Source organism: Adelges cooleyi, unplaced genomic scaffold (genome assembly GCF_023614345.1).
Source record: "Adelges cooleyi isolate 19-005CV unplaced genomic scaffold, UGA_ACOO_1.1 ACOO_flye_CR_arks_rails_tigmint_CR_PRNA_30, whole genome shotgun sequence".
Taxonomy (NCBI): Eukaryota; Metazoa; Arthropoda; class Insecta; order Hemiptera; family Adelgidae; genus Adelges; species Adelges cooleyi.
In genome coordinates this window covers 572859-644736 of record NW_026095971.1, presented here as the reverse complement: position 1 = coordinate 644736, position 71878 = coordinate 572859, and the positions used below count along the sequence as shown (strand labels likewise).

General features: G+C 29.9%; 7 protein-coding genes and 1 long non-coding RNA gene across 21 annotated transcripts in view; 3 read left to right on the top strand and 5 right to left on the bottom strand.

Annotated features, from left to right (window-relative positions):
• Positions 1-2897, bottom strand: part of LOC126838321 (ileal sodium/bile acid cotransporter-like) — a 4166-nt gene extending 1269 nt beyond the window's left edge. Inside the window, exons 1-6 of one of the 3 annotated variants that reach the window (XM_050572658.1) lie at positions 2339-2897; positions 2032-2264; positions 1799-1973; positions 529-791; positions 270-456; positions 41-135 (exon numbers count right to left, since the gene is read on the bottom strand). In XM_050572658.1, the coding sequence (XP_050428615.1) occupies positions 62-135; positions 270-456; positions 529-791; positions 1799-1973; positions 2032-2264; positions 2339-2684 (1278 nt within the window). In that variant the 5' untranslated portion in view covers positions 2685-2897 and the 3' untranslated portion in view covers positions 41-61. The remainder of the gene's footprint in view (positions 1-40; positions 136-269; positions 457-528; positions 792-1798; positions 1974-2031; positions 2265-2338) is intronic. The other 2 variants (XM_050572657.1, XM_050572656.1) reach the window with 2 other exon arrangements.
• Positions 2898-5874: 2977 nt separating this feature from the next.
• LOC126838973 (uncharacterized) lies at positions 5875-11581 on the bottom strand. Of its 5 annotated transcripts, none has more exons than XM_050573812.1 (11): positions 11393-11581; positions 10114-10391; positions 9879-10029; positions 9281-9412; positions 8517-8663; positions 7777-8031; positions 7524-7682; positions 7286-7386; positions 7136-7194; positions 6275-6404; positions 5875-6057 (listed from the first exon to the last, which is right to left on the bottom strand). In XM_050573812.1, exons 1-11 carry the CDS (start codon positions 11420-11422, stop codon positions 5916-5918), a joined length of 1584 nt encoding a protein of 527 aa, XP_050429769.1. In that variant the 5' UTR covers positions 11423-11581; the 3' UTR covers positions 5875-5915. The 5 variants fall into 5 exon arrangements, 4 of the variants coding, with proteins under 4 accessions (XP_050429769.1, XP_050429768.1, XP_050429771.1 ...); XM_050573811.1 differs by having other exon boundaries at positions 7136-7224; positions 11393-11579; XM_050573814.1 differs by lacking the exon at positions 11393-11581 and adding an exon at positions 10731-10895 and having other exon boundaries at positions 7136-7224.
• A 7036-nt stretch (positions 11582-18617) lies between these two features.
• On the top strand, positions 18618-23327 carry LOC126838220 (uncharacterized). 6 transcript variants are annotated; one of them, XM_050572472.1, is made up of 8 exons: positions 18618-18806; positions 18880-19095; positions 19507-19620; positions 19752-19959; positions 20066-20201; positions 20272-20382; positions 21084-21195; positions 21550-21739. In XM_050572472.1, the coding sequence occupies exons 1-8, from the start codon at positions 18791-18793 to the stop codon at positions 21621-21623; spliced, it is 987 nt and encodes a 328-aa protein (XP_050428429.1). In that variant the 5' UTR covers positions 18618-18790; the 3' UTR covers positions 21624-21739. The 6 variants fall into 6 exon arrangements, with proteins under 6 accessions (XP_050428429.1, XP_050428427.1, XP_050428432.1 ...); XM_050572470.1 differs by having other exon boundaries at positions 18619-18806; positions 19507-19674; positions 21550-21729; XM_050572474.1 differs by lacking the exon at positions 21550-21739 and adding an exon at positions 22738-23327 and having other exon boundaries at positions 18620-18806; positions 19507-19674.
• Positions 23243-25305, bottom strand: LOC126838222 (RNA-binding protein with serine-rich domain 1). 3 transcript variants are annotated; one of them, XM_050572476.1, is made up of 7 exons: positions 25175-25300; positions 25018-25098; positions 24513-24629; positions 24266-24430; positions 24082-24204; positions 23775-24019; positions 23243-23717 (listed from the first exon to the last, which is right to left on the bottom strand). In XM_050572476.1, exons 2-7 carry the CDS (start codon positions 25032-25034, stop codon positions 23470-23472), a joined length of 915 nt encoding a protein of 304 aa, XP_050428433.1. In that variant the 5' UTR covers positions 25035-25098; positions 25175-25300; the 3' UTR covers positions 23243-23469. The 3 variants fall into 3 exon arrangements, with proteins under 3 accessions (XP_050428433.1, XP_050428434.1, XP_050428435.1); XM_050572477.1 differs by having other exon boundaries at positions 25179-25292; XM_050572478.1 differs by having other exon boundaries at positions 24266-24415; positions 25018-25305.
• Positions 25306-25611: 306 nt separating this feature from the next.
• On the top strand, positions 25612-27174 carry LOC126838223 (uncharacterized). Its single transcript, XR_007685679.1, has 4 exons — positions 25612-25731; positions 25991-26095; positions 26201-26292; positions 26753-27174. It is a non-coding gene; the product is annotated as an uncharacterized LOC126838223 (long non-coding RNA).
• A 3485-nt stretch (positions 27175-30659) lies between these two features.
• Positions 30660-31895, top strand: LOC126838953 (uncharacterized). The gene has a single exon (XM_050573770.1). The coding sequence runs from the start codon at positions 30858-30860 to the stop codon at positions 31479-31481; it is 624 nt and encodes a 207-aa protein (XP_050429727.1). The 5' UTR covers positions 30660-30857; the 3' UTR covers positions 31482-31895.
• A 1177-nt stretch (positions 31896-33072) lies between these two features.
• Positions 33073-35955, bottom strand: LOC126838952 (uncharacterized). The gene is made up of 7 exons (XM_050573769.1): positions 35724-35955; positions 35442-35657; positions 34958-35143; positions 34409-34610; positions 34187-34331; positions 34011-34121; positions 33073-33294 (listed from the first exon to the last, which is right to left on the bottom strand). The coding sequence occupies exons 1-7, from the start codon at positions 35743-35745 to the stop codon at positions 33160-33162; spliced, it is 1017 nt and encodes a 338-aa protein (XP_050429726.1). The 5' UTR covers positions 35746-35955; the 3' UTR covers positions 33073-33159.
• Positions 35956-42246: 6291 nt separating this feature from the next.
• Positions 42247-71560, bottom strand: LOC126838371 (Y+L amino acid transporter 2). The gene is made up of 13 exons (XM_050572734.1): positions 71184-71560; positions 70046-70289; positions 69711-69957; positions 64851-64976; positions 49408-49501; positions 47643-47687; positions 47436-47559; positions 46518-46621; positions 44835-44931; positions 44696-44770; positions 44449-44608; positions 44289-44381; positions 42247-43711 (listed from the first exon to the last, which is right to left on the bottom strand). The coding sequence occupies exons 2-13, from the start codon at positions 70262-70264 to the stop codon at positions 43644-43646; spliced, it is 1452 nt and encodes a 483-aa protein (XP_050428691.1). The 5' UTR covers positions 70265-70289; positions 71184-71560; the 3' UTR covers positions 42247-43643.
• Positions 71561-71878: the final 318 nt, after the last annotated feature.

Below are 71878 nucleotides of genomic sequence, written 5' to 3'. Positions count from 1 at the left end.
CAAAAGTAATCAACAAAGATATAACATTGACTAAACATACATAGGTAGGCTACAGTGTATACTAATATAGCAATATATTTATTGACTTGATCCCAAAAATATATGGTGTAACATAGTATCGGGTCCAATACAACACTACCAAAAATTCATATTACCTATTAATTATTATATAACACGTTTAATCTATATGTACCTATAATAAATAGTACATAATACTTTATATGTTACAGTAGTTATATAAAAACATTTATGCCAGGTTATCAAAGTACCTGTTGTTATATCTGCAGCTGGTTGTCCTAATGAGAATTTCAACATAAAAATGGCAATACCAGTGTTCTGTATACCAGATTCAATAGTCATTGATACAATGTCTGCTTTGGGTAAGCCTACAATATATGCTGTAATGAAACCAATTAAAAAGCCTGTCCAAGGCAATATAGCTCCAGCTAAAATGATCTACATTAAAATTTGAAATATAGGTATGATAACATGATATTAGGTTTATTAAAAAACAAATTCAATACTCACTTGCCATGAAAATATTTGAAACAGATACAAATTAGTAGCAATGGCAAAAATAATTATAAATAATATCAGACAACTAGATAACGGCTTTAATACTCGAATCATTAATTTACACACTCTTGGCATAAAACACTGAATAGAGTAACCTATTAACAAGGGTATGATCAATGCTACAACAGATGAACCAATGCGTGAATAAGGAACTGGTATTTCTTCTATATCAAAAATACGTTTTCCTAAGAATATAGCCCAAAATGGAATCATTACTGTAAAAACAAACATAAAATAAAGTCAGTTAATTAGATTATTAAGTTATAATGTTAGTTTTAGATTCAATGCGGAGCTGGGAAGGTATTGTTCAATCCTAAAACTGTACTCGAAACAAGCGAATAAAATAAAAAGAAAGCTTCTGTCCCTTTTAGTGATAAGGTTTTAACTTTCAAGATATTTTTTTGATACTTTATCTAAATAATATGTCATACAAATTTGGAACTAATCTGACTATTTTTAAAAATTATTTAGAGGGTTCTAAAAAAGTTTTAAAATGTGTACATTTTTTGTGTTTTTTCTTGATTATGAAGGAGAAGGGATGAACTTTTTAAATTTTTGGTTAAATATAGGTACAATATCTGATTTATAGAGTTGCTATATGATGAAATCGGTTTATCAGTTGAGAAGATATTGTGGGTCTACATACATAAATTAAAATAAAAACACATCATTATAAAAAATAATACCTTTAGCTTCGCATCAAAGCTAAAAGGTCATTTAAAGTCATTAAAAGAGTCAATAATTTTAAACAATAAACTATCAGATGCGCTAAATAAAAATGTTTTGAAAATATTTCATTATTTTATAATTATTATTTGTTATTGAACTAAAAAATACCCATGTTTTTCTAACAAAAACTATTATGAAACATGGTTTAAAATATATAACAATTTACAAAATATCTTAAAACGATAGCTATTTTATAAAATCTTAATTAAAAGATACTTACTACTTTAATATATACTTATTAACACATAAATGAGAATTTGTCATTGGAACTAGTTATTTTTTTATAATTTATACTTTAAAATACACTACATTTTTTTTTAACATACGACCATTGTATGGTCGTTGGCCTCAGCACAGTTGTTTATTATTATACTGCTGTTGATAAAATGAACAGTTTTATCTCTTGAACAAATAGATATAAAAATACTGTTGCCAGGTGGCCAACGCGTTAGTATGTAATAAAATAAACAACTTGTTGGTGAATAATACTTACTAAAAGATTGCAAAGTACCAAGTGTAGTAAGTAAAACGCTTAGGTTAATGTTGCCACCTAAAAGTAAAGCCCATACACTTGCTGCTCCTCCTCCAGGACTGATTCCAGTAAAATACAATCCCAATTGCATGGTAACTGAATTAGGAAATATGAGTTTTGCATAATAATAGCTTATCTGCAACAAAAACAATGATTAAAAAACACAATAAAATATTAATAGCTAAATGACTTACAATTGGTAATATTACAAATTGAGCAAGGAATGTTATTATTGGAGCTATTGGTTTTTTAATGCATTCTTTCAGTTGTTTTAGTTCTAGAGCACATCCCAAATTTATAAATATAATACTCATCAGTATAGCAACAGATACTATGAAAACATTGTCAATTAGTCTTTGCTTTCTGACTACAACTACGTTAATATGGTTTTCACTTGAATTCACAATCGATTCTATAGCAGAATTTTCTAAAAACATAATAAATATTTTATTAATTATTATATTAAAGATTTTTTGATATCGTTATTATTCAGTAACTTACTGAATTTTACCATTTGGAAATAAACTTTTGTATATCCTATGAATTTCCCAGTTATATTGAACGTACCACTCCATGTATTTGTTAGGTTATTGGGTGTTGGTAAATCAAAAAACCTTGGTGATATTGATACAACTTCCAAATTTGTACTAATTAACTCAATTTTTCTAAATTCATTTCCTGAATTATTATTTTGAAAAGCGGTAGAGTTGAACTCTACTTGTATACTTTCGCCCATTTGAAGTTGGTCTACAATAGAATTGTTCAGTTGGACATCCCAGCTGTCAACAGTAACAATTGTAGCACAAGTTACTAAGACTAAAATATTCAATAAGACTGTTAAATTCATAATAGAATATTGTATAAAAACTGTCGCCAAAATAACTATGTATTGTATAACAATGATACACGTGGAAACAAGTTCAAAATTACATAATGAAAACCAGTCATAACTTCAAACACAAGTATTAAGTTATTTTACATATTAATAAATGAAACTATAACGATTTGATGCATAAAATTAAATACTATTCATTAAATAACATCTGAAAAATTTAAATTATAATGTAATTTGTGATAACAGAACCACATCTTTTATCAGAATACATTTATGGTAAAAGAAAGTGGGGGGTAATACAGAAATAATTATTATTATCATTGATTGAGTGTAATAGACATTATTACATAATCAATGTTATTATTAACATTCTTCGGGTTCGTGCATCCGCCAGGATTGTAAATATTATTGCCTATAGGCTCTATTGACCGGCTCTTGCGCCTTGAATATAGGCAAAATATAATACTAAGATTGGCGTACAGCCAACATGGACTCGTCCCAAGTTAACATTTTTTCGCCTCCACAACGAAAAATGGATACATCTCGGTAAAAAAAAGTGTCAGGTAAAAAAAAAATATTTCACGATTTTTTTTTTGGCTAGACGCATTGGTATTCTTCATTCCATTTATTATTATTATTTATTCAGTTACACTAGATACACCGTTTTTTTAATTACGCATAACTGTAATTTTAAAGGCGCATAGTTCTAACTACCGGCGTTCAAAAGCTCATAGAAAGACTGAAGATTGATTATAACTATAATAATTAAGTCTTGACTATTAAAACTATATTATATTTGTTTTACATTTATAGTGGTTTAATTATAATAAAATCTATGGAAAATTGAAAAAAAAACAAGATTTTAATAGAAGTTTATATTTTTTTAATACTTCAGTTCTCATTGACCTTATATTAATTTTATATAAACTTATAATTTATAAATACATTTTTGATAGTACATATTTACCTAGTGCTTACGCTCAATTTTTTTTTTTTGTTGCACTTTCTTACAAAAATTAAAAATAACGAAAATTTGATATAATAACAAAAATAACGGCACACATTTTTTATAAAGTTTAGATAGAAATAACCGATAGACAAATTGAGTACATGTATACTATCAAAAATATTGTTTTTTTTTATTTATAAATTTATACAAATTTAATATAAGGTCAAAAAGATGAGAAATAATTTTTAAAAAATCGATACTTATATTAAAATCTGTTTAAAGACTCCGTGGATTTAATGTTTCACACTTTTTTCACCAAGACGAACCCATTTTTCGTTGTGGGGTTAAAAAAAATGTTTGAAGCAAACCAAATCCCTAGTGTACAGTGTACACATAACTATGTGATGGTTATCTAGTTTTGAACGTAAAACTGATTGCTTTCCATAATTTTAATTTAATTTTGTTTAATTAAACAACAATTTGCAAAAAATGAAAAATTGATTTTGATAAGATCGATGACAATCATCTCATACTGCCCGCAACATGGACTTGGAAATTACCAACATGCTGTAGAGGTACGCTTGGCGGAGTTGCGGGAAAAAATGCACGCGCAATACGGGCAGAACTTAGGGCATATAGAATTCGATAAATGGGCACCAATGCCACAGAAGGAATAGGAGTGAAATGGTACAAATCGTTTACCACCTGCGAATAGTTGGTATCTAACAAATTGGCATAACAAGTAGCGACTGGTGCAACGGTATTAAGATGTCAATGAACTCGATGGCGAATCGCGCAAAACGCGGAGAACGGAGTCGGGGCAAAATAAAATAAACAATAATTGTATTAGTCTACAAACAGTTCCGCATTGTCTACTATTTTATATTTTTTGCCAAATAGACTATTGGAAAACTCTGCGTCGACCATCTTGCTTTAAAAATCGTTTCAACGAATAATGTGAAAAACGAAAATTATCGTTAGAAAAAAAGTATAGCATCGAGGGAACGTATAATAAAGAAATCTATTTTTTCCTATATGTATTAAATCAATGAAAAAACTTATGTTTATTGTTTTTCATGGATAATAATGCATTTTTGGACACAATTGATGAACATATTTTATAGAGGAATTTAGAGATCTATCATAAAGTTAATTTGTATTCTTATGCGTAAATTCAATAATTCGTTTATAATAGTAATTACAGAAATAATACCATTTGGTGTTATTTTTGGTTGTTGTCGTCTCTGAGAATTCTAAAAACATCTACTAATCCCTCTTTTACCTTGTAAAAATCATGCACACATGATACAAACTTGCTTCAGTCGCTTCAAAAACACCTAAGTAATAATGAACCTCTCTCTCAATATATATACAAGGGAAACGCTGTTCGTAGCTAATCGCATCACTTGAGAACGGCTGGATCGATTTGCCTCATTTTTTTTAATGTTCGTAATAGTCCGAATAAGGTTTTAGCGAAAAGAAAAATTGTTTAGCCCCACACTTACTTTAGTCTTGTTTTCAGGCCTTAGGTCTTCTGGAAATAAAGAAAAAATTTCTACCTTTTCTAGGGGATATTTTTTAAGTATATATCTATAGCCAAAAATAATGTTTTTAGTTTCGATGCGTAGCTAAGATGACATTGTTTTAACAATGAGTATTTTTATTTTATTTATTTGAGTATCTGGATACACAATACTTTTAACCGCTGAGCTGATGTCTTCATGTAGCTAGTATATTATAGATGAGAAATTTTACTCAAGAGGGGGTCAACTATTTTAAAATGTTATCCCATCCCCGTTATAATCGAGAAAAACACCTGAAAAAATGTACATATTTTTAAACTGAATTATAGCTAAATGTCAAATCAGTTTCAAATTTGTATAGAATAGTCTTTAAGCATAAAAAAAATATCATAAAACCTTTCCCCTAGAAGAGGTGAAAGCTTTTTCTTTATTTCTATTTTTAGGGAAGTTTTAGGACTTGAGGGAGCAATTACATACAAGATATTCTTAAAAACTGTAGTCACAGAGGAAAAATAAAAATGGGAGAAAATTACATAATGGCCATAGCAAATTTTTAGGTTTCTATATGTGCGAATGAATCATAAGTCAACAGGTATTTGAAAATGTGTTCATTATATTGTTGATTTGCCTATTGGTTACAATGACAATGTAGAGTGAGATAGTATAAAATATAACAAGAAGTATATGTCAAACATTTTAAATAATGTATATTTTTTATAATATAATGGCTATAAAAATGAGACAATTTATATAAATAAATAAAAACATACATCAACAAAAATTTGTACTTTCATTTACTTCATAATGTTCTGAAAGTTCCATTTTAACTAAATCTGTAATTATGTCATCAATACTTATTTCCAATTTTAGTAACACTTTATTTAATAGAACATCTGCTATTGACTCTGTAACACTTTTTAACAAAATATTCTTATTATACATCGTATTAAAATTATAAATAAACCGAACATAACATAATAAGGTATAAATGGCTGTTTGTGTGTGTCACGCAATCACACTAAAACGGCTGAACTGATTTTGATACCATTTTATGAGCAAGCGTTTCTTTCTATATACCGTTGTATTGATGTACAACAGGTTTCATTGCAAGTATATTAATATCTGTTTACCTGAATATAGTTTCCACTTGATCATCAGATAACTGAATCTTGGAAAATTGTCTTCTATAAGAAATTATTTCATCTACATTTTTTTGGTTTATAATCAATTTGAGTTGTCCATCTTCTGATATATTTACATCTTAAAATAATATTAAGTTTGATTATTTAATTAAGGCCAGTGTTTATTATCATGTAGCTTAACAGGCTATGAAAACATGTCATCATGAGATGGTTTCTTGATGAATTCGCTATTCGGGGCGGGTCGTCAGTCCGTTGCTGGAGAGCGGATGGCGGCTCATTTTTACCGGACGATTGCTCGACCAGCAAACGGAGCGCCCGTAACCGAGTGTCGAACCAGCAACAGTGAGCACTTACACTTTGCCGCCATACCCTCTCAGCTACCCTTCCACCGGAGGACAGTGAATAGATTATTTTAAAGGACTAAGAGTCCAACGGCTAGGGTACTTTAAGAGAAAAGGAGAGAACCTCGAGATTGGTAAAGGAATGGAAACCGCGTGGGAGAAGATCATATGAAAGGACCAGGAAAGAAGTTGGATAGATGGAGTGGAGGAAGATTTAGGAGCACTAGGAACAGAAAATTGAAGACACATCTTACAAAACACGGGGTCAAAACTCTTAGATTAATTACACCAAAAAATGTATTGATTATTTACAAAAAGAATAATAATAAAACTAAAAACCTTTATAATCCTATAATTTTAGAACACTAGATTGGCAACTACTCAACCAATTTGATGCAATTTTTAATTGATAAATTATATTTTCCATCATCTTTATAGAATGAAATTAAATATATTTGATTATGATAAGTTTTAGATTAATAAATTATAAATATGTTTTTTTACTTACTTTTGGTTTTGAAATTCCTCCAGACATTTTCTTTCATAACATATAGTCCAATATTATGTCTAATATGTTGTTTCGTTAACAAACATAACCTGAAAATTACAGCTTAAACTAAAACACCAAATAATATAAAAGTGACACAATTAAATTTACTTTGGTGTATTTGACTCTCCTGACAGGATACTTTTAGGACTCGTGCAAGGATGAGTATGTCTATGTAGTCCTATTTCTCCCTCAAATTGTTCATTTGTCTCCTAAATTAATAATTACATATTATTATTTAGGTTATAAAAAACAAAAATGATGATCTTTAATATTTCATCAGCTTTAAAACATATAAATAACATTAATCATTGTGCTAAAAAATGTAATCACAATCAATCATAGTTACTAAACAAAATTGTTGCACGGCCGTTTTTACATCATCAAAATTATGACAATTATCTATTGAATCATCAGAAGAGACAAACTTATTTTCATTTTTAGTTAATAATGTTTTGTCTTCAAAATTATTTGCACAATTTGGGCTTTGAGTCTTATCAGTGATTTTCTAGAAACGGGAATGAAATTATATAGACAAAAAAACTAATATATATTTTTAGTTTTTTATAAAGTAAAATTAATGTTAGTTATTCTTATTTTACATTATTTTTTGACCACTTTTGAGCATAACATGATCCAAGCTTTGGTCTTATTTGGTTATACATGCTTAAATGGTTGAAATTGCTATTGGTAATTTGGCTTTTCTTTCTAGTCAATGCTTTACTTGTGAGCTCATTAAGTTTGTTGCTTTGACCAATTTGTTCGCAGTGAATATTATTTTGGTTGTCATTAGACACATCTTTATATCCACAGTCATCCAACATGTTAATTAAAGTCTTGCATGCTGCAACTAAATCCTAAAACAAAATATTTATTACTAAAAAAGAAATGTTAGTAGTTAACTTTTACGATTTTAATAAAATCATGGCTTTTCTCTGGCTAAAAGGGCTTTTTAAGAAGTTCATTTATTTTTTATTTTTTGTGTTTGACCCGTATTGTAGACATTATAACAGTGAATTTTTTTTTGGGAGTCACTGATTTAAATACTTATTTTTACCAACCAGTTTTAAAAAATATGGGCGTTGAGTATCCAAAGAAAAACAAGGTTTAGTGGCGTACTTTGGTCATTTTTTTTGGTTGGGGGAGTATCTGACTATTTAATTTTTAGATAATCATTATTACATTTTCAATGTTTTATCTCCCACAGTTATCGAAATCATAAAAATGAGAGATATTATTTATAACCAAGACATCTCCTTCCCTCTAATTACACCACTGAATTAAATTGTAAACTATAAAAATAATAACTTAAGTTAAAACTCAGTTACAAACTTTAACATACATAACTTTCTTTCTTTTTCTTGTTATATAATTGACCATATAAGTATTTTCCTGTGGTTGAAGATAAACAAGATATTATTTGTATTAATTCCTTCATTTTATCTTGAATGGAGTTGTAGATTCGAGCCTCCAAGGTTTGCGAGCACACCTAATATAAACAACAGCATATATGTATGTATAATTTTTAGGACTGAGTATTGGCATGACCGGATATCGATATCGGCCACATCGGTTAATTGTTTTTTTCCCAAAACTGTTATTTTACCAATCATTTTAAATAAAAATAAAAAATTCTAACTTAATTAAAAAAGGTGGAACATTACATTTGTCACAAATGTACTATATGATTTGATGTGTCACATGATTCATATCGGCTGTAATATTGGATTTATACAGCCGACATATAGGTTTTTATTAGTATCGGCTTATGTTTTATAACAGAACAATCAGTATTAGAAATTAATTATCAGATATTGTGAAAAATCTATATCGGATCATTCCTAATAATTTTATAATAAATATAATAACAAATTCACAACCAAAAGTAAATTTTTTTTCTATGTAGAACAATTAATGTGGTCTTAGTTTTCCGAATAAAAAAATGCAGAATTTATTTTTCTGCAAAATTTAGATTGTTATAGTTTTTATTTTTAATGAAAAATTTTAGAAAATATTAGTTTATGCATAATATACAAATACGTTATCTTCATCAAAACAAATCGTACACGTTTTGCTAATAAATTATTATAATTTTTCATTATTTACCTTAATAGCATCAATTGCTAATTTATGGCCGCAAATTAATTTCATTTGAAATAATCTTCTAAACATTATATTTCTTTTGTCTTTTTTTTCATGTAAATCCTTATTTTTAAAATCTTGTTTTAATTCTGTAAGCTTAAAATATTCAAATAGAAAGTTATTTAAGAATGAAATAATAATGGTTTTTAAATGGTAGTACTAAATGTTTTTCAGTTTAACCACTAATATAGCTACAATAATAATAAAATGTAAATATATTTTAAGAATTTGATATTTTATAATAAATTTATGAAATGCAAATAATTATTGCATACCAACTATAAGAGAGACTCAAAAATTGATAACAAAAAACAACAATTAAGAATTATTGAAGAATTTGGGGCATATTTTTTTATTCACCTAATAAGTTTAACTGCTTTAGCATTATAATTATTATTAGTAGTACTAGGGAGTACTGAACCCAACAGAGTGATTTCTAAAGAGGCCATTTACAGTAAGAAAATTTAAGATAACATAAACAGAATATAAATGCATATATAGAATATCTAATAAATACTGTGAGATACCCTGTACATATAATAGAAGGTATGTAATGATATACCAATTTATTAAGATCATTAATATAATTTTTATTTGCTCGTTGATCAAGTTCTTTTGTTTTAATTCGTATTTTCTTAGGATTCTTTAAAACTGGTGGTTGTAATGCATTTTCCAAAATTGTAGAATATTCATTAAATGTCTTAAATAGACGACTGAAATAAATAAAATTAAAACATTATTCAATATATATTTACACACCTAAATTAGTTCTAAAATTAAAATCACCAAATAAATACTTTCTTAGTCCATGGATATTATTAATGTCTGAAGGATCATGCAATGAATACAACTTCGCAGAATTCAACGTACTAAATTTGCTTATTGAACACATATCTGATGGACGGGGATAAACAATTTCTTTATCCTCGTTATTATTTTCTATTGTAAATGTACTCTTTGATTCTTCAGCCTTAATTGATTCTACATAGTTACTCCAATGCCAGTCATCAATTTGTTTTTGGCGATCACGTGTGATTTTTTTATATGTTCTATTGAAATCTTCTTTTGATACATACTGAAATTCAATTAGATTAGTTAGATTTAGTAAGAAATAGTAACAGTCAGTGTTGTAAAAAATTGTGTACTAGTATTTCCGATACTATACTCTGTCTCATGAGAGAACAGTACTGCGCAAAAATCAAAACGCATTTATTCTTGTATGCGCCTTAGTAGACAAGAGCGACACGTTTTGGTTTCTGCGCAGTATCAGTATCTTGTGAGACAAACTATACTAAAATATATAGTCACATCTTTTTATTATGAAAACCGAAAAACTTAATAACTTCTTTTTTCAATCTTTATGCGGATACATCTGAAAATTATCCACATAATAATTCAATTGGAGTCGACCCACCTTCACTCGACACAATTTCCCACATCATTTTTGCATAAACCAGTAGCCTATGCTTTTAACACTCATATTTGAATCTTCAGCTGCCCACCGTCGCACCATACATTTGTTAGCGATGAGAGTACGCACTGCTACAGAGTTATTAGTTATTTATTTTTATTATTATTATAATCAATAATGTATTGAACAACAAATATAATTTTCTTAAGAATTAAAAGCTTTAAGTTAGTAAAACTTTAGCTACATAAAACAACTGCTTATGCCTGCCAACTGGAGCCTCTTCATTGGTTGGGTTCTCACGCCCCTAATCTTCCAGAGGAAAAAATAGCTAGCAAGAATGAAACTAACCTGATACCCCTCTGAAAGCGTCAGCGACCTAACGAGACCTAACTTATTCTCGCGTCACTGACAAATGTATGGTGTGGCGGCAGGTGGCTACGACTGCAGCCCCCTATTATTATAGACGCTATAATATGCAAACTTCAACTTAGGAACTAAGCGTTTCTCCAAATTTTTTTGCACCATCAGCATTAATAATCAAACGGATTAGAAAAAAAAATTGAAAATCGGGCATGGGATAGTCAAGTCGATGTAAACCTTAATGATTTGGATTAGAAAAAGTATTAATATTATTTTAAATACAAAATTAATTGTAAAAAACGAACTTGAAATTTAAAGTCACGCTCATTGTTCATATTTGCCAGTAATTATAACCAAATCAAAACATAAATTACTTAATTTAAAAACAGTTAACAGTAAATGGTAAAAAAATTTGAAAACACATCGTAAATAAACAAAGATTAGTAAATACAATCAAAACTTATTTTGAAGTTCCAAACGTCGATTGTTAAATTAATAAATGATAACAAATTATAAATAATCATTCGTTTGTAACCAAGGCTGTAGATTGTAGATACCTGATACCAAGGTGGATTTACCTTGGTGATGCGGCTTGTTACACTCATTCGTGTTTATGATAACAGCCGGTTATCAGCACTGTATAGGTCGAGTTGGGGGTAGTGTTTCCAAAAAATGATAACGCATGATAAGAAATAAATGTTACATAACCTATAAAATGTGTAATACTACAGATAGTACCAACATCGATTTTACCAAAAACCCGCCAAGAGAAATTTCGTATTTTAATATCAAAAGCATTGCCTTTAGTTAAGTTCAGTTTAGTTAAGTCTTTATTGCAAATTGTAGTTAGATCTTTATCAATTCTCTAATTAATCGTGTATTCACTTTACACGTAAAATTATATAATGTAAAACTCATAATAAATTACATTATATTAGTGTGTATACATAACTTATAAGTATATGTTATAATTTAATATTATTTGGTATAAAATAATAATAATTTTATTGAAATTTCCCACAAATTGTTTATATTACTATTTAAATAAAACATTTTTTTTACTTTTTACCTTAATTAGTTGACGATTTCAAAATTTGGCTGTCAAGTATAAATTAGTTTTACCACATCTTACATATGTATTCTGTAGTTAAAGAATACAGGTAGGAGCTAATGAGCTTTGTCTTCAATCTTGTCGTTTACAAGATATATTATTAACAAAATTTGGTACCTAAAAGATATATTAAAGCAAGAAAAACGGAACAGATGACACTTGTAGTTTAAATAACTAGAATAAAACTCATATTTAATTTTCAAGTTTCTACACAAATCAATATATACATTTTAAATTTATAGTCCAAAGTGAACCTATTGCCGGATAAAGACTTGTGATAAGAAAAAAAATTGTTGTACGGCCCTTTTGCATGGGATAATAGGTAGATAATAAGAATATTTCATAATATAAAATTATTGTAAACTAGATTAAACAATTCTGTTATATTAATAAAAATGATCAAACTAGGGTCATAATCGTATAAACGTCATACTTAATAAATATATAATGTAATTTAATGCAATCTTGCTTTTATGTTGGTGAGATTATCAAATCAGACTGGATTGTCTTACTGAATTAAAAAAAAAGGAAAACTAACTAAATAGTATCCCGTACCATACAAATTATATGTATATATAATAATTAAATAATTAATAACAAATTATCAAAAATAGTATTCAATACCAAATAATGTATTTTAAATGTCTGTATTAAAATACCTTGCAGGACTGAATGTGATTTATAATCTATTAGTAGGTTTTTAAAATAATTATTATTCACTTAATATTTTACAGAAGTTAGTTTGTATTAAGCTACTCTGGGTATATATTTTTATTAAAGAAACCAAACTAAACAATATGAATTTGTTCAGTGAAAGTTATTCATATGATTTAAAAATATGATTCAATTTTTGGTCAATATAAATTTGCAAATTAACAATTATCTTTTGATATGAAAATGTCCATATTTGTTAGAAGATTGCATAGCCCATATTTTATTAATCTATGTACTTTCATGTGTTTCATGAATTATGATTCATATAAGATGTAACTGCGTTACTTTTAAAAAGAAAATAGTTATATACCTTGATTTATTGATAACTGACTAAAATGAAAATATCAAAAATATTGAATATGTTATAAAACTATTCAATTATTATCATGACATTATTTATATATATATTTATAGTTATTAGACAATAGCAGGTATTGTTAAGGATAAAACTTACTAAGGCTAATTTATTATTTATTTGTAGAATCTATAATTATTTACTGTATTATACTCTGCATATAAATTAAGATAACGGTGTCTGGACTTTATAATAAAATTTATATCGAACACATCATTGTATACTCAAACAAAGAGAGTATTCAATATGTTAAACATCCTTCATTTGAACTAGTGATGGGAAAATCCGGATTTTGCGAATTTCAAAAAACCGGAGTTTTAAACTTCGAAATTCGAAATCCGGAGTTGTAGTATTCGAACATCGAAATCCGGATTTCGAAGTTCTCGTTATAAATCCGGATTTCGAAGTTTTCATTATAAATCCGGATTTCGGAGTTTTCATTATAAATTCGTAGATTGGATTTCAATTTTTTTACGATAATAAATAAATTATATTTGTTAATTATTTGGTATTATGTACAACGCGTTTATGTAGTGTACAAAAAAATATTTAATTATTGAATTGGTAAATTAGGTATCTGTTTTTATAGTTATAAGAACATTATGTATAAACACGATTTACAAGTCTCAATGACACTTTTATAATAGATTAGAGCAATAAGTTGTAATAATATGAAAAATACACAACACAATATATATATAACATATAAATTAGGAAAAATAATAAGTCAATCTGGAATTGTATGTGTCTTAAATCTTAATAAATAATAATAATACTAATAATACTTTTTGATATAAATAGTTAAGCAGTAGAACCAATTACATTATATAAAATTGTAGTTAATTTTCAGCTGTTTTTAAAGTAATTGACATTTAAAATAAAATGTGCTGCAGTTGATTGGTAAATTGTTCTTGTAATAAAATTATTTTTTAATTTTTAGTTCACTTTAAACTATTTTTAGAAAAGCATGTTTTTAAAAACAAAGTTTTATTTATTTATTTATTTTATTTTTTACTTTTTAGTCCTAATAAAGGTACTTAATAATTGGTGAATAGATTACTAAATTCATTTTAGAAGATTTGAAAAAAAAAATTAAATTTTAGTGAAATGGCCGCCATATTTGACCCCCCGGCATTTGCGACCTGGATGTCTAGGTCCCAATATTTTGACGGAACATTGTATTGTCATCCAAAATGAGTGTCTAGGTTAAATTTCAGCCTATATGATATCAGGAAGTGGGTTAAATTAATTTTAGAAGATTTGAAAAAAACATGCAATTTTAGTGAAATGACCCCCACATATAACCCTGTGTAGGGCGACCTGGATGCCCGAGTCCCAATATGATAACATTATATTATAGTGTCATCCGAGATGAGTGTCTGTGCCACGTTTCAGCCTTCTACGACATCAGGAAGTGGGTTAAATTAATTTTGCAAGATTTGAAAAATATCCGTACAAACGTACAGACGTACACGTACGTGTTAGCGAGTTAAAGAAAAGCATGTAAAAACTACTCAAATATGGCTTACAATTTTTAAATAGGTAATTGTTTTCAATATATCACAAATAGTGAACTGTAATACAGCATACTTACTTTGTATTTAAGCTAGATTACATATATGAAACTTTAAGTTCATTAGAAACATATAACTTAGGGTAATTTAGTTGAAGGGGTCCGATAATAGCATTTCATAGAGGATTAAAAGTCAACTAATTTGAACAATTTGGTCATCTTGTACTGCTGAATTAGTAATTACAAAATGGCATTATAAATTTTAAAATCGGTAATTTGGCTTTTTATTTAAACCCAGGTTACGGTTTCTTAAGTTCAAATTTTGAAATCCGGATTTGTCATTAAACCCGGATTCTTCGTGAAATCCAGAGTCTTCGTGAAATCCGGATTCTTCGTATAATCCGGATTTTTTTCATTGAACTTTGAAACCCGAAAACCGGATTTTACGGATTTTAAGAAAATCCGGATTTATTTTCCATCACTAGTGTTGATAGTACAAACATTTTTAAATAGGAAGAATAAACTAGGTTTACCCAAGGTATGTCCAACACAAAAACCCACTAAAACCTACATAAGTTCAACATTTTTGCACTAAATCCGCTCAAACATAGACCAAACTCAACAGAATTTTGTCAGCAACCTGAATATCCAGTCAAATCGCCCATTTGTATGATTTAAACTTTCAAAATTTACAAACAACCAAAACTTCAACCTAGCTCAAAATTTTCAAAAATCTGACCTCTTCCTTAACCTTGAATTTGACTTTAAACTACGCCTTGACCTTGACTTTGACTTATACCCCGACTTTGACTTCATCCTCAACATTAACCTCGACCTTGACTTTGACCTCTACCTTGACCTCGACCACATTCTTGACCTTGACCTTGACTTTGACCTCTACCTCATTCTTGACCTTCACCTCTACCTCGACCTTGACTTTGACCTCTACCTCGACTTTGAACTCACTTATGACCTTAACCTTGACCTCATCCTTAACAAGGACTTCGACTATGACCTCATTCTTAAACTTGCCCATTTAGACCCAGCTCAAAAATTTAAAAAAAACTGAATTTTTTTCAAAAAATATCTTACTAATTGGGCTGTTCTGTGAAGAACCATGGTTGTGGTTACCTAGGTTACCATGGTTGTGGTTACTGAAGTTACCATGGTTGTAGTTATCTAGGTTACCATGGTTCTGGGTACTAAGGTTACCAACAGTTGTGGTAACCTAGTTTACCATGGTTCTCGTTACTAAGGTTACCATGGTTGTGGTTACCGAGGTTACCATGGTTGTGATTTTAAATTTTACCACAATAATTGTTACATACGTTCTCATGGTTTTAGTTACCATTGTTGTGGTTACCAAGGATCAGAGAATTTTGTTTGCAAACAAATGATTACAAAACAGATGACGGTAAAATTGCCCCTTTGTGCGATTTAAATTGTCAAAATTCATAAAAACCATAATTTCGACCTAGCTCAAAAATTTCAAAAAAACTGAATTTTTTTCCAAAAATATCCCACTAATAAGGCTGTATTGTGGCTTTAAAGATTCACAAATGTCTCAGGTTGCCTTTTAACCCATACATATGTGTTAATTGTTCAAATATTTTTACATAGCAAGAACAAACTAGGTTTACCCAAGGTATGTCCAACACACTAATACCTACTTAAATTCTAAATTTTGGCACTAAATCCGCTCAAACCTAGACCAAACTCAAGAGAATTTTGTTTGCAACCAGAATATCCGGTAAAATTGCCCGTTTTAATGATTTAAACTTTCAAAATTTACAAACAACCAAAACTTCGACCTAGCTCAAAATTTTCAAAAATCTGAATTTTTTTTCCAAAAATACCACACCAATGTGGTTGGCTAAACCGATGGATGCTTACCACTGTGTCGTCCGCTCGTATATATTTAATCATGCCCATAGCCCGCCCATATCGTCAATGTTAGCCACTTTACAGAAGACTGTTAATTGTGTGTCGACTTGTGGCTAGTGCAATGGGCGTTTCAATATGTACGAGCGGACGACACAGTGGTAAGCATCCATCGGTTTAGCCAACCACATAGTGGTAATAGTTAGCCGGTTACGTCCCCCCGGTCTTTCGAGCCATACGCCGCCAGGAGGAGGAGGAAGACGAGGAGGAGCCGCATCTAGCTGCCAACTCCCACCGAAACTACACCAGTCGCGCTCGCCGTCGCCGTTGCCGTCAATCTCACCGTCGTCGTACCGCCTGCCGCCTATCTCCTCGCTAGCCGCACCGCCTACCAATTAAGCTAGCTGCCAACTCCCACCGTTCCAACTCGTCGCCGTCGCCCCGCTCCGTCGTTGGAAAGTTCACCGCCTGCCGTCCATCTCCCCACTAGCCACACCGTATAGCGTATGTAAACCCTCTGCCGCACACTGTGTCGCCCTAGCCAGCAATAGAGTATAGGTAATATTATTTCCCAACTGCTTAGTCTTAAGCTAATCTATTTTTCAATCACGATCTAGACGCCGGTCCGATCGTGATTGCATCCCCGCTCCATACTTTCATCCTACATTTCCATCTCATCATCGTTATCATTATTATTATCATTATTATTATTATTATTATTATTATTCTATAGGAAGCAACCTACATTACCAATCAATAAAATCAATTATTACCTTACCAAGTTTTTGCATTTATAATTTATTTAATTAGCATTATAAACCCTTTCCCCTTCAGAGCGAAGGAAGGTAAACTCTTGAACCCAACCGAGGGTCAAGCGTTACAATGTCTCAGGTTGCCTTTTAACCCATAAATATGTGTTAATTGTTCAAATATTTTTACATAGCAAGAACCAACTAGGTTTACCCAAGGTATGTCCAACACACTAATACCTACTTAAATTCTAAATTTTGGCACTAAATCCGCTCAAACCTAGACCAAACTCAAGAGAATTTTGTTTGCAACCAGAATATCCGGTAAAATTGCCCCTTTGTGCGATTTAAATTGTTAAAATTTATAAAAAAACCATAATTTCGACCTAGCTCAAAAGTTTCAAAAATCAGAATTTTTTTTCCAAAAATACCACACCAATATGGCTGTACTGTGGCTTAAAAGATTCACAAATGTCTCAGGTTGCTTTTTAACCCATACATATGTGTTGATTGTACAAACATTTTTAAATAGGAAGAATAAACTAGGTTTACCCAAGGTATGTCCAACAATAAAACCTACATAAATTCTACATTTTTGCACTAAATCCGCTCAAACCTATATCAAATTCAAGAGAATTTTGTCTGCAATCAGAATATCCGGTAAAATTGCCCATTTGTGCGATTAAAATTGTCAAAATTTACAAAAAAACAAAATTTCGACCTAGCTCAAAAATTAAAAAAAAACTGAATTTTTTTCCAAAAATATCCCACTAATAGGGCTGTATTGTGGCTTAAAAGATTCACAAATGTCTCAGGTTGCCTTTTAAGCAAGAATTTTATTATAAATATTCATTTAATATTAATAAGACACGAAAGTAAATTTTATTTACCAATAATTATCGTTGTCGTCATATGAACTAGTTGGTTTTTTGTCATTATAAATGCATCGTAAAAATTTGTACTATTTAAGAAAATATAATATATTTTAACACGGTTGATTTTTTTATCATTTGAATTATTGCCGTTCGGTTCTAGAGATAACAGTTAACTCTGATAAACGTTAGTTATATTTTAGTTACTTTTTTTCTGATAGAATTGGCAGACTGATAGAATATTAATTTATATTTTGGTGTTTCTGGGTTGGTCACGCTGATAAAATAAAAATTGTGTTATCTTTTGGAAGAACTCTTATCTCTTATCATTTTTTGGAAGAACTGCCCCAAACACTAAGGTCTAAGGAGAACACGGACACAGAGATATTTTGCATGAGTTTAAACTTCAAAATAGTGACATAGTTTTTCAATAATATGGATTTTGATAGTTAAACATAACACCTCTTCTTATAAAACAAATAATTTTAAATATAATAATAATATCATTATGGACTTCCAAAAAGGTAATACTAATTATTCTTGATGCATTAAATTTAAAATGCATATTTATGTATCTAAATATTATTTTGTATCCAGAAATTTTTGATGTTATGTTTGGACTGGGTGAATGTAATGCATACCCAGAAACGGTCATATCCGTGCAGTCTATTCTATGCAAACAAATAGCAATGTTATTTGTTCAAGCAGAATCTATTGCTCGCATTCGAGCAAGTGATGAAATATGTGTTATAGATTTGGTTTTCATACTAAGGAAATATAAATATACATTGAACAAGATGGTACATTATTATAGTAAGCAATTTGTTGTAGTGTTAAATAATTTTTACCTGAACTCTGTTATAGACATATTTTGCATTTGGTTATTTAATAATATTTTCATAAGATGGATTAGACTATAGTTAAGGAAACCTATTAACATTGGAACAAATTCACTTTACCGCATATTCTTTTTATGAAATTTCCCCCCCCCCCCCCCGTGTCAGCTGTTAGCTGTTTTTGCCGCGCCCGTCGCCTACTGTTATATGGAGAAAACTTCAAAGTTGAAGTAGGTATAACTTTTGAACTAGAAGAGTCCGCCTAAATCTGATTTCAGATTCATAACTAGTGTAAAAAACACTATATTATGGCAAAATAAAAAGGGTGTCTGGTAAAGTGTATATATGCCTTTAAATTATAATAATAATGATTCTATTTTCCCTTTAGAACAAAGAGAAGGAATAAATTCATCACATTCAGAAAATATTGAAACACCTGCAGATAATGAAAGGCCGTTTAAAAAACCAAAATTAAGTGATTGTTTCAGTTCAGACAAAATAAGTAATGATATTTTACCTGCAGTAAACAATGTTAGTTTGGATTCAAGTTCCAATAGTATGTTAAATTACCAAAGTCTTTAGTATATTTATAATTAAATTGATATTAATTGTTTGTGCCTGTTATTTTCAAAGTATCATGTTCTAAAAGTACTGTTGATACAACAGACACTGAGATTTTAAACCCTTATGCTGTTGAAAAAGGACATACTATTTATCACAATATTATTGATGCCCTTAAAGAATTGGACATAGACCTAACAGACTTTGATGAACAAATTGTTAATGCTCATAACTCTTGGGCATGTAAAACAGTAGGTGCCATGATGAAATGTGAACCAGAGTAATAATAATAATTTTTTTTTTATCATCATAACAAATTTTAGTTTAAAAAAGGACTGCTATACGTGTTTCAAGTTACTATACAGCTAAAAAACAATTTTTTTCAGATTATCTGAACACTACCAAAAATGTAAATCAATGTCATTCTATGATTTTGAGTTTGTAAAAAAGATACTTGAAAATATGGACTGTCATATAAGTTATGAAATTTATGCATATGATATATTACACTTCTTAGCAAAGGTAACTTATTTTAAAAGCTGTTTTTGTATTTTTAATAGACATTAAATCAACAATTTGCATGTGTGTTTAGGAAACACTTTCGTGTTTAATATTTCGCATCCATCAAAATAGGCAAAAAAAAAAATCTACATTAGGGGAGCCGTCAAGCATTGAAGAAATTGATAACATTCTGGCTACTAAAGTAAAATAATTACATACAAAAAATTTGTTAAAAAATACAGTGTTTTGTGTGATTTGATATTTCACGGTGGAATCATACAATTTTATGTTTGTTAACAAATATTTTTCCAATAACGAATAATATGATTGACGTTGAATTAACTTCTGAAGTCGAAGTGAATACTTGTTTGTGGGATTTGATACTTTTTAAAAAAATAGAGAAATTTAATTTATAAAATAAATTCAGTGGATCAAACCAATGTACAAGCTGATGCTCCTTCTTATCATTAAGTGCACGGATAACACACTAAGTCAGTGTCATCCAAAAGGTTTAACACTTCCTACCGGGTAACAATTTAACCAGACATAAAGTTAAATAACTATGGTATTATGCCAATTCCACGGCAGAAAAAATACATGTGTACCTCCACGTACATGTTTTAGATGCATTTTGCCTATGAATAATTATTCGAACTATCATTAACCAATTTTTTCCCTTTTTAAAAATAATTCACTACTATTTGAGATATTGGCCATTACTTTTTGGTTGTTTCTTGTTATTGGTGGTCAATCTCATTTATATTTCTTCCACAATCAGGCAAAAATAATGTGTATTACATTTTATACATAGTACTTAGTTAGACTTAGTATTACACTTAGATTAAAATTTGTATATTATATTGTGTAATAAATAATTGTTTAATAAGTGAATTGTTTTTTCAGATAGAAAACCGAATAACAGTTGATGAAGTATTAGAAATAACAAATGAAATTTGGTGTCCATTGTATGAAAAAAAAGAAAATGTAGCAATGCTTCCTAATTATTATTTTAAAGGTAAATTTATACTTGACTAAAGTATGGTTTAATTAAAATTTCATTATAATTATGTAATGATTATGTCGTTATGCTTAGTTTCTGATTTTTAAATATATTCTCATTTTAAGCTCATACTAATTGGTAGTTAAATTGTGTATTCTAAACATGTTATTATAGTTCCTTTTTTTTTACTTGGTAATAAAAAATGATTGAAAAAGTGTATTTTCTTTCTATTTGTCATTTTCGCATTGTCTTTTTTTTTCATTTTTCTAGTATAAAAAAGGTTTATTCTATAAATTATGTATTATATTTACACTATACTATAGAAAATAAAAAGTTTGATTAAAATGAAGCGAGGGACTTGTTTTTCAGTTTGTAAAGAATGGTCTGATAAGGGAAAAAACAGAAGAGACAAGTTAAGATTCAAAACTTATATATTAACATAAATAAAATTGTTTTTTAAAAGTAAATTAATGTCTTATGTTAAATTGATCACACTGTCAGCAATGTTTTGTTTGAAAAAGTTATCCGAGGCATAATCCCGAAAAGTTTTTTTTATACATTGACTTGATGAATCAAGAATAAATGTTAAAATTAGGATAATGTAATTGTTCCATACTATTAATTCAAAGTATTTTATGTATAGTTGTTGATTAATAAATTTAACAAAAAGTTTAAATGAAAGTAATGTTTTGACAATTGATACAATACTAAAATATACAAATATGTATTTTAAATATATATTAAATAAAAATTAATTGATCTGAATATAAAAAAAAAATAGTTTTGGATAAAGAGAGTAAACAACCCCCACAGATTATGACTGTAATCCGGCCCTGACCTTTGCAAACATATTTTAAATCTTTAAAAATATAATAGGTTCAATCCATCTTTTTTAATAGCTAGCGGGTATATATTTATCATACATAATATGTCATACAACTATTTATCTTTTAGATTATGTATAATTATAAGTGGTCACTTGGGAGTATTGTATATTGATTTGATACACTAGCGTTTTGTTTTATCATCATCAATTCAGAAATGCGGGCAACATAAGTGCTTCTGATTTTTACATTATTTATTAGTTATAAACCTTAAGTAAATTTAATCTATGGCCCTAGTTATATTGTATACTAACTGAAAATATAGACTAGTCGATGCCAGTTTTAAAAAAATACTCAAAAAGTTATTAAAACTTATAATTTTGGAAAGGAGCAAGGGTGGTGTAGTATTATTTTTATCTGAAGCGTTACTCAACCCCTCTCCATCTCCCTTCCTAAATTTTAAACTAAAAAAGTAATTATTCAAAGCTGGTGTTTGACCAGTCGAAATTTTCAGAAAATTATTTCTGAAGGGGATTGCATGTGGTTGGTTTTTAAGGAGTTTTGTAAAAGCTATATTTTAAAAAAAAGTGGTTTTAATAAATTTCGATCATGTCAGTTAATTTACCGGTTTATTTGTATAAGCTTCATGGTATTATTTTTAATTAAAATTATTTTGTCTATGAGTAAAACCATTTTAGTTAATATAACATACATTTTTTGTTCCATCGCACAGGCTGAACCAGTGATCCAAAGTAATCTGAAAACAGATTTGAATTCGCCATGATTCATGAAGTTTACTTATGGTTGGTCAGGGTACTTTTTTGATATCTTATTACTACTATGTATAAGACACATTTGAACATTATATGAAATTTCAAACTTTAAAATCAAATTTTGAAAGGGTTCAAATTAAAAATTAAAAATGTGTTTTGACTGAAAAAACCGACCGCAGGGGATTGCCCCTTAATTTAAAAAGTTATTAAAATACATATATCATTTTAAAAGCTAAGTTCATAATGTCTTAACACACAAGGGATGGTTTTTTTTGTTGAAAAATATATCAATTTGTGCTAACTAATAACTATACATGTATGATTTATGAATAAGAATAATTAAAAAATAAGTAAATTATCTTTTAAAATATTGACAGGGACCACGGTTACAGTTAACCAATCACCCTGTACAACAAAACTTCTCATCTGTGCTAAAATATATAGGTTTTAAATAATAAAAAGCAATTACTACAAGTTATTATTTATTGGTCAAACTTTTTTTTCAAAAAAAAAGATACATTTATGTCAAAAGCAGAGAAAAAATGAAAATACAAATATCTAGTATTATGAAATTACATGTTTATGAAATTGAAAAGTAATATATGAATAAAATAAAAATAATTAGTGAATTTGTTTGCTAAATACCAATTACTTGTGTAGTAAAGGATAAAAATCACCTGATAAAATATAAATTATGGAGAGCTACTAGAAACAGATCGGCTGTGTTTACGTCTTCTTGGCGACCTAGATCGGGATCTCATTCTACGTGGACGAGGAGACCGACGTTTGATTGGCATAGGTGATCTACGCCTAAAGCGAAGTGGACTCCTTCGTCGCCCACCACCACCACCCCAACCACCACGGCGTATTGGGCTTCTACGAACTGTCAGTCGAGGTAGTAACACTGGGGCACATGTTATTTCTTGTCCATCAATTTGACCTAATTTGTTTAAATAACATTAGTAAAAATTTTTTTTTATTATTTTTATATCTTTACCTCCATCCATATGTTTCATTGCATTTTCTGCTTCCTCAGGAGTTGTGTACTCAACATAACAAAATCCTTTACACAATTTGGTGAACCGATCTAAAGGTAGTTCAACTTCTTTTACAGTTCCAAAGTCAGCAAAAATTTCTTGTATATGTTCCTTAGTTATATTACGCGTTAAACGACCAACATGTATACGACAAGGTTTTGGCGTTGGAGTCCTCTCCTTTTTACGCCGTTTTGGACTACCTGATCTAAGTCAAGTAACTTTGATAAACAACCATGTTTAGCTCATAAATGTTCAATGAAAACTTACCTTGATTTTCTTGAAATTCTTGTTTTACTATCAGCTTTCTTTACTTTTTCATCTTCGTCACGCCTAGACTTTCTTGGACTACGGCTACGACTCTTTGTTTTACTTCCACTCTTTGACCTTTGCCTAGTATATTAACCACAAAAATGAAATATACATTTTAAACTTAATTATATTTTATAATTACTTTGCTTTTGCTTTAGCTTTTGCTCGAGCAGTTGATGTGCTTGAAGAACTGCTTGAACTGGACGAACTAGAGCTAGATCGTGAACTTGAACCTGAGCTGCTTGAACTTGAATGACTACTGGATCCTGAAGAACCACTACCAGAGCGAGAACTGCTTGAAGAAGAGCTTGAAATTATTAAACAGTTTGTTAGATCTAATTATAATTATATTTATATTTAAATATACATAATATATAGACATTACTTACCTACTTGAACCACTGCTTGATGAGCGACTACGCTTTTTCTTTTTGATATTTTGCTCTTCTCTTTTATTTTCTTTATCTGAATGATCCCCTTCCATTTTTTCTTTACGATTTTTAGGCCTACACATTATATTATAATTGTTCAATTGATTACTTAAAAAAAAAAAAATTAGATAAGCTACTACATACATGTTATAGTTAAATACTGAAAAATAGTATTTTTAATGGTAACAACTAATTAATCTTAGGTTGTTCATTACAATAATCATCTTAAATTAGGGAATACGGTTTTAAGCTTGCAATCTTAATAGGTATTTGTAAAATTGTACCCCTTATTTAAAGAATGTATGTTTAAAAACAAATATTATAACAGTATTCTTGGTTTCAAGTACATAATGCATAATTTGTATATGACAAGGCTTACAAATTATAACGATAGTAAAATAGTGAACAAGCACACAATAACTACAGCACAAAAAAAAAAGTCGCTCTAAAAGATTATACTTACAAATCGGAAACAACCATTGCAGACACTGAAAAAACCTACTCAATTTGGAACCGTCAAACGGGAAATTGATTTTTGTATCTTCTAAAACGTTTAGGTGTATTCAATTTTTCTGAAATACAATTGATCTGTTGTAAATATATTAGTAAGAATACTGTACCTACATGGCTAATTATCGCTTTCTTGATCGGAGGCAGTCATAGACGCAGATAATAATGCAAGACCGCGGTGCGCGTCCGGCAATCGAGTCACACGGTACTTTGGAGTCCGGCAACGATTGTTTTCACAAGACAGTAGACACAACTAAAAAATTAACTTTAAACCTCCTAATCTACCATGGTTGTGGTTCACTCTTATTGGTCACGATCATAGACCTATACATGTTTGGGGCAGTTCTTCCAAAAAATGATAAGAGATAAGAGTTCTTCCAAAAGATAACACAATTTTTATTTTATCAGCGTGACCAACCCAGAAACACCAAAATATAAAATCACATTCTATCAGTCTGCCAATTCTATCAGAATAAAAGTAACTAAAATATAACTAACGTTTATCAGAGTTAACTGTTATCTCTAGAACTAAACGGCAATAATTCAAATGATAAAAAAAATAACCGTGTTAAAATATATTATATTTTCTTAAATAGTACACATTTTTACGATACATTTATAATGACAAAAAACCAACTAGTTCATATGACGACAACGATAATTATTGGTAAATAAAATTTACTTTCGTTTCTTATTAATATTAAATGAATATTTTTATTAGAATTCTTTTTTAATTCATAATTCAAAACTCTTATTTTCACATAATATAAACTTGCAATATTTAATATGAATAACATAATATATTTATCAATTATAGTACCTAGCGACAAAGTTCATACATACACTATATTGTACTAATTTGTGTGACAATATTATTACATCCTATTTAAATAAAACTATTAATACAAGTAAATTATGTTTTACAGTATGATGGTAGTTGTCTGAAGTCATAAAAAGCTTATCGGTATGCTTATTCATTAGAGCGGTTTGATTCCTGAAACTATCTCTAGTCTGATTAAGTGTGGTAACAGGTATGGAGTTATTTTTTGTAAAATTGTTTTAATTGATTTAATCTCTATTATTTTAATAATTAACATTTCAACTTTTAACTTATTTATTAATAATATATCTTTCAGTTTTAAGATGAGTCAAAGATGATGGTTGAACAGTTCTCCATTGACACTAACTGGAAGAAATAATTGTTTTATCATTTGTCTAAATAGACTAGGTAAGGAAAACACTCTAGATTTGTAGTATTAATAAAAATATTGATACAATAGTAGTTTAATATCAATCTAAAATAACCTAATATAGGGTATTTAAAAAAAAAGAAATCAAATGTAAGTTATCATTCTTTTTAATAATTTAATTTACTATTTTCTAACATTGTTAGTTTTTGTACAAGAAAAATTGCATTTACTTGTAGATCTTACACTTCATTGGTATGAGATAACAAACTAGGTCCACTTGATGTATACCGGTCACAAATATAGTCGATTCATGAAATTACTCTTCCAAGTGTTACTGATAGATAATTTAAGTTAAATGGTATAAAAAAATGTCATTATCAATTTTCATTATATTTAATTTTAACTTCACAATTAACAAACGATAACATTAGTAAATCATTTAAAATTGGTTTTATATTATAATTATTATTATTATTTAACCATTTGTTGTTTTTTCAGCTAGAATGTGACCAGAGGAAGATTAAATGGACATATCATATATTTCTCCATGGACACTGTAGTAATCCATAGACTGACTTTTGACACTATATTTGAATATTTGTTGTTGACGTTAATTGGATTTTGTGCAAAACCCCTGGAAGAATATTCTGTATCAGACTAACAGTATAAACGCCACCCAGTAATTCTGTTTACCTGCTGTTAGACATCGTAGTACCATCTCCAATCTCTTTATATATTGTTTAATTTTATTTAAAAAAGTCTTATTATAATTTATTATTAATCAAGTGTAATTCAGTTGATTATTTATTGAATAACTTATTATCCTGTCTTCAATGTCCATATAAACTGTACTGTATTTATGACCACTACACTGATATCTCATTTGACTAAATATTTTTAATTTTCAACTACATTAAAACAAAATTAATATTGTTAAAATTTTTTTTTTGAATACTTGTATTATTGTTTGAATATTTTTACACTTTGAGTGTCAATACAAGTATCTTGTAATATTCTAGATTTAAAACTGTATTAGTTTAAAGATACTAACAGTATATTACTATTACAATTTTGACAAACATAATTATTAGCCTACCAAACTAATTATAAATGTAGTTTCTGTATTTACTTATTTATTAATATTTAGTTACCTTAATAACATTAAAATATTAATTTATTGTAAAAATATCTTGACCTAACTGAAAGATTGAAAATTTGTAAATTGTTGTGAAATTATGTCGATGTTGTTAGGAAAAAATGTACAGTCAAAATGTTGAATACCTAGATCAAAAAAAATACGGTACAATTTTTTTTTGCTAAAACAAGTAATAATACATTTGTAAATTTTGATGTTTAGTCTATAAAATATACTTTTTTTAAATAAAAAATATCTTTACTTTATCTGTACTTTTCATTGTTAAGTACAACTGTTTAACAGTATAAAGTTAGAATTATCTTCTACTAGTTTGATCTAGTATTTCTAACCAAAACTATGGAGGTATAAGATATTCCTAACACAATTATACCTTTTTTAATGATAAATAAAAATGGGATTGTCTAATCTGTTTTTTAAATGTTCACTTAGTTAAAATAGAGTTAACCTGACCACTTGATATCCAACCTTTTAATTTCTGATTTGATAATTTTATTATTTACATATTAGTGGAATTGGAAATAGCCTCATTTATTTTCCCATTAAATATGTCCATAGCTACGTCTTTATCATTTAAATTTTCACAACTTGACTAATCTTAAGTAAATATTAACATACTTAAATCAGTCATATTATAGCTTATTAAACTATTTGTGGACAAAAAGAGCTTTAATAGCAGATCTCGATGAGAACGAGATAAGAGATAAATAAATATGATGAGATGCTGAAACTTGCAATTGTATCTATTTATTGTATAATATGTATTATTTCTATTTTTTTTTATAATATAAGAAAAGTATACATTTCTTAATAAAAGGAATGTAGACAGTTTTTGTGTGGTATTAAAACTTTAAGTTCATCGTAGAGACTTGGTTATCGCTAAGTAAATGGCCATATTAAATGAATAAGTACATAGATTAATAAAATATGGGCTATGCAATCTTCTAACAAATATGGACATTTTCATATCAAAAGATAATTGTAAATTTGCAAATTTATATTGACCAAAAATTGAATCATATTTTTAAATTATATGAATAACTATTACTGAACAAATTCATATTGTTTAGTTTGGTTTCTTTAATAAAAATATATACCCAGAGTAGCTTAATATTAACTAATTTCTGTAAAATATTAAGTGAATAATAATTCAACTGAGTGAGTTTCGGATATATCCACGTCGAATGTTTTGTGCCAACGTTTCGGACTCTTTGCAGAGTTCATCTTCAGGGCAATAGTGTGGTCACGGCATTTGAACAGTCGAGACCACTATTGCCCTGAAGATGGACTCTGCAAAGAGTCCGAAACGTTGGCACAAAACATTCGACGTGGATAAATCCGAAACTCACTCAGTTGATATATCAATCCACGAAAGTTTTAACGCATTCATATGAATAATAATTATTGACATTTTCATGTCTTAGCTCTGGCACATAACCGAAAATATTATAACGCAAATATTATAACGAAAAATGCGTTACCAAAAAATAAATGGGGATAAAGATCAGGTGGGGGGTGGGAATTAGCTCTGGCACATAACCGAAAAAAGCGTAACGAAAAAAGTGTTACCAAAAGAGTGTTACCCTGTTATCTGATATGAGATACGAGATAGGTGTGGGATATAGGGGTAGGGGATAGGGGGTTAGTGATAGGGGTAAGATATAGGAGATAAGAGATATGTTGTACGTTCAACGTTCAAATTAGAACTAAATAATAAATTCAAAACAGTTTAAGGGCCCAATTTCTCTATGAATTGTTTTAAGCCAGATAATAAACACTACAATTTTAGCCAGAAACTTGACGTTTTATTATCCTAGTTTGTTACCGCTCGTTAATATACTATATTATCTATAATTCCACCACTACTCTTAATTTATTCGGTACGTCAACGAGACATGAAAATGCTCTTTCGTGGTTGCAGACTCGGCTGAAAAACTTTTTTAAAATCCTGCTAATAGATTGTAAATAACATTCAGTCTTGCAAGATATTTGAATACCGACATTTAGTATACATTATTTGGTATTAAATACTTTTTTTGATAATTCGTTATTAATTATTTAATTATTATATATATATATATATATATATATATATATAATTTGTATGGTACAGAATACTATTTAGTTAGTTTTCCTTTTTTTTTTTTAATTCAGTAAGACAATCAGTCTGATTTGATAATCTCACCAACATAAAAGCAAGATTGCATTAAATTACATTATATATTTATTAAGTATGACGTTTATACGATTATGACCCTAGTTTGATCATTTTTATTAATACAACAGAATTGTTTAATTTAGTTTACAATAATTTTATATTATGCAATATTCTTATTATCTACCTATTATCCCATGCAAAAGGGCCGTACAACAATTATTTTTCTCTTCACAAGTCTTTATCCGGCAATAGGTCCACTTTGGACTATAAGTTTATAATGTATATATTGATTTGTGTAGGAACTTGAAAATTAAATATGTGTTTTATTTTAGTTATTTATGTGAGGTATTTAAACTACAAGTGTCATATATTCCGTTTTCCTTGCTTTAATATATCCTTTAGGTACCAAATTTTGTTAATAATATATCTTCTAAAAGAAATAATTGAAGACAAAGCTCATAAGCTCCTACCTGCATTCTTTAACTACAGAATACCTATGTAAGATGTGGTAAAACTAATTTATACTTGACAGCCAAATTTTGAAATCGTCAACTAATTTAGCTAAAAAGTAAAAAATAATGTTTTATTTAAATAGTACATAAACGATTTGTGGGAAATTTCAATAAAATTATTATTATTTTATACCAATATAATATTAAATTATAACGTATACTTTTAAGTTATGTATATACACTAATATAATGTAATTTATTATGAATTTTACATTATATAATTTTACGTGTATAGTGAATACGATTTTAATTAGAGAATTGATAAAGTTCTAGCTACAATTTGCAATAAAGATAAGAACCTAACTAAAGGCAATGTTTTTGATATTAAAATACGAAATTTCTCTTGGCGGGTTTTTGGTAAAATCGATGTTGGTACTATCACAGATTATAATCTGTTGTACTATCTCTAGTATTACACATTTTATAGGTTATGTAACATTTATTGCTTATCACGCGTTATCATTTTTTGGAAGAACTACCCCCAACTCTAGACCTTATACACGATGTAGAGAAGATATCTTCTCTACATCGTGACCTTATACCACTGATTTTATCTACAATGATAAACCGGCTGTTATCAATTATCATAATTGGGACTGAAAATAACAAGGATCATCAGTATTTAAATTTTTAGTATTTTTATTTATAAAATTTACAAAATAATAAAGACACTTAATCGGATGACAAATTAAAGTTTATTATTAACATTTATATGTTTTCGAATTATTTGATTATTATTTTTATTTAGTTTACGTTGAGTTGTACTGTTTCGTTTGTAAAATGCTACAGGACAAGCAGACCTCGAGCTCGGAGTCGGAGTCTGAGAGGGAACTGCATGTTCAAGAATTGGTTTTACCGAAAAGTTGTATCCTTAAAGCAATTGATTCGATGTTACAATCCGATAGCGTGAACAACGACCAGGAAGTTAAGAACATGAAATCTGTCTACAGCCGGAAAGTATCCATGGAGATGGGTGCCCAGTGCTATGATCACTCTGTCTTTCCCGATTATAACGGCCGTAGTGTAGACAATGTGTTTTTGAGCAACAGTCTTCGACCAGTAATGCTCGAAATGCGATTGGCTTTGCTAGCTGGAGATTGGGATAATTATAAAGAATTATTATTGATGTTGTTCAGCTCGCCTAACGTGTCCAATAAGCATATAATGTTTTTAATTCGGTCGTGTTTTGTGTTGATGTTAAGTCACCCAAAACGCACACCCGAATTATTAGATCAATTTATGTGTTCGTGTTTAAATATAAACGAAGAATCAAGAAGGTTGCAGTACTTGGAACAATGTTTTAAACTTATAGAAACTCGCGCCGATGACCTAGACAATATTAGTGAAACCAGCGAAGAAGAAATGTTATTTTATTCTGACATTAGTAATTCAGACAGTGACTGAATATAACACATAGCCTTAATCTTTTTTGGTTATATTTAATTTATACAATTGTTAGAATTATGTGTAAGTATATTTGCTAACGATTTTATATTTACAGTAGTGTGTGTGAGAAAAGTTAAGAGACACTTTATTGTAATTAAAATGTTTGTTTTGTTTTGTTTATGATGTACTTTTGTTAGTTATGGCAAGTTCAAAAAGTTAACTGTTAGGTTATGTTTTATTATGAACCTAAAATTTAAGTACACTTTTCAAATATTTGTATTCACTTTTTTTTTTGTTATTATGGAAAAAGTAAAAACATTGCTTTTTTAAAGTTAATTTTTTACTTAAACCTATTGACATATCTGGTGTACAAGTATCCCATCACTTTAAAGATGTTTCAACTTGAATAAAGTTTAAAAAAATGTTGTAGTACTTAGTTTTTTAGACATCACCTCTCTATTTTTTTTTTAATTACTTGAAAAAAGTGTAGGTGTTAGTGATGGGAATCCGAAAATCCGGATTTTTAAAAAAAAAAAAACGCTATTTAAGCGTTTTTATATGTACGGGGTAGCGATTTTATTTTTTTGATATCTATACTTTTTTTTTTGTATAAACAAATAAAAGTTGAAAAAAAAAATGAATCTTCACGAAGGAATAAGTTTTAATTGTGATTAAGATATCAAAAAACTTAAATCGCTACCCCAAAAAAGTTCTTCTCTATCCATTGTAAAAATTGTATACGGTTACTGTAAATACCACCTTCACATTCTTGTCCCCCGCAAAACCATTTTTTGGCGGATAAATTGCGGGTGGGTAGTGTCCTCTTAAATACAAACGGATTAGGTAAAATTTCTGAAAATACGAGCCCTTAATATTAATATTAAGTACTCTCCCATAATGTGAGAAGATTTCCCATTTAAATAACATGTAAATTTAGATTTTTTTTCAAATTTCTATAACTCAGCGGCATTTTGTGCATATCATTCAAGGTTCCAAATTACTCATAATTAAGCGCTCTACAAAAGTGCCCATTACGACGTAACTGTATCTATACACAATATAGACAACCGACTATACAGTTCAGCAAAATAGACCTTTCCTATTTTATGGCTTATTTACACAGAAATGGGTTTATAACAATATTCTTGCAGATATGTAGTATTCAATTAATAAAGTACTCAATTATTAATTTAAAATAAATTATATTAGCATAGATAATATAAATAAAACAGTACAGGCTTGTCAATATGTAATATTTCCGTTTAAGTAGTGATATATTTCTACAAGTTAATCATAAATTGATTGTTTAAGAGGTAAACAGAAAACATTTCCTTTGCTATTCTCAGTGAAATTAATAATGATAATTATATATACTGTTATCGATCTGTAATTTTTTTTATTGAATATAATTTAATATACCCAATAGTTGGGCAATATCTGTTCTTTATAGATTTGCTATCATGTCAAAATCAATCTTAATAACAAAAACCAACTTGATTATTTTTGTACAGTTGATCACAATTATTTTATACAGCTGAATAAATTAATAATACTAACACTGCTCACAAAACAACAATACCAAACAGTCATATAGAGTAATACAAATCAATTAAATAAAAAATTATAATATATTTACAAATGGACAAACAAAAAATGATTATTTTAAGTTAATAAAACTTGCATATAAAAAGAAATGTTAATCAAAAATTAAATCACTATTGAAGAATTCATCATTTTCCGTAAATGGTATTTGTATACAATCTAATGGTCGTTTCCAAACAGCTGTTGTAATGTCTGTAATTTCATCAACAGTAATTGGCAGCTGTTTGACCTGAGTGAAATTGTAATTTATTAGTAAAGAGTATAATACAAATTAATGTACAGGAACATATAAAAAAAAGGGGTTCGCTGTATGTAAGATAGTTGACATCAAAATATGACCAAGGGATTTACATAACTAGTTGAGATGTAAGTTTTTTTATTTCATTAATCAATTTTTTTTCAATTTTACAATAACTTAGATTATGTTGCATAAAAATATGTGGCACTAATTTTAATTTGTATGATATTTTCAATAGTATAAGCATCGATTATAAATAATTAATGGTATAAGTAACATTACTGGATGATAATACTGAAGGATAAGCTTTCTGAAAGTAAATTCAACAAGGAAAAATATCACGACGCGGTTCTACAAAGCCGGTTAGGCCTACATAATGATATCACTGTGACGCATATCAGGGTATTACAATTATTTGTTTCAATAATAAATTGTCGAAAAAATAAAATGTATATTTCCTACAAAAGTTATGATACGTTAGTTAATACAAAAATATACTAAACTTCTGAATTTTTATTTTAGGAAGTCAAATGCAGAGATATGTTTGGGTCCTATTTTCATATACTCGCCCATCAATAATAACAAGAAAAATGTAAATTTTTTTATACATCTTTTCATTGAGTAGGAAACATAATATTGTGACAATATCAATTGGCATAATAATTATAATTATTAGCATTGAATTATACATTGTATTATTGTTTTACCTTAGTGTTATTAGGATTTAATGTTTCAGGACATTTTTGTGTTTCTTCTTCATTAGAAAGTATTTTCTTTCTATTTTGGTGGACACGATCAATCAAAGTTGCAATTGTCTCCTGTAAAATACAATAATAATTTATTTTTAGTAAGAATAATATGTTTAAAAAAATAAAATAAATACCTTAGCTAAATAAAGAAATACATCTTCTGCTTGAAGATTGTATCGCACAACAAATGGAAGGGCTTTCTGTACTTTATTTAATAGCAATTCACCTTTCTTATTGTGGAAAGTTCTTGTTCTACAAATTTGGAAACATTCATATGCTCTAAACATTATAAAAATGAAAACAATTCAGTATGTTCACATTTAACTGGTTGAAATTTAAAGTATCAAACAACGTACGTTGGAGATAATAATATTGCTAATTTATCTGCTTTGATTTTACGAGGATCTGTAGCATTTCGTACATCTTCTTCCTTTGTTAAGTCAACATCTATTTTAAATTCTTTAATTGTCTCCGTAATGGATTTATATATATTGGGTTTTTTATTGCTTCCACACTCATCATTTTGAGTATTATTTGCTGCCCATGAACTAATAAGATCTGAAATAATTAATACTAATACATTTAAGAAAACTTAACTCTACAAAGATATTTAAGGAACTAGTAAATTAGAAGGGGGGGGGGAAGCAGCGACATAACTTTCAAAACATACTAAATTGTTAAGACTTTAAGTTTCATACAAAAAATAATGTTATTAAATGTCGTTTGCACAAAAATTATTTTTTAAGAGGCCACAACAACTGCAGCTTAGGTGTAAAAATCGTTCTATTTTAGATATAATAGTCATAATTAAAAAAAAATTGGAAACGCTTAAAAAAATAGCATGTACACTGTTTGTTTTGAAAAATCATTGTGCAGAAAAATTGGTAATTAAATTAATATAGTACCAAATCCTGGTGTATCACTAAATTCATAGTCAGCCGTTGCTTCAGTAATTTCAATAGCACTATCAAATACATTCACATCACTGTTACTTAATTTTTGTTTTTTAGGTTTACTCTCTTCTATGTCTTCTAGTTCAGGTTTGTCCATACTAGTAACTGACGTAAATTTATGCATTGATCCTTTCAATACTAAAAACAAAATTTACATTGTAAGACATATGTACATTTTACATTTTTATACACATATTATTAATATAATTTGTTCACATATTAGCATAGCAACAGTCAATAATTATGGATAAAACTAGAGATTACAATGACTAGGACAATGTAAGGATGCTGTAATTTAAGTAGTGATAGACTGTAGACTGGACGGAAGTCCACAACGTCACTTAAAAAAGAGATAGGTAAATGTCATAGAAAAAGATATGAGGAATCTAGGAGTACAGAAAATATATATTATTATTATTATCATCAGTTGACTTACAATAAACACGCAACATTCGAATCAAAGTGTTTTTATTATTTTTTAATATGAAAATAATGTCTTTAACTGTAATTTCTTTAATTTTGCGTTTTTTGGGGTTTTGCGTGGCTTTGTATATTAACAATGCCATTTGTTTGAATAAAACCGATTGAATAATAGCGACTGTATCTTTACGTTGCTTTTTCTCCGCTAAACCATGCATCATTTCACGAATATCTAATCACAAATGATTTTATATAATTACACATATAATTAGCAAGTAATAGAATCCTAACTACAAACCTTGAATAATATCTAAATCCATAGTTTATTGTAAAGCATATACCCAAGTAGATTTGTTTAATAAATGTCTTATACGTTTTTTCTTATAATAGTAAGTCAAGTTATTCAATTTTGAAGTAATAACATAAAATGCAAACGTTTAAAGAATGTTATTTATAAAAATGTGTATATACTATGCATAACATTGATTTTAAATAATATAGATAGGCCCACTGGCATGTAATATGTAATTATTTATAAATTTATAATCAATGATTGTATATTTATTGTTAGATTGTATCCACAGATATGGATAATAAACAATAAATATTATCTATATCAGCTGTGTATGTATCACAGAATAACCAGAAGCGAAACCTAGGTTGGGACTGATAAACGTCGGAATTTCGTTTTCGCCACGGACTATAATACAGGACTGGTAACGGACTGGTCGGCGGAGAGCGGGGTGTGGCCCGGTTGTACAACGCTTCCCGGTTGAATCGCGCCTTGTGCGCCATCTATTGCCGAATAATTTAAATAAAAAGTTTTCAATAGTTCAATAAATAAACTATTATAATCAGTGGTATTTTAATTTAATAGAATATTGAGATCCGTGGATTAACCTAACCTAACACGGAATTGGCGGGAATAGGGCCGACCAAAAATGAGAAAATTTAGTAATATTTTTATACATTTTCGAAAATGCCTCGCAAATTTAGCGTGCATTTATGTAAAAGCGTTTTAAACAATACAATAAAATGCACTCTATTTAAATGCCCCGAGAAAAAATAAATTTCCAAATCAAACCATTTCAAAGGCGAACGGCAAAAGTTCAGTGGCAAATTTTGTGTGTCAAAATCATTTTTTACCCGACGATTTAGTGTAAATTAATATTTTTAGGAAAGACTTATTCAAGCAAATCCGAAGCTGCGTTTACCAATTTAAAATCCAGGGGCAATTTTCATAAATTAATAACTACAATAGAAAACTTTTTTAAGACATTGTACGGTGTTGGCTAGAGGTGTCTTTCAAGACACATTTGATGATGTGTTAAAAACAATAACGCCAGTGTACTTACATGTCCTTCATCCTTGTGATGAACATAAGAATGAAATACTGATGTTCATTCGTAAATATTATACCTATTACTACAAGGATGAGACAGTTGACAAACATACAAAATATGATAATTGTTGACGTCACTCACGTCGACATTTTAATTTCGCGCCAACCATCGAACACTATTAATAGTTCTCGCCCACTCCGCAAGGGCAAATTAAACATATTATAGTTTTCTGTGCGTATGTCAATTTGTATTGATAAATATCTATTGTTTAGCTACTTATCCTGTGCCATATCAATATATTTTATTGAGTCTATTCTTTTATTATTATTGCTTGTAAATTTATTCACACCAAATTTATTATCGAATTTGTAACTTTTTAAACTATGTATTTTATTAATTTGTGCCCAAGAGGTTATTGGATATTTTATAATTATTTTATTGATTTATTTTTTTATTGATTAATAGTATTTATTAGCAAATTGAGCGTTACCATTTTAATTATTTTAATTTGAGTTCTTCCTTACACATCCACACATAAACACACAGGACACATTTTCATACCATATATCTCCCTAGTTTTGCCAAGCAACCCCGACTGGCTGAGCTATTACTTCATTACACGTACACAGCTGACCGGTTCAGTCAAAAGCTATAGCAGTTGGTATCCGGATAAGAGCGATGTATATAGCGTCGTTCACCCCAAGCCGTTCAATAAAAATAATAAATATCGAGATTACAATGTGACGGCTCATACTGAAAAATGTAGATATATTATTGGAGAAAATGAAATTTACTTAATTCTTAAATTTCTTGTTAAGAAATCCAAGAAACAACTCGAACCTTGAGCGTTGTCAGAATGGAATGCGTTATCTGATCACAAAAAAACATGTTTTATAAGATGAACTGAAAGCTCTTAAAGAATTTTTGGGTTCCCTCACCGTCGAGGGTTTTTACTTTAAACTAAGAAAACATGAATTGGTCACGCAAGACAACAATAATGACGAAGACGAATCTGAAGGGAAATAAAATGATAGTAAGATTGTAATGTCACTAATGTAATGAGATTCAATGCATTGGGAATAGTGAAATGTAAAATGTTATATTTATATAATATATTTGTATAATAGTTTATTTTGTTTAAACTGTACTAACTAATTATATTCGTTTCATTTGTTGATTTGTATATTATTATTCTTATTGTAGAAATGTTAAATTAGAACTACTCTCAGACTTGGATTACTTTTGCAATTGGTTTATAGATCATGAAATGGAACTTAAATAAATGTTCTGTAATCATTTTTTCGTATAAAAAAATGAGTTAAACTTTTAACTTAGTTCGATACAACTCGTGTCAATATTAATTTATGATTTAGGAATTTTATTTAAACTTAAGTAAAATTTAAGGGGTTTGGAAGCGCGGGGAGGGGGGGGGGGTTAAGTAGCTTTAACTATGCAATAATTCAGAAAAATGTGTTTTTTAATTTTAATAAATTCCGACCATCTCAATTCATTTTTCGATGAATTTCTATAACCTTAAAAGTATTATTTTTAATTTATATAATTTTTCTGAATAAAGCCATTTTAATTTTATTTAGACCTAAAGGCCTGACAAAATTACGCCTATTTTGAGTGGTGCATACCAGTTGCCTACGAAATACTATCCGAGTTGCCTCTCGCAATCCAAGGTTTGTCGAATTCCCTCCCAACGATCCCTATTAAGCCAGGTAAACGGTACAAAGTAAAGTAATTATATTTAGTACCATCGGCGCTTATCTTCAAAAAAGCTTTGTTTGTTTTTGTTGTACAAGTCCATCGTTGTACCCATAGGCAGAAATTTGATTAATTTTTTGGAGGGGCTAGCATTTTTCTACCTAAAATGACCCGCAAGGGCTTCACACCCCTTCATCATTACTTTGATGAGTGATCGAATAATTTGGAGGGAGGTTTTTAATAATGTTGGGGGGCTAAGCCCTCCCAATCTCCGCCTATAGTTGTACCTATATCATTTACCAGTTTGTTTTTTTTTTTTGGAAATTTTTTCAACCTTTTTTACTTATTATTTCCCTAGGTGCTTCCATCATAAATGAATTTAAAATTAAATATCACGCAATCACCGCTTTAAAGATACAACTTCTTCTTCTTCAAGTTCCTACCAGTTTCGGGTGTTGGATAACATATTGACAATGTTGTTCCTGTCAAGTGATGCTGGAAATAAATCAATTGATGTTTTATTATACCAGTCGCTGAGATTCTTCAACCAAGATCGATTGTCTTCTTCCCACACTTATTTTTCCTTGTAATATAAGCTTGAGTATTTTGTATCGTTAATTATTCCTCATGATATGTCCCATGTATTCTAGCTTCCGAGTTTTTATTGTTGTTAAAAGTTCCTTCTCTTTTCCCATTCCTTTCCCTTTGATTAGTAATACGATCTGTACATGAAATTTTTAGCACTCGCCTACGTAACCACATCTCAAAAGCTTCAATTTTCTTACATGTTAACTCCGTTAGTATCCAGGTTTCGACTCCATATAGTAATACAGAGAACACATGATACCTTAACAGTCTGATTTTTGCACCAAGAGACAGATCGTAACACTTGAATACTTGACGACAAGTCGTCGGTGTGTGTGTTCAAAATAAGAGGGCAGGGCCCGTTTATTAAGACACTAAAAAAAAAAAACAAGTTATAATGAACAAAAAACAATATGTTAAAAATTTTATTTTTTTTTAATCGCCAAAAATAGAATTGTACAAGTATAATATGCAGAATATAGTTCTCTACAAAATAATAGTTTTTTAATTTTTTTAGTATTGAAAATTTTTGAGTTATGATAGAAGTCTAAATACTTTTGCTGAATATTGGTTTTTTGACTTGGGACGGGGGAAATATTTTTTTAACAATTTTTTATTTTTACTTTACGGTTATATACACTAAGACGCTAGTTTTGTAAGGAATTACGAAAACGATTTCCAAAATTGCTTTTTTTCACTACAACCCTATACATCCCTGCTGTTTCTTTTACCTTTTTATGTAAATTGTAACTATTATGTTTTCTTTCTAAAATTTCAATTTCCATTCATTGATTTTGCATTGCGTACTTCTCTTTTTATTAGTTTTTGGATATGTTTGTATCTGTCTGGATCGGTCTTCAATGTTCTTCTTTCTTCCAGCATTTGTAAAATTTTCTCTGTCATCCATTTCTTTCTCTTATTGTTACTCATTTCTAGGTTATCTTTACTAACGCTCTCAAAAGCTTTTCTCATTTACTGAAGTGTCTCCTCTACATTGTTGTTTTTCTTTTCTAAAACTCTGCAAACGTTCTGCATATTTTTTTTAAATTTTTTCTCGTATTTCATTTTTGTTTAACTTTCTCATATTCAATTTATTCTTATGTTGTTTTTTAATAATTTTTTTAAATATAATTCTAAAACTACCAACCAAGGGATTATGATCTGATTCAATATCAGCACCAGGATATGTTTTGACTCCTAAACAGCTATTCCTAAAACGCTATTTAATAAACATGTAATCAATCTCTGATTCCGAACTATGTCACCCGGTTGATCTCGCGGTGATCTTCATGTATATAAGCGTCTTGACGGTAATTTAAAGAAGGTGTTTAAGACAACTAGGTCTTCGTCTTTTACGAAAATCTTCATTATTTCTCTACGTTCATTTCTAACACCCAGACCATGATCTCCAATGAGATCGCCACTTTTTCCTTGTCCAATTTTAGCACTCATGTCTCCTATAATGATAGTCATTTCATGTTTCTTAAATTTTGTTTAGAATATCTGATATTGTGTGATAAAATTGTTCTAGCTCAAAATCATCTGGATCACAAGTAGGGGCATATATTTGTACTAAATTTATATTTACTGGGTTTCCGCTTAGCTGAATAACAGCTATTCTTTCTGATATTGGTACGAAATTTGTAACATATTTTTGCATTTCACATGATACTATAAATCCTACCCCGTGTATATGTTGGTTTTCTTCATTGCCAGAGTAATATACTTTATGACCTTCTATATTGCATTGTCCATTACCTGGCCATCTCATCTCACTGATTCCCATTACGTATATTTCAAGTCTATTCATTTCAGCTATTACATTATCAATTTTCCCGGCTTGGAACATTGTTTTCACATTCCAAGTATATCTTTGTTAGTTTATTAGATACCTTAATGCTTTGGTTATCATTATTCTCCATCTTACAAGGATTTCGCATGTTGACGAACTGGGAAGCCTTGTAGTCGTTGTTAATAACCATGATTATTCCTTACATCACTTACAGCATACTTTAATCAACATTGATATCGAAATACCCACCGATAACAATTATGCCGTCAAATGTGGTTACTAAATACATTGTCATCTTTTGGTGGGTTAAAAATTATTAGAGCGTAATAAAAAACTATTATTATATAAAAAAAATTATTATACCATTTTTTTTTTGGTAATCAGATATTTTTGGGAGGCAATTCGGATAAAAAATATTAAATATTTATTACCTAACGCGGGAGCAACTAGTATTTTTTGGTCCACAATGTACCGAATAGAAATAAAGGCTCCGGAGGGAATTTGGATATCCTTCGGAAGCTACTCGGATGAAACATATTCAGTATCTGAAATGAGAGGTAACGAGTAGTTTATGACTAAAAGTTATGATAAGTAAGGGAAACAATTCGTAGTTTTTCGGAAGCAATTCTTATGCGTCCATTTAGAATAATTAGATTTCAATTTTGTAATTTCGAGGCGCCCTCTTTTAAGTCCCCGATATCACTTATATGCCAACATAAAATGGCAACGAAGAAGGGGAGAGGGTAAAATGTAAACAAATTGATGATTTTGTTTTCCAATCCCACCATAAGGACCACCCTATTATACATATTTAATAAACATGTGAACATATTTATACTGTATCTACATACAACTGCCATATTTAAAAAAAAAGACTTAGCTCCGAACCTAAATAAAAAAAACTATAAACAAAATTATAACCTTATATAGAGTACCTTTAGTTTTTTAAATATAATACCAACTTTTTTTAAATAAAGAAAATTGTACATTTTATGATGTAGGTAAAAAAACCAATGACAACATGATGAAGACGTTTTTTATTTTAATATATTTATTAGTAACTATATTATAATGTTGCATACATCTTCAATTAACTACAATAAATAAATTATTTTTAAATTACGTCAACAAGATAGTTTTGATGAACTTATCGGTTCTTTCTTTAGGTAAATATTGTTATATGATAGTAATTTTATTAAATTATTGTTATTATTATTGTATTATATGTATTATTATTATATATTATATAATTTTGAAGAAAATCATTTTTATAAAAATAATAAATAAATAAAAATGTGATTTTTTCTGAATAAAAAAACACGTTCTGAAATAGTAGAATTAACAACTTAGTAAGAAAATAATATTAAGTTTAATATCTGCAACACTGTCTGTAATTTAAGTAATATTTTATTATTGTATAGAATCCAAAGTAGTTTTGATTTTAGGCGTCAAGAAAATAATTATAATTTTGTAAAAACGTCTTAAAACTTAATTTATATTATTTTTATTGTATACCTATTTAAAAAAAAAAATTTTAAATCCATATTTTGACCTAGTTATTTTGTTTGAAAACAAATAATTAAAATAAAATGCATGATTTTCAGTCTTATAATTATTGAAACCATATTATTTTAACAACCTATCAGTTATATATTACAAATAATACTGTATAAATGTAAATATTACATTTCCAATGACTTCTAAGTACTTACAATATTACCTATATTGAAACAATAATATATAGGCATTATATAATAAGTATTGAGTACAGTTTATCTCTCGACTTTCTTAGTATTGTGGTACACACATTATTCTATAATATTTAGGTATTATACAGTCATATTTTTTAAACCTTAAATTATTATGTGGAATGAACAATATATCTTATGTTGGTAACCTATATTATTATTATTATAGTCTATGTGTATATTGATTATAACAATAGATAAGTATAAATAATATAAAAATGCAACGAATTACAAACACTTGCATCATAAATTCTAATATATATAAGCAAATCCTTTTTGGACACAGCCTGTTCAAGGGTAACATGCATTATGCAAAGTTGTAGGTATAAACGGGGTACATATTATAAAAAAAACAATTACAATAAAAAAAATTAATAACATTTTTTGTTAAAAAAAAAATCAATTCGTATTGATAATAAAATAATTATTGTCTTGTTTAAATACTGATAAGGACTAAAAATATTCAACCGTTATTATAACTTAAAATCTAAATTATATATTTACATTATAAAGATAGTATAAATTATTTGGTTAGAAAAACCTTCATGCTTCAAAATCACGTCAACAATAAATAGTTATAACAATATAAATTATAAAATCAATAACATTGGAAAAAATAAATGTATCAACAAAAGTTAGCTTCCATATTGTCTGAAAATTAATTTAAAATTCTTCTTTGCAAAGCAAAGGTCTTTGCACCAACTATACTTAAAATATATGCAGACTTTAACTTATAGTTTCGGTATAGTTAAACTACCCTTAAATTTTAAATATAATTTGCGCAAACGGTCATAAATACACTACTTAGTTACAATATTATATTATGTAGTTATTTAACTAAAATTATGTTATATATGGCTGTAGATTAGGTTTTATAATATCTATAATAACAGTAATAATTAATAGCTAGTCTTATGAACCACTAGCTATAACTAATAATATCTTCTTCTTCTCTTAGAAGCCGGATAAAAGAAAAAAGAAAGATAAGAGCTAGTAGTGGTTCATTAGTACGTGTTGGAATATGTTGTAGTAAGGACATTTTAAACTTTTGCTGGCGATTTTGCCGCAGACACCATTAATATCATTTGGAGATAGCGGGTTATACATCCTGAAAAATAAAATAAAACAAGTAGGTTAATAGCTTGGAAAAAAACATACAAGTTCGAACTTAAATAGTAAATCGAAGTTTAGCTTCGATGCAAAAGTAAAAAAGGTATTAGTTTTTATAATGAAGCGTTTTCTTTTTTTAACTCGCGTTAACTACCTCATCTTCTACCGGATCGATTTTTATGTATAGAACCACCTAATCTATAGATCAATTTCTAAATTTGTTTATTATTTTTCTACAATTTTCCAGGATTGTAATTACTATTAAAATTATTATCGACTACTAAAAATTGAAAAATTGGTGTTCGGTAAAGTATTTGTTTACCAAAATATCATACGCTCTATTTTTTAGAAGAGGTGAAAGAATTGTTTTATTTCTATTTTTTTGGTCTGAAAAATACATTGATGGCATATCTAGTGTATACCTATAATCTATTTTATTCAATATTTCTTTTATCGACAAAAAACCAAAAGTTCGTATATTTTTTGGACTGTATTTTATATTTGTATTTTTGCTAAATAATAAATACTTTAAAGAAGTTTTGTAATACATTTAGGTACACGTGGGTTTTTCTTACCGACAATCTTGTTGAATATTCTGGGTTTATTTTTCCAATAAATAAAAACAATGTAAACTGGTATACTGCTTAATATCATTAAGCAACCGTACCCTGTAATCGAATAGTATTTTAGTTACTAAAACTATTTTTTCTTTATAACTTTATGCACAGTAGTTACCTGTTTCAACTGGGCTTGCAATGATCGGAACTACGGTAACAAAAAGTGTTGCACCAATATAAATTACTGGAAACATCATATTAACCTTGATGGGTCTATTAAGATGAGGCTGAGTCCATCGGAGCCAAGGTATGCATAAAACCGATACTCCAATGCTTAGCTAAAAATTAAATAACCCTGCATCATCAAGATTTGCATTATCGAGCACTATGATCTCTAGTTAATTAAAACTGGTACATTTACTTACCCATGTAGCAAATCCTACGTAGTTTATAAGGGCATTGATGTTAGAAATTTGTAAGTATATCAACGAGAGGGCACACTTAAAAAATAAATAATATGGATTTAGTACTTATTTAGATTATTAATTCAATCAAATTAATTACTATGCAAATAACAGCTGGTGCTGGCGTCAACCGTTTAATTTGAATCATTGTTAGAATTTGTGGCATTTGACCTTCACACGCGCCAGCGTAAAATAACCTTAATAGTACATATTATCATTGTTAACATTAAACATAATATAATAAACTACATATTTAAATAAGTTACTTATTGTTCTACTTAAAGTATAATTTGTATATCTGTACTAGGGTTGGGCCTATCCTGATATTCGGATACCCGGATAATTGATCAACTATCCGAATATCCGAAAATATCCGGATAATTTTTAACTATCCGGATAGTTTCGGATATTCATTTCATTTTTATAAGACAAATATTCCTTAATAATATACAGTGTTTTTAAACATACCGAATAATAAAATAATGACACCTAATTAAATTTTACATTTTTACAATTTTAAATTAAATTTTTTAGATATATCCGTGTCAGTGGTAACCACTGACACGGATATATCTGAAAATCATCCACGTGATATTACAACCCTTGAAAATTTCAAAAAATACATAAATTTGAGTACTCAAAAAAATATATTCGGCTGGTTAAAAATGAAATGAATATCCGAAACTATTCGGATAATTTTTTAACTATTCGGATAATTTTGGTTCTACGGATAATTGAAATATTATTTGATATCCGAAATTATCCGGATAGTTGATCAATTATCCGGATATCCGAAATTATCCGATTTCGGATATCCGTATCCGAATTAATCCGGATATCCGCAAAATCCGAATATTAGTCCCAACCCTAATCTGTACATTGAAACTAAAATGCTCAATACCAAGTTTTCATATAATTTAATTTGTCTATAGAATGATAGTCTTGACTAAAATTATAAAAAAGTTATAAGGAGTTGTGTAAACAATTAAACACATAGCCTTGTTTATAGTAAACACTTTAAAAATAATTTTCCAAAAGTAAATATGACCCAAGGTACAAATATATTAATATATATTTACAATTTAATTTATATATACATTAGCATGGTAATTAAATTTTTTTTCTGAAATTTTACGTCAGCTACTAATGTTGAAAAGATATCATAAAGTCACTCTGTTTGCACGTCAAATTTATAATTATACAGAAAAATACACATTTTTATACAAGGTTCGAATTAAGCTTAATAGTACCAGTATAGTCTGATGTAAAACCAAATATATACTTGTCGAATATTCAATATTAGATTCGTGTGTGATTTCTATATTATATTATCATTTTACTAGTATTTAAAACGTATGCAAATTAGTATATTTTACTATTACTCTTCGCCTAAGACATACCGCTGCGCCGACGGCATAAAATATCTTTCGAGCCGATTGATAACCGAATTTCCACAATATTTCAAAATATTCTAAATTTTATATTATCTCATAAATTAAAAAGTTGTCTTAAAAACACATGGCTGCAATATGAAGATTTAGATTTAGTTGTCAATCACCACCAAAGATATTTTATGCCTGCGGCGGTCATGGTTTTTTAATTAAAGGACTCTCATTGGAATAGAGAGACAAAGGGAAAAAGATAAAAATAGTAGAGAAATATTTTGTTTAAATTTAAAGCCTTTGTGGAGGCGTCGACTAAAAGAAAATATAGACCACACTAATATATATATATGATATTAAAATAATTTATAGTAAAAATTAAATTACTAAACATTTTTTACCTTGAACTTGTCAGTAATATACCATTTACTGCACCAAATGTTGACAATGCAACAAATACGGGTATTGTCCAAGCCATGGGACCGTAAAGTCTATCAGCGAATGTCTGAAAAATATAATTACTATACAATACAGGAACGATATTTTTCATATTAAAAAAAAAAAATAGTTTAGAATCAAATGGGGTCGCTGAAAATATTAATGGCCGGATGTAAGTACTGGTTTTTAATACAAATATTAAACTTTTTTTAAGTTTTGCATGAAAACGGAATAATTTTTATAAGATAATGAATTTACATTATTCATATTTCTTTAAAGCTATTTAGTATTTAGGGCAAATAGGAATTCATAGTTTATAGAAAACTAATTTTAAGAATTAGGACTTATTTGAAATACTTCTCGAAAGAATCAAACCACCAAAATAGATAAGGAAAAGAGTCGAGAAATACATAATTCTACAAAGCAATAGATTCCAAGTTCCTAAACTGAATTATGATGTTCAATTTTGGGGAGGGGTTTGCATTAAAAACATTTCAATAAAAAAAATAGTAATGTTTTTAACAAATTATAGTACATACATTTATGTTTTTAGTGTAGAAAATACCGATTTATTGCTTTTAAATAACCAACTGCTTGTTATCCGTATAAACTACAAGGAACATTCAATTTTTGTGTTAATACAATATTGAAGTAGGTTTGTACATTTGATTTTAGCGAAAACCTAGTTAGGAACTGAAGTTCTTGCGTGAAAATTTGAATGTACACAAATTAATTCAAACTAACTATAAAGTGTTCATGCATGAAATTTAACTAAAATGTGTACTAAAACTGATGAGATATTTTATTTTGATATAATGTGTTTATATTTCATTTAATATACATTTTTAAAAAAAATTGTTATGAATACTAAAATTGCTTACAACAGCCACAGCTTCCGAATTTAATACTTCTTGTGGGGACAGAGTGGTATAAAAAGCTATATTGGTGCAGACATACACTACAGTAACGAGGACACACGATATTGCAATTGCTCTTGGTAGGTTTCTAAAAAATATAAAATAAAACAATTTCCACATTTCCCAAGGATATTATGTGATTGCACATAATTAAATTACAAATTTACAAACCTTATAGGGTCTTTTAATTCTTCGATCACGAAATTCAAGTAATTCCTGAAAAATCATAAGATAAATATTAAAAAATTACACATTATTATTTTAACTTATAAAGTAGTGCTAGTTTTCTATGAAAAAAGTTCTGTTATTTGTCCCGAATTAAAGTATTTTACGTGCAGACGTTTTTATCAGTTTATTTTGCTAAGTTAGTATGTACTAAAAAGTAAAAAGTCAGTACAGCGAGGTCACAAGTCTACAGAAAATAGTATACTGAAAGTAAAAAAATTAATTTAAAAAACGCTGCGAATCAGTAAATGGTAGAAATACAAATATAGATAAAAATATTGCAATGACAATATTGTGCTTACAACTTAATTTTTAGTATCAGCGTGCTTACAATTAGGGATAATCGTCCGCTAATAATAATTTTTTTAACAATATAATGAAAATATTTGTTGACCGTTAATTCACTCATACAAAGCAACCTAAAAATTTACTACGGGAAAGTAAATTTCCTCTTATTTTTTTTTTGTTTTTTTCCTTAATTAAAAATAATTAGAAAAAATATTACATGTGATAGCCCCACTTAGTCTAGTTTTAAGTGAAATAATTAAAAAAGCGAAGTAATTAAAAAGTTTCCACCTCTTTCGGGAGTAAGGATTTATTTTTAGTTTTTTAACGGTTATCAATAGTACTATGTCTAAAGAATATTTCATTTAAATTTTGAATTAATTCGATAATTTTTAAAAATTGTATAAATAGCTGTAATTTTAAGTTGAAAAATTTGTACATTTTCGGGTGTTTTTCTCGATTTTGAAGGGATAAACTTTAAAATATTTGGACCAATAAAGTACCTTTCAAGTACGATTTCTGATCTGTAGATTTACTACACGAAGAAATCAATTTAGCGGACTGTGATACAAAAAGAAAAAAAACACATTATTGTAAAAATAATACCTCCTCAGCTACGCTTTAAAACTAAAAAAGGATCATAGTCAGTTTCAAGATGTGATTCAACAGTCAAAAGGCGTTTAGAAATATTTTCATTAGGTATATTGTTTATTACGATTTATGGGTAATAACGGCAATCCGTTATTATAGACAGATGATCAACCCTAAAAGTATCCACCCTAATACTAAAAATAAATTTTTAAACACATTATTGTCATTAGATACAATGCTTTTATTCATGTTTGTAATACTAAAATTAGAGTTTCAAATCATAGCGTTTATTTGAAAGTGGTTTTATCATTTTCAGTTGTAATAATTTATCTTGACCTTTGACCTTCCCCGTTTTTTTGCTCATGTTATTTCAAATTGTTATAAAACTTCCAAAGATTTACGTTTTGGTTTTTATAGAGCGCACTGCGCCACTTTTAAAACTTATGCGGTAACATAAAAAAGTTATACATTTTTTTGAATTAAGAAAAAATTAAAGTGATTGAAAGTAATGACTGGTCGATTAACAGTTTTGAATAATTCAATTTAGTGCTATTAACATTTAAAAGTGAAGACGGAAGAAAATTACGGTTGAGTTATTCTTGCAGATAAAAATAATACTATTCAATCCACCTTTCTTCAACACCCTGTATATTTATATTTTACATGTACTTATATACTTAAAAATTCTTTCAATTAATTTGGGATGTATCAATTTAAAATACTTACTTTTTATAAATTAATAAGTAATTACAAAGTTAATTATAAAATTCACAGTGGAATTAATAACAGTTTTTTACTTTAATATTTTAGTATTTGAATATACTAGAATACGAACCATCCGTTGTAAGCAAAAAGTCCGGAGTAAAATGAAAGCGAAATTGAGGTAACTTCGGTCTTTGTATTTTCAAATGTAAAATGTTCGGTATGTCCTATAAAATAATAAAAATATCAACTTAAGTGTATAATTGCATTGACACATTATTATTATTAACCATTATTATTCATTACTTTGTTTCTACAAAACGCTAGTAAGATTTTAAAGTCTATGTCAAGTTCTGTCTTCTTGAAATATTTTAATGATGACGATTTTAAATTATAACATTTAATACAAAATGTATGAACGTTTATATAATTATTGTTATTTGTGATTTTAAATTTAAATAGGTTCAACAAATAATCCCTATCATTTTTAAAAATTATAATAATATAGCCGGTCTAATAATTTTTCTTAATTATGGGTTGCCAGCAGACACGCTTACTTATTGATACAAAATACATGTTGTACATATATGTATAACTGTATTAATAAATCGTTTTTTGTAATATAAAAGTAGTGTTAATAATAAAATAATAATGGCTATAATGTAGCTATGTTAAAATCCATAGACGAAATAGAAAATAAATAAATATATAAGGGTTCTAAAAAAGAAACGTATCCAATGTGCAAGCACTTCCACAATCCGACCTCCTAACTTTAGTGTAAATTGTGAAGTACTTAACAATGGCATCACTTGTTCATATACATACGTATTAAATATATATTTAACACTACGGCGGTATCACGCAATTATTATATTTTAGGTACGAATAAAATAATGTATGGCGCCGTTATACATACAACTATAGTATTATGTATTAAATGAATACAAGAAAGAAAAAAAAGGAAATAGCCAAAACACGAGAAATCGAATTTCGTGCATCAATATGTCGACTATATTTTTGTAACAAGATTCCAATTGCATTCAAAACGAATACCAAAACGCCTGACGAGAAAAAAAAGAACAATTGCAAATTAAAAGGGAAATCGTGCAAGATTATTCTACCAATGACACACACAAACACACGCGCGTGCGCACGTTTTAAATATATACCCGCGTAGTGTGTGATATTTTAACTACAAAATATAAATTAAAAAAATATATGTTATTACATAAACCGCATCCGTAGACGTTCATTTACGTGTGTCCAGTTATTATTTACCGTGTCTATATAGAACTCACTGCGTATTTGAACTATCTCGGCACGTGGAAATATTCGAATTTTAAACGGACATGTATATATTTTTTTTATTATGCGCCGCAGTGATATTTTTGCCGGCACGGAAAATCAAGAAATTGTCGTAGCTTCGTTTTATTTTGTCTACCGATCGAGAGCAATAGCTTGAAATTTAATCTGACCTGTCAACAATTGTCGTGTAGGTAATTTGAAAGTGATCGAGTTCTAGACGCACAATGAGCATTGTAATTTTCTTAAAAAAAAAAAAAAATGCCAAACAACTGAAATTTGTTTTAGGTAATTCAATTCTAAGAGTACTCGTCCGAAAACAATAATCAATTTCGACAGCGTAGCTACTAACCCGCATCCAAAAATAGCTGACGAAAAAAACTTATTTTATCATAAAAATCTTAGTTTTCTCTTATCATTGAAGTCTGTTATGTGTCTTTCTTATTATATATGCAAAGAACTACTGAAAATATAAGTTTTTAAGTATTATAAATGACTACCACTGTTATGCTCAGATACTCTATTCTAAAATTATGAAACATGGACGTTAAAATAATATGATAAACGTAATCGCAGTACCTATTTGAAAATTGTTGCTATAGAAGATTATGAAAAATTTCGTGGACATGAGGAATGAGGAATACACAAAACTAATAAATAATTATAGTTTATCATCACAAAGTTTTGTGGAGACTTAATGCTTGGACTCTAGTATAACCTCCTAAAGGCATTCATGTTTTTTGAAATTAAAGGCACGGATTGTTTTGAATGTATAACATCCGACCGTGTCAACTACATTCGTTCCAACATTTTGTCTACACTTAATAATTATATCGATGCGTTTTTCCATTATTCCAAACATAACGTTCAGTACATCGTTTAGAAATAACGACTAGGTATTTCAACATTTTTAAATAACTAACATTTCAACAAAATAATTTTTTTTTTCTTAAACGCATCGAGATGTCCTTTGGAATATTGTCCACTTTTAATTTCATAATAGGCGCTTTACTCTAAAACCAAAATTAACCGAGTTCTATTCAATCTACGTTAACATGTTTTTACCCCTGAAAATCACCGGTACGATGCGACGCCCTCCAGAGTCTAGGGGATTACAGAGGGCGGTTTTTAAGGGATTTTATACCGGCAATATTTAAGAAAAAAGTGGTTTTTATCAAATTTATCGTAAATAAGTTAAAGTTTCAGGATTTAGATTTTAACAATTTGTTCTACGATAAAAACCATTTTGTTCCTACACGAAACCAATTTAGACATAAAAGCCTGACAACATGACGTCTACTTAGATTTGTCAAATTTTAATTCTGTAGAAATTATCTCTATTTACATATTTTTCGGTTACTCCCTCTTGAACAGGGTGACAGTTGTCTGTCAACTTTCCGGAACACTTGCACGTCTCAACAAATATTTATGCTCATTTTTTCCATTGTGGAAGTCGTTTTTTGAATAACTGTTTCAATTATTTAAAAAAGACAAATGAATACTACAAACTTGAGAAATTAAAATAGGAATTAAACACAGTTCCAAAATCCATCCCCTCAATAACCTAGAAAAGATGTCGATAAACTTAAATATTTTTATAGAATTGAAATCGGAATTCGGACCATCCTAATTAGGCCTAATTTTGTCAGACTTTTACGTCTAAAATGTCAAAAAACAGATAGTTTTCAATCTCCTTAAGTTAGATTTACACGGTTCACTCTAGTTGAATCCCTTTTGAGCCAAAGTTAAATATGTACCCAGCTTTATTTTAATCGTTCACTTCGGATGATCACTTTTTATTATTTTGATATTCGCGCGTTCTGTTTTTCATGAATTCATAAATAATGATCATCTAGAGTGAGCGGTGCAAAATCTTCTTGGCCATTTCATTATATTGCATTCCGGTCTAGACAATATTACATTATTATATTTTGGCATTTCGATGCCAAAATTTTACCCTCGGTTAGTTTTAATCATACCTCGTTATAGTTTTTTATTCGGTCACCCGTCGTATTGGATGGCATCAGCTAAACTGAGACTATATTATAATCCAACGGCGGCGGTTTAGTTTAACTAATCTGAAAATGATTACACATTTTTTTCGTCTCGTTTTTATCCTCGGTTTGTTCGGAGAATCAGAGTGTTCGGTTTTAGTTCCGGTCATGCGCACCGATGCAGTATAAAGCACTCTGGGAAAACACAATGCACGCGGGCCATGTTGGCGCGTTGACATGGCGAACTTTTTTTTCTATGTCAATCACATACAATCGGGTCGATGGCTTTCCAATAACGCTGCGATATATATTATCTCGAATGAAGATTTTCGTTTTCACTACTCGACTCCGACCATTTAACTACGGCGACCGTCGATCGAACGCTGTCAGGGGGTCGTGTCGAGTCCGTCTGAGAAGGAAAACAACAACATGCAGAAGAAAAAATAATTGTACAAAAGATTTCACGTGTTACAATTGTCATTGATACGTTGCGAAGACGAAGGCTATACCATCCGCGTATAATATAATACCGCGCTATACCTATACGTTGTATATTAAATATATATATGTATGTAAGGAATAGGTACCTCGGCGACGATGACGACTGAGCGGTCGGCCGGAATCTCAATTGTTTTCACGTGGCGTGTTCTTGGGCCGCCACTGATTGACACCCGTTTATATCGAATCACTATAATAATAATAATTGTGTCCGACCGGTGCCACACAGTTATATCGGTGGTAATAATGATAATAATAACAATGTATTAAAATTATAATGAAATAGAAATCTGGCATTGAATCCGTGTGGAAACTTGGTGGATAAATCGAAACGGATTTGTGGTATTATGACGTATACAAAGAAGACACGACATAGGATATCGAGTGATATTTTATTTGAAAAAAAAAACCAGACGAGAAATAATAAGGGCCGCCCCGGGGGACCCTCCTTTACAATAATATAACACAATATTGGAATAATATATAATATTTATCAAAAGGAATTTCAAATTTTTGCAGAGAAACTATAGAATGTTCGTTTAGTGTTAATTTACACTTTGTTGCAAATAAATATATTTTATTTAATTATCGAAACTCAGTAATATTAATAGTTTGATAACAATATAATATATATGTATGCCACTTTTTGGCCCACGTGTGAATTTTTCAATATATACATGTGAATTTGTATTATATTGTTGATTTACTAATACAAAAAAGTACCATTGAATTGGACCTAACATAATAGCACATTTTCGTATTAAAATAAATTGTAAATCAACAATATAACACAAATATTTTTCAGATGCCTATTGATTCACTAACACATAGCAAGTTAAAAATGTACAACGGTTAAAATGCATAAATATTCTAGACAAATTTAATGAACATTATGGTTGTTTACTGTGCATCGACTATAAAAAAATCGATTGACATTTTAACGTTGTTACTACTTTTGCAAATGATTAGTAAGTAAAGGCTTTTAATTTGTACATCAGTTTCTTGTACAACATGAGTTCGGTCCTTTAACAGAGTAAATAATCTGCTTAACGTCTTAATCTAACCGTTTACTGGTAAATTACCGTCAACATACAAGGCGACCCACTTACGATTGCATGGGTTAAAATTATATAATATTTTTTGGGGACTTCATAAATAGTTAATAAACTTCGTATTTTTTTCGCCAGCTCTAAAATTTATTTTAAAAAAACATGAGCGAAAAAAAACATCAAAGGATTTTTGCTGAGCTTCCCTAATTGTATTTTCTTACAGTGGTTTTTACTTTGAATAAATGAAAAACAATATATTTATAAACTTATTGTAATTATTTTTGTTAACCTTAAGAAAATATCTTACGAGTTGTGAAAAGTACATGTAAGTATTCTAAATTAGATTTATCTTATCATTATATAAATAAATCAAAATGCCAAAAAAAATGTATATATATATAGACTTAGTTTAGTTTCCATACGAAAAATGTACTAAGAAAGCAAAGTATATTCTAATTAAAAACAATATTTATGTAGCGGTAAAAGAAACCGAAAGTTTTACAACTTTCAAAACCAACATAAAAAATAGCTAATATATATTTTATTTTGTTAACTAAAACCTGAAGAGAAAATATTTTAATATTAAGAGTATTATGTTAGTATGAGTAATCCTCATTATTTGTTTAAGGTGTTTGAAATAACAATACTATTATCACTGCGATTCGCGCACCTGTACCTTTGTTATATAAATTGGTCTAAGTAAACGACAGCATTTTACATTACCTTGATTAATCCATTATACCGTGAAATTCACTTTAGACGGGTAAAGACAATGTTACAAATGTTATTCTGCAGCGACGTTTTTTTCAATAGCGAAAAGTGTTTGTCACAGCAAGTCCAAGTAATTGAGAAAATGAGCCACTGAGATTAATGCGATTACTAAGTAGTTGTCGAACTATAACGTTTTTGATATTCTTTAAAGTAGCCGTTAATACGAGAACCGAGTTTTTTATTCGTCTTAACTCTTGCATTGTATTACGATGATGACCAATTTTTGGAATTAATGTTAATGTCAATTTTTTGTCAACTCACGATATAGTAACATTTCATTACTAAGCATAAAAAAAAAATTACGCGTTAAAGGGAAGTGAAGTATAATATAATATAACATCATAGAAATATAGCAAAAGTGAAATCGGCGATATTGGAAAAAATCAAAGTTTTAACAGAACGACAGTGTCAACACTCTTTACATTGAAGGTGCTCCTTACAAAAAATGATGTAAACATTGAAAATAATACATTCAATATTAATTTCAATACAAACAACGGGTGTATGCAATGTTTTGTATACACACCTGCCAATTATACACGTTACGGTATGGATGGAAAATGTCAAAAAACTAAATTCCAGACGTTTGATGTATCCTTGGTAATTAATTGTTTCAACGCGTTGCTAATTGTTTGCCGGGCAACCACAAAAGGTGGACGTGATGGCCAAAACACTACAGGCCGCACCTCCAACGTATCATATTATATATTTACACAGACTACCGCATAACACATTATATTGTTTGCTTAGTCCTTTGGCAACACCGCAGTCTGTAGGTAATCTAGACAACTAGCCAGAGGGAACGTCACGTGAAACCCCAATTTCTAGATGTTTTACCCGTGTAAATAACACGTATTGAAAAAAAAAACACAACTGACAGCCGTTTAGCGCAGGAATAACGAATATTTTATAGAAAACCGCATAAAGGATTATTTACCCACAGCGAACATTAATGATTAATTCCGTTCTATTAACCGAAAAAAACGCTAGAAAACTTCGCTGACATGACATTACTGAATTTAAGTGCACAGGAATTTGAACAAATATGACTCGGTTATATAATATACTATATGTTGCAAAATTATTTTTAGCAATACAAATCTAGTTTTGTGTTCTTCTATAGATGTATAGAACCGTTGGACACGTACAACACGGTAAACATGTAAATAGAATCAAAAACAAAACCAACAGAATGGGCATTCTTTTTTACTTAGATGTACACATTTGAAAGTGAACAACCACGACTACTCAACTTTGCTGATCGCTATCGTATTATTCATTAACATCTGGACTTGAAGAGGCATAACTGACCGCAAGCACTCAAATGATACCTGTATTTTTTAAACAATTTACTGTTTTAAAAAAACCAAGATAAGTATAGATGATACATGATTGTCTTCTTTTACTTACAGAAATCAATATTTGAGTTCTATCTCGGTGCACATGATTACGTATACTCTTTTTGTAATCCCATATGTTCCCCCATGTTTTATACCACCTAATAACTGAACTTTTGCTCTACCAATTTACTTCAGTCTAATTGATATTCGGAATGTAATAATCCACAAAAGTCGACATTGTAGGAAATCATTTAGTAAAATCTGGAAGTTACGCGCCACACTGTGGGAAAATCGGTGCAGTTCTATCATTTACAGTGAGAGCGATCGTTTAACAGAACTATTTAAATACAACATACATGCGGTTACCCCACTTTTTGGAAGGCTTCGGCAATCATATGACATATATATATATATATATAATAATATCGGTCCCGGCGCTAAGTAAGTAATATAATATCATATCCGTTTTCCATTAACAACAAAGTTTTTAAAAAATGTCGAAAATAAATTTTACTTCAAAGTCAATTTAAAATAGATTTAGCTAAATTAATCTGACAACTATGAAATGGATTAGATTTTAATCACTTTCAATCAAATAAAAACAAAAGAAAAATGCCTACTCTATACTTATTATGGCGTAATTATGAATGGTGAAGTTATTAAAAATAGCATGATAAAAAACGATTTTGATGCAACTAAATGATTCGAAAGAGGCTTAATTTATGTTTCTGGTCATTCGTTTGTCGGTCTTGTAAACGTTCAAAAAACTGACTAAACAAATGTTATCACTTATAAGTTTGTATTTATTAATGTTTTTTTTATGGGACGAATCGCGTCTAATTCATTTGTTTTATAGTTTAAACTACTACCCAACTTGCGCATACGTGCGACGATCCCACGGTTTGGAAATCTTTGGCAATGACCAGCTAACGCATAATATTATAATTTATAATATCGGTTTGACACGACGGAAGTAATCATAACATATCCGTTTTTCCCTTTTTTTTCTTCTCTCTTTCGCGTTTATTATGTGTATAATATAATATTATACCTAATATGTATTTATTACAAAAATCGAAAACGTATATCATATCCTTGTTGAATACGTTTTTTTTTTCTTTACCATTTAATAACAATATAATATATTATTATTATTGTTATTATTATTAATATAATAATACGTGGTCGGCTTTCATAATATCTTGTCCGTATGTACGATTTTCACTTGTTATACACCGTGTAGTATGTACCCCTCCTGCTACACGATATACCTCAGATTCTGCAAGTGGCGTCCAGTCCAGAGGTGGTGTAACGAACGCGGGAAATCTTCTGGGCCACGCAGTAGTCGAAAACATGCAGTTCAACACAGATAGGCAAAGGGTTACCTACCGCACGGTCGTTAACAAATTTGGGTGGTTTTATTCGGTTTAATTTTATTCTTGTTTTTTTTTTTTTTTTTTTTGCTCGTTCCCAAATGAAATGGCAAACACCGCGTCGCCGCCGGCCAAGTGTGGTGATCGGCCCGCGCCGTTATCCTTTTTGACTGTGGTATTTACTGTGTGCGCGGCGCTCATCTTATTTGCGGACTCGACCGTCGCTTCCGGTTCGAATGAACCCCATGTCCGACACAAGAGGACCGTATCCGAGTTCGTCGAAGACCTCATGAACGCTGTATATTTTCACCTGGACCCGTTGCCTTTGCCATCCACAGTAATTGCCAGGATATCGCACATGCCGCCAACGAGCAGTCGAGTCAGTTACAAGTAAGCAATAAATCGTACGAATCCAAGTAATCATCATTTCAAAAAGGGATTAAAAAAAAGATCATGCAAATATTAGACTACAATCGCTATAAGAAATAACCCATTTTAAAGGCTGGCGAGTTTAAATAATTAGGTTTTTGATTTTTTACTGTACTACCAAAGTACCAAATAATAAAACGGTTAAAAAATGTTTTCAAAATGGTCATTTTCAATCACCTAATTTTCTAAGTGACGGAAAAAATTACCAAACCCAATAACTTAATACGAGGCGTCACTTTTTCCGCAAGGCATGTTTTGTGTGCAATTATTTATTCGTTTTAGCTTCGACGCGGAGTTGAGAAAGTATTGTTTTTACAATAATAGGTTGTTTTTTTTTGTGCCTGGACCCAAAAAATTTCCAAACCGCTGATCGGATTCCTTTATGTAGTAAATCGTACGATACTTTATTAAGTCAAACGTTTTAAAAGTTTATTCATATTAATATTTCTAGCGCTTATTAGTGATTTTATCATTTTCAGTTATAATAATTCCTGAAAACTGCGACCTTATTGATCGTAGTATTCTCCGTCCCACTATGCACTACTGTGCTGGATTTTTTATATTTATATTAGTAACATCTAATACAGCAAAATGCCCATTTTTTATTTCCTAACTCAGGTCTTAACCAAAGCGACCGCTTCAACTAAGAAAATACATTTCCCAATCTGTCTTTAAATTAAAATATTTTTTACAAATAATAAATTCATTCTCCCTATATAGTGTACAATTGTATGTATGTTTAACACTTTTGGACGTCATTTGATTGTCGATACTCTAAAATATTTACCCGAAAATAGATTGGGTATTTTTTTTTGTGTTATACAACGTTTCAAACCCGAGTTTATAAAACGTAATCTAGTATCTAGTAAGTTTTTTTTTCGATAATAGAAGAATAGTAGATAACTTTTCTGCATTTACTGTTCTAAAGTACCAATTAAACTAGATTCCTGAATTGTAAAATATGCGGTCTAGCGAATTCAAAGATATCCTCATCATAAAAAATAACTCATTAATGTAAAACAAGAACCTTCTCAGCAATGCATCAAAGCTAATAAAATATTATTTAAAATGATTAAATTTTACTGAATGAGCAGTTGTCAGCTGGCAGTGCTAAGATCACATTAGGATAAATTGTTAAAACTGTAAAATATCATCACACCCTTTTATTATTTTCTTAGCGTGCAACCATTGTAGCACAATCCTGGAGATAAGATATGCGAATTCTTATCTTAGAGTATTTTGATGTTAAAAATTGTTGTTAACTACTTTCGATTTGCTTCTTCTAATCTGATTCTGAATGATCCGATTACCGATATTAATTGAAAAACTTTGTGGGTCTGAATTAATAGACTCAATAACTTGTGAAGGTACCACAGGCCACACCACTACCTTTTTTTTGTGTTAACCATATTTAAAATAGTGCCCGAATATTTGAATTGCGTTATTCTTAAATTCATAGGATTGCACCTTTAAAGTTTTTTTTCAAAATTTTTAACACATTATTCACAATTTAAAAAGTTAATAAAATATATATTTTACCATTTAAGTTTAAAAAGTTGCTATCAAAAAAACTAAGTTAAGAGAGGGTAAAAACAAAATAAATTGTGAAAAATTGAGTTCACATTGTATAAAAACAATATGAAAAAACAAATTTTAATTTCTTATTAAACCCTATGAGATATTGAGTGGCTCATGATAAAAAAATCACCCTGTATATATATATATATATATATATATAGAATTATTGATAGGGAAACTGTGTCTGCAACTCTCAAAGTGAGCGATACGCTGTATTCATAATTTTATGAATAAGGTTAAATATATTTTAATTAGGTATGAACACAGTCGTAATAATACATTTTTTTCACGTTTAATGGTATTGAATGTGTTAGATTTTCAATTATTTCTCGTTATTTTCATTTGTTGCAAATTATAACTTTTTTATAGTAACAAATGAAAACCACCTGAAATCGTACTTCAAAATTTATCCTTTTTTTTTACATTTTTGAGTCTATATGCTCTGAACTGCAGTATCAATAAGTCCTAGCATTACTGATTAATATCGTTATTCGTGAAAATAAAAAACTTGTCAATAGTTAAAAAATAATAACAATAATAAAAAATCGTTTAAATCGGTCGAATTTTTAATTAACACCGACAATGGGGAGCTCAACTATACAACGACAATTATTCTGTGACGTGTTGTATACGTTTAAATGTACTTTAAATGAAAATACTTTGATATAATACTATACTGGTTAGTGATTTCAACACTCCGATTCACTACACTTGTTTCAGTTAACACGAATTAAAACTGCGCCCAATATAAAAAAGACCTTCAAAACCATTTACCTAAGTGATTTACAAAATATATCAATTTGAATATTGTCACCTCATGTCACGTACGCCACCATTGTTTTTAATCACAAAGTAAAATAATGTAAGAGAAAACTCCCCCGCATGTTTAGTGATTGAGACGAAATTCGAGAACAATCGTTTGGAAAATTACTATTTTTTCATTACATTTTTACGGCCAATTTAGAAGCATATTAAAATTCTGTATTTTCTTTTTACTATCAAGATAATACGAATTGTTTAATAATGAAAAATGGAATGACGATATAAGTTATAACCGTACTTCTATGAAGAATAAAATTCGTACACCGACAATATGCTGTGTATTGTTCGAGTGAAAACAGTTCAAATTCTTCTTTTATTTGTCTGTATTATTCTGAAAGTTCATACTATCAACAATAAAACGGCTGAACTATTACTTAGCCGCGCAACTTTGAAGTAAATTTAGGCAGCATGTACATGTAGTTAGGGTTTTTTTTAAAAGGCTTACTTAATTATATAAGTTTTTTTTTAATGGATACTCTAATTAAGAAAAACAATTATTTGTGTAGACTTCATTGTTTTGAGCTGTTTTACCTAACTTTAAAATTACTATAGTTGCGTGGATTATGTATATGTTACATTTGTATGGTATTTTATTCTTGTTTCAGTGTTATATTGAAGCAAGTAAATTTGAAGTAATTGTTAACAAACAAATGACTTACATATGAGGTCGTGTATAATGTGTGTAACTATTTATTTAAAACCACTATTGCTTGCAGGTATATCCCGATGAAAAAAATGAAAGTAGCAAAAGTACGCGCCCGTAATTTAGCCGAACCGAAAATGAAGTACAAGTATCCTAAAAAGTATCCCACAAACACAGAAGATTCTGCGGCCGCGTTGACAAAAAACGATTTACCATGGACTCTGCACCCGTTGCCGCCACCTTTGTCCACGTCCAAGTCCAGCGCAATTGAAGCCGACAAAAATGTGCCATGGGCTTTGCATCCGTTACCGCCACCGGTAAAGACTAGGAACCACCACGAATACTACTGGCACGACCACAAAAACCGACCGATAAAGTACAAAAATAAGTTCAAACCGATCAAGCCGTTCCACTTTATGAACTACAACCCGTTCAACTCGAAGCCCATGGACTATAAGCCAACCGTCGACTTCAAACCTGCCGATTTCCAAAAACTTCGAGAATTAGAGTCATCCGATTTCAAAGGCGAAGACTTTAACACTGGCGACTTCAAGTCGGTCGGTTACAAACCTGAGCTGCACAATGACGACGACGACGACGACCGCCCTAGTGACGCTGATCGCGATCACCACGAAGGCGCCTCGTCTGAGGAAAACATGGCTTCGTCCAAGGGACCCGGATTCGTGGCCACGCACATTACCATCGAACCGTCCGTTGAAATCGCATCGTTCTCGGAAATGGAACTGCAGGGTGACGGTACGACTAACGACGCAGTGTCCCATGGCGATCGCCAGAGTAAACACCGATGCCAGTGCATAGTCAACGGACACCGGCACAAACGGCAAGTGGACAGTGCGGCGCCGACGGTCGTTGTCAACAGTACAGCCGTTGGTCGGCCGGGCGACGCCAGAGTGCAGCGGTCGCACGACTCACACCCGTCGGTAGGTCACGCGACCGAAGTGGTCATTCAAAGATCGCATGACATAACCGATAGGGCGGCAAGCAACGGCAACCCCGTTAATTACGTGCAACAGTTACGCGGCGGCCAGAACACGGAGACGATGTCGGCTGACGGTAAACGGTCGTCGCAGGAACAGTCTGCCGACGGTGGCGAAAAGGAAGCCAACAGCGATAAGTTCGCGATGAACTACGGCCGCGAAATCAACAACTGGGACGAATCCCGGTCGTCGGGTCGAGTGACGGCCGACGATGATAAATTTTCGCTGAGGCTCAACGAAGACAACGAGGGCGGTAGCATTTATGGCGGCCAGACTGACGACAGTTACGGCCGGTCCCGGTTGGGTCCTGACGCCGACAAAGAGAGGCGTTTACACTTAACCAAAAGCACGGTGGACAATACGGGTGGCGGTGTGGCGTTCAGTGTTCAAACGCCGTTTTCCGTGGCCAGTTTCTCGTCCAATGTCGGGCGTCCGGGATCGCGAGAACGCCAATCACGGTTTCGGTATACGAACAGTGGTGCGGCGCCGTCTTCGTCCTCGCCGTTTTCATCCGATTACTCGGAGCCGCTCGATTTCGAACAGTTCGGCTTACAGTCTGCCGTGCTGGGAGAAGACAAACTCTCGGAGCCGGGACAACTGTTCGCTCAATTTTCAAAGGGATTCGATGACAGACCTTCGTCCAATACGGGTCGGCTGATCTCCGATGTTTCGCAAGATTTTCGCGATAAGTCCACTGACTCCGGGCGGCTGACGACGCATTTTTCAAGGGGTTTAGAGAGTGACCGTGATCGATCTAAAACGTTTCGGTATGGCGGCCAGACGTCGGACGGGCCAACGGGCCGGTTAATCGGAAGTCGAGACAGGCCTAACGGTTCGTTCTTGGAGTACTTCCAACCAGTAGTCATCGACTTCGAAAAGTCTTCGGACGATGGTAACAAATTCAAATCGTTTGGAGGGAATAACGACGGTAACGGCAAGCTCCGGTACTTTGGTAAATCCGATTCGCCATTCCCAAGGTTTAAGAAACACGACAATCCGGATCCTCTACGTTTACCCGGTCGCTTACACGAATCTAATGAACACCTGTCCAGAAAAATGGTATTCCACCCTTCCACATTTGACACAGACTAACAAATAATCACATTTGTGTGTATTTATACGATATGTGCTAGGTTGTAATATTATTGATATTTAAATTAAAATTACGTATCTAATAGCTTTTCTTAAATTTATATTCATTTGGTAGGTAATGAGCGAAAATTCTCATTCTATATTATAATGACATTTTAAATAAAATGAATTTATTCGAGTAGAAAGTATATGTATATATTTATGATGTACATTGTACTGCGATAATGCAGCATCGCAATCCGCCATTAAATATTTTATTATTACTATTGTTATTATTTTTTATTTACTTTTATGCGTTTTACGAACCAATTTAACACTTTACTTTTATGAAGTAATTAATAATTATTCTATAATGTCAATCGCCTGCTACAAAATAAGAACTTAAATATACTAACACACGTAGTATAGCTGCTAATTAATATTTTATAGGTATATTATAAATATCTATATTAATTTTAACAAAATAACTGTGCTAAAATATTGAAATGACTTAAAACACCTTTATTTTTTTAAAGTATTTAAGCAATATGTTTTAAATAATATTGCAATTACAATTTTATATTTCAGATGTACAGATTATATCTGGATTGAATGTCATACTGCGTAAGGTTTTATTCTGTATAATGAACAAATGTTTTACATTTGTTTATATTGTACGTTAAAATTTCGGATCTTACTTTTGTGCTCATTGTGAATTACTTAAGTAAGAATTTGGTGCTAACTATAGGATGCTACAGTTTCTCATAAAATTATAAAATAGAGCCTAGAGATGTGAAGAGTAGATATAGCCATGTGGACAAATAGACATATAAAGTAAAGTTTATATTACAGAATTGATGTTTTTTAAGCGAAGTAATTCAATTTTTTTTATATTAAACACTTAGCGGAATAAGAATAAGGACAATTATTAAACATTTTTCAAATAATATTTTATTTAAACGGAAGAAGCCGAATTTTTAATAAACAAGAAAAATTCAGATAAATTATATATATAGCCATTTCAAAAAGTATGATACACATATTATAATGCTACAGTTAATCCAGATATGATTTGTATATTTTTATTCTGTCTATTGTAATAATTGTAATCATTAGAGTGCCATACGGATCATACATAAAAATGCCGTATACACTACTTTCACATTTTTAAATTGAACTGTAAAATCATAAAAGTATCAATTATAGTCTTATAAAATATAAATATCAATAGTGATTTGTTGATTTGGTTTATTGTGTTTTTGTAATTAATTTTAATTACTATAAGATAATTAACGCCAATTACCGAACATTAGTCCCTAAAACAGATAAAAGTTTTAATTTTCAATTCATTTTCGTGACTAATACTTAATTTACATAATTTTGTTTTAACACACTACATTAAAAAAAGACAATTACCATCTCATCAAAATGGAAAATAAATAGATCCTCGACAGTAAGATAATGCTACAAAATTAGATTATTACTATAATGACTACTTCGTTGTTTCCTATAGTTTACAGAGTAATTTATAATATTATTGAGCGTTTATGATGATTATGGTTTTTTACATACACATATTATATTGTATACAAAATATAACACATGACACAGTGCATATGTAATGTACCTCTACATTGACACACCTCGCATAATGTGTTCTACCAATAATAATTATCAGTAAGCCTCCAAAGAAGCGATCTATATTTACCTGCAGCTAGTTGATACACTCCTGTTGTTATAATGACCATGAGAGCTAACAATTTAGCGTAGGTGAATATGTCTTGTACTCGTGTTGCCCATTTAACATCCCAACAGTTGACAAACGTCAATATTACTAAAAATAAAAATAAAAACCTGTTTAATGTAGTCATAATATTAATCAGTATTAAATCGTTTTCACTGAAGCCTAATCCCCGACCTCGAAATTTCTTTAGCGAATCTAGTTATTTTTTTTTTTTTAACAACACCGAAGTTGAAAAACAGTCATTTTGTAGTTTCAGCGTGTCATGTACGTTTGAATAAGATTTAACAATTAAATACAAATAAAGTTTTTTTTATTTATTTCCTTTGCTAAATTCAGAATTAATGTGATATTTTTAGTTTTTTTTTATACCATACAAAAGAAAACGATTAAATTCTGATTTTTACTTCGGAAATTGCTTAAAACTGGAGTCTGGAGGTAACTTAAAAAAACAAATTATAATTCAGAAACTGTTGTTCAAATACGTTAGCAACAATACTTGACTATAATAACATTATATGTGGGAACTTCAGATGACTCAAAGTGGGACTTGGCCTCCTTAGTGCCCCCTTAATTGCTCCACTGTATATAATATTTTTTACCTATTCACATAAAATATTTTACGTACTATTTTATGTATACAAACTAATTCCTAATAAGATATTGAACATATTTTTAAATATGGGCGGGTTTAATGTATTAATTGTAAGACTTTATGCCACCACGTAATGACAAGCGATTCTTGACAATTTTATGAGCATACGGCATACCTAATTACTGTCTTAAAAATTAAGTTACTAAATAAAAACAAGTGTTTTGAGATTTGAAGTAACTATGTTTTTTCCAAAGGAGGCTTAAAATCAAAGTGGAATAAAATCGTAAATCTATTGACTGAATACGGTAAAAGAAATAGTCGAAGGCGATATAATTTTATATGGTTCAACTTAGTACGTAGACTTATAATATACAAGGATTGTATAATAATCAGTAATAATTATTGATTCTGATAATGTTACTTATCTTTGTCTTTAACCATTATGACATGTAACGCTAAATTTGATGCACTTTGGTCTCCGTCATATACTGTACTGTTTGTACTATTATATAATGAATAACGATGATAGATATTAAGTGGGCAATCAATGATGTCCATGTATTGTAATCGAAATTTATATCTAATAAATTATTATATATTTAATAACTAATAAGCTTAATAATAATAATTAATAGTTATTAGTTATTAAAAAATAATGTTTATGTTAAATTGCCTTATCTGAAGAAACTGAAGCCACATAGACAGGATATTAAACATGCAATATGCAGGTTTGATAAGAATAAATTAAAACTAATCGTTTAGCAAAATAAAAAAATTAATGAAATATTAGACGATCGATATGTATTTGAACCAAGTAAAAATTAAGGTTTAATGAAGGTTAAAAATAATTAATAGCGTATATTTTTATTTTTTTTATACGTTGCATTTTGCACTTGCTCTTAATTGGAGGTTTAATTAATGTGAAACCAAAAATAAAATATTTGCTCACGAAGCATCTCTGTCCAAGACCTAAACAGAATATATTATGTCCCTTACAGCACAGAAAACATTTTTAATTATAAAATGTTTTATATTATTCAAATATCATTAAGATCCTTGAAAGTAAGTATGAACAAAAATATTTCACGATTTTTATAAATAACACATTTTTATACTTTGTTGACTGGAATAGAACTATATATACTCCATAAAGATCAAATTAAATGCATACTTTTGTTATTTCATGGACAATAATATTAATGTTTGAATGCAAATAATTGCACTGGTTTTAAGTACACGCATTTTAATATTGGATGTTATGACTTTCAAGTAATTAAATTCTACTTAACCGTAATTTATAACAGTTGTAATTAAATTCAAAATGTTTTTAAAAATATCTCGTACACTACTAAAGTATATATTACAGTTATTAAAGTGTGACAGAGTATAATATAAATGATTAATATAACACAACTATTGCCGGGTTAGTACATTGTTATGTAATAATATCGTGCATTTTAAGTTGCGATAACACTTTTGTAACACAACAATACATTGGCTATATATGTATGTTAGTATGTAACGTTTAACGAATTGCGGTTAACAAGGTGTTTCCTTTCAATACATTTGTGAGATCATAAATACTAATTCGCAGAGTCTATTAACGTGCGTTAAGAGGACGTTATGCGAGTCTTACCGTTTGAAATTCAAACTGTTATATTTCAGAACGCAAATACAATAATATTTTACTAAACATAATTTCAAGCAGTGGTACACGCACGAGTACTACGTACAGCGAATATTCGTAGAACGATTAAAAAAAAAAAAACTGTATAATAGATTAATAAACAAAAACTATTAAGTATTATTTCCGCAACAGCCCGAGAAAATCAGTTTTAACTTTCAAATGCGCGTCACATCTAGTGGGATGTAGTGGGTGAATGTTTCATTGATTTTTTCCCAAGCTTCAATAAAACCGCGGTACCACGTGGAATTCTTCTTTAGACAAACCTCCCACGCGGTTCGAATACATCAAATAGGGATGAGACTTTTTTTCTACAACGGAGACTCTTAAAATAATAGATTCATATTTGAACGTGCACAATAAACGAAAAGGTTTAATAAAATAAAAACCTTATCTGGCTTACAATTACCTAGTAGTCGTCATATTTTTATTTTAGCTTTGATGCGATGGTATTGGTTTCGCGCCACGATAACGGGTTTTCCTGTAGAAAAGATTTTTTTTTATTATTAAAATTACATTCATTAACCCCGCGTTAATGTGCCGGGGCTTATAAAACTGCGCGTGTTGTTTCTTACCAACACACTAACGAAGGGTTAACGGTGATATTTATTGTGTAACAAATCTCATGAATAAATATAGTTACGTACAACGGTCGGTTTGAATAGAATCGTTCAGACAAAAACAAAAAAATAATCCACGTGAGCTATTTAACACAAAACGTTAATACGAAAAAAACTAAAAACCCTCCGTGGGTTTGCGCAATTATCAAATGACAATATATTTTTTTGTAGTATTTTATAGTGCGCGATTGTCAAGAGGTTGTGAAATTTGTAGTAATAATTATGTCGGTACGTAGTACAATATTTTGAATCAGGAACAATTTAGGCGCATTAGAATTTCGACCATGGCCATAATATGACAATGAAAATCTTTATATATATATATATTATATTATCCACGGTAGTATTACCGATTTGCTGACCAAGGAAAAATATAACTGCGCGGCCGGTCAACGCACGTGGGTTCTTAATACATTCCACCATGGGATTCGATTTACATACACTACTGAGTGTGTACTATCACGTGTCTTGTATGAACACATTATTTGACAATTTTAGCATGGAACATGCTTTAGCCTTGTCCCCCAGCCCAAAATCGATACTAAACAGCGACACTAAGTTGCGATACTAAAGTAGCGCGTCTACTTTCAACGAATAATAACATATAAGATGCCATCGACATAATAACGAGTCGACGTCGCATGCAAACATAAATCGCAAGGTGTTTATAGATTGAAAATAATCACTATTCAGGAGCCGGCAGGCTAAAGCATGTTTCATGTTTTAGAATTTTAGCCGTTAACTTTTTTACCTATATTTACGCTTATTGATATTTTATTATTACTACTATGTATTATGAGGTACGGAACGCCCACGGTTTCGGGCGGTCAGCCTGCTGGCCGCGGTTATCCCTGTGGTCAGGGGAGAAAGAATTCTACCGAGGGCCTCACACCTGTCGTAAAAGGCATAGCACACGTAGAGCCCTCTGATAAGTAACCTTCTGACAGGTCACTTCTTCTTGAGACACACCTTCCCCGGCCCGCAATTAGCACCCATTTTTAAGTTAGCCAATGGGTACTTATAGGTTTATCAATTACCTAATCGATTTTAAGACTAGATCAATTCGAAGTCATTACTTTCTGAACGAGTTTCCAAAAATAAAAAAATTACTTAGCTACTTAATAATACATAATGCGATAATTTCGTTAATAAATTAGGTAAAAGTAACTGGTATCGCAAAAAAAAAAATTATACCGGTCAACACAAATTTTGAATCAGTGTAAGGAATTGCATTCCTTAAATTAGTAGTTTAAGGAGATGGACCTATGTATTTTTAGTCTAAAACAATGTTAATAATTAAAACCAAAATAATCAAGTAATTCATAAAAAAAAAATAAGTTTTTCGAGAAAAAGTCCGGCGTCTCGTAGAAGATTCCGATTTCAATAACTTTTTGTTTGGTTTTAAAAAAGAACAATTCTTATTTCTGAACGCGATAACAAGAGTGTGATAACGCCAACCTCCTACACAAAGAGCCAAGCTAATGGTTTATTTTAACTTCGTTAAATTAATATAAGTTTTAATAAATTTTATGATAATAATATAGTTAATATAATATAATTTAATTGATAAAGTTACAAATTGAAGTACAATTAATTTTTTTTTTAACTCAGTTAAGAATAAATTTAATAAATTAACAATACAAATTATAATGTTAAAATACAGTCTATTTACCGTGAAATAGTGATGTATTAAAAGATATATTTCATACGTCGCGTCACCACACAAACTAAGTCTAGATAAACGTTAGGACATTTTCCGATATCTCTTGATAATATGCACAATCAGAATATAGTAACCCAGACTCAAACCAAAAATAAAAAGTGAAATAGTTTATATAATAATATTCATTTTTTCGACTGTAGTTAATCTGTCACAATACTTGCGACAACTCAGTACTTTTATAATAATTTTAATTAGTCGGACATACCTATACAACAAGCAGCTAGCAGTTGCGTAGACTCGGTAGGAGGATCGCAGTCTGTGTACATGGGTTTCAAGACGTACAAACTGAAGGTGAGTGCGACAATAGCCTGAGAACATGGTCTGACGATCATGCATTCGACCCATAGTCGCATGAACGCCAAAAACGGGCCGAACGTCTCCATGATGTACGCGTAATCAGCTCCAGACTTGGATATCATGCATCCTAATTCTGCGTAACAGTAAGCACCAACCTGTGAATGGGCACCATAAAAAAAAAGACATGTCGTTAGAAAAACGTGTTTTATTATATCGTGTATTATTCGTGTGTTACACCCTCACCATTGAGAACAAGCCAGATATGACCCACACAACCAAAGATGCGTTCACAGATCCGGTATTGAGCAATACTCCGGATGGCGATATAAATATTCCGGATCCGATAATGCTGCCCACGATAACGGTAACGCCATTCAATAAACTCATTTTGGCTTTAAGTCGAACTCCGTCGTCTTCGTTCGGACCGGCGGCGGCCGCCTCGGCTTTACGTTTGGCGCCCATTTATTTTATTTTGTGTTTACTAAAGCTGTAAGATTGATTTTTTGCATTAATATACTGTACATTACAATGTATTTTGGATATCGAATCACGTGTACAATAGAATTTGTAATTTCGCAAAATGCTCGAGTGAAAACAGCAAATCATATACATTGGTTTTTTACTGAAGCCTAATGTTCCTAAGTACACTATGGTAAAACACCATAATACAAATTTGCTCATTTAACTCGAATAGTTCACTATATACAATTTATTCGTGACCTTTCCGAAATATTCAATTACTAATACACTATATTATAATCTAAATCCTTAGAAAAATGATTGATTAAATTTTGCATAGTCGTATAAATATTTTCGACATTAAAAAAAAAAAGGCGAATTGCAAATATTTTGTTATTCAAATGATAATATCGTCCCATACAAATTCTCGAGGATATCAAAAATAGTTTTAGTTGACCCTTTGTTTGTATAATGAATAATGAACAAAACAATGCATGTAAGTTATAATATTACTTTTAGTATAAGTGATATAACATTTATTGATGTTAAATTATATAATTCTATTATTTAACCATTAACCATATTTTGAATTAGTACACAAATAGTTCAATTCAAAATAAAAAAAAACAAGATAATTTTTTTAACTTGACTTATTAATTTGTAATCCGATCAAACCATAATTATTTACCCTTATAATAATTATATACATATTATAAAATTGAAAAAAGGCATGACACTTTGCGCTTGTTTGTATTACTGAAGTAATGTGTAACGAATATATTACATTATTAAAAAAAAAAAAATATATTTAAATCGGTTTAACCAAATATTAAATTCAAATTAATGCGATACATGTATAAATCGAACGCTAACCGTCAAGATTTAATATATTTTTTTTTTTTAAATCAACAATAACACTTACGAGATCCATTAGTAAGGTTTATAACAATCTAGACACGACAATTTGGACGTCGAGTCGGGGGCTAGGTTGAATTTGCTATAAGTCCTCACGGTTGTTGTTGTGCAAACGATAACTAACTATGGTGATTATTCGAATTATTTTAAATTGTAATTTCTTTTGTTCGTCGTTTTGATGTGATGGTTATAAATCGCGTGCGCTGGTGAATATAGTAGAAAACGTTGATTTTTCGTTTGGGCGCCGTCCAGTCTGCCGCTCAACGGTTCGGTTACTGAGTAACGCGGACCACTCCGGCAGTCCACTTTTCTCGGTTTTCCTCGACGCCACCGCTGCCGCGCCACGACAACGCCTATGTCATGGATTGCCAGGATACTGCCAATTCGCAGGCGCGCGCGCGATCCCTTTGAACGACCCGCAGTCGTCGGCGGTAGCGATAGTGGTGGCGGCGGCGGCGGCGGCGGCTGCGTTTACATTGAATTCGGCGTGGGGCGTCGGCGTTGGGTCGGATGAAACGCATCGGACAGATAACTTTTGTGATCTATGGTGCGTCTGGTGCGTCGCGAGTGCAACATATTATAAACGAGAGAGTGTTGTTATAGAACTGCAGTCTCTCTTTCTGCGTCGAGCAAACCAAACCTAACCTAGTCGCATGCAAATATTGTATTACATCTGTGTAGATATTTAAATTATTGTCTATG

What these genes read in the sequence shown, in the direction of transcription:
- LOC126838973 (XM_050573811.1), bottom strand. Translation starts at nt 11,422, where the DNA reads ATGAACAATGAGCGTGACTTTAAATTTCAA. An exon ending in AGAAAAAGAAAGAAAGTTAT is followed by an intron (nt 8,032 to 8,516) that starts GTATGTTAAAGT and finishes ATTTTGTTTTAG; the next exon opens with GATTTAGTTGCAGCATGCAA. An exon ending in GAGGAATTTCAAAACCAAAA is followed by an intron (nt 6,405 to 7,135) that starts GTAAGTAAAAAA and finishes TATTATTTTAAG; the next exon opens with ATGTAAATATATCAGAAGAT.
- LOC126838220 (XM_050572470.1), top strand. An exon ending in CAAGATGGTACATTATTATA is followed by an intron (nt 19,096 to 19,506) that starts GTAAGCAATTTG and finishes TTTTCCCTTTAG; the next exon opens with AACAAAGAGAAGGAATAAAT. An exon ending in TCCTAATTATTATTTTAAAG is followed by an intron (nt 21,196 to 21,549) that starts GTAAATTTATAC and finishes CTTGTTTTTCAG; the next exon opens with TTTGTAAAGAATGGTCTGAT.
- LOC126838222 (XM_050572476.1), bottom strand. An exon ending in AAAGCTAAAGCAAAAGCAAA is followed by an intron (nt 24,205 to 24,265) that starts GTAATTATAAAA and finishes TTAATATACTAG; the next exon opens with GCAAAGGTCAAAGAGTGGAA. An exon ending in AGAATTTCAAGAAAATCAAG is followed by an intron (nt 24,020 to 24,081) that starts GTAAGTTTTCAT and finishes TACTTGACTTAG; the next exon opens with ATCAGGTAGTCCAAAACGGC.
- LOC126838953 (XM_050573770.1), top strand. Translation starts at nt 30,858, where the DNA reads ATGCTACAGGACAAGCAGACCTCGAGCTCGGAGTCGGAGTCTGAGAGG.
- LOC126838952 (XM_050573769.1), bottom strand. Translation starts at nt 35,745, where the DNA reads ATGGATTTAGATATTATTCAAG. An exon ending in GGATTTAGATATTATTCAAG is followed by an intron (nt 35,658 to 35,723) that starts GTTTGTAGTTAG and finishes ATTTGTGATTAG; the next exon opens with ATATTCGTGAAATGATGCAT. An exon ending in TATTTCTTTATTTAGCTAAG is followed by an intron (nt 34,122 to 34,186) that starts GTATTTATTTTA and finishes TGTATTTTACAG; the next exon opens with GAGACAATTGCAACTTTGAT.
- LOC126838371 (XM_050572734.1), bottom strand. Translation starts at nt 70,264, where the DNA reads ATGGGCGCCAAACGTAAAGCCGAGGCGGCCGCCGCCGGTCCGAACGAA. An exon ending in TATCTGGCTTGTTCTCAATG is followed by an intron (nt 69,958 to 70,045) that starts GTGAGGGTGTAA and finishes GCCCATTCACAG; the next exon opens with GTTGGTGCTTACTGTTACGC. An exon ending in AATATTCAACAAGATTGTCG is followed by an intron (nt 43,712 to 44,288) that starts GTAAGAAAAACC and finishes TTTATTTTTCAG; the next exon opens with GATGTATAACCCGCTATCTC.